The following is a 62,159-nucleotide window of genomic DNA, read 5'->3' on the forward strand; positions in this document are numbered from 1 at the left end:
AACTCATTGATTAGTTTTATTATTCTCAAAATTCCATTCCTAAATTTGGTATTGTTTTCCGTTGTACTCTAGAGTTTACATAACCTAGCAACCTAGGCTTTGATACCAAACTATAATGACCCAATTTTTCATGCCATTTTTTTTTATAATAAACATAATACTGACTGGTAAATATATTCTGTTCTTTGATACCTAAAAACATAATATCTAGGCAGCGAAAAACATAAAGTGTGCAACTAGAAACACAATACCAAAATTTTCACCACTTATGTACATCACTCTAGTTTAAGAGTCCAAATCCCTTAGCATCTATACAAAAATACATCTCACCCAAAAACTGCTTACCCTATAAATAGGGCTGAACTGATATCTCCTCTATATATGAGCTTGGTCTGACCGTCTAGCTGGATCACCTGAAAATATTAATCACTAGGATGAGACAACGCTCAGTAAGACGAAATATGCTATTACTAGTGTGTGGCATATGAGTTTCTTTAAACTATATCCATATATTGTAATTAACTGAATCTAAATTAACTTGTAATAGTAATATACTGTGTAACTTACACTTGTGTTTCTTAAAATATATCTGTTGCTGAACTTTCTATTTGATTATACTTTTAATAACTATAAGTAATTTACTATTTCCTGTACATATATAATAGCTATGAAAACTTCCCTGGATGGATAAATGGATGTCATGATTCAAATCCCCTCATGACAAGGTTGTGAGGCCCGAAGGCGGGACTTAATCCTAGTCAGCCCTCTAGGAATAGTAAACTATAGCTCCACTAAGGTACGATTCGCCCCTTGACCTGGGTCTGTCCAGGGAGCACTGCAATCACTCCCCTCCACCTGGATCATATTACCAAGGAGTCTGCAATCTCTCCAACGGCACAATCGACCATAAAATGCCACACTCTAACTGAGATGTGTGGTTGCACTCTCTCCACTGTATAGCTACGGTACCGTACTCTACTACCTTGTTGACTCAGGTGTAATCCCAAGAGGGGGGTGAATTGGGTATTTAAAAATATTTGGCACTTAGTTACCTCTTAAAGACTTCTTATAAATTTACCAACAACTTTTTATTACTTAATTATGTATGTGTAATGCTATTTAACCTATACATGCAATGTACCCAATTTTAAATGCAATGCTGAAAATAATGAGTAAAGGGAAGAAAGAAGGCAAACACAGTTTTACGAGGTTCAGCCTACTTGGCCTACGTCCTCACCTTAAGCAACCACTCAAGGATTCATTAAAACCCTGTTCCTTAAAGTGGGACGGAGCTTCCGTTACAATCCGCTGCTTACAAGAGGCACAGCTTCCTCCTACTCCGCTGCTTACAAGAGATACAGCTCTCTCCTCTCACACCGGTTCACACACTGAACCGTGTATACAATAGAATCTGGAAAATACACTCAAAAACAATGCTTCAAACAAAAGTTGGTGAGTACAATTTAAATTTTTAAAACATTAACATATGATATAACTTGAAACTCGTGAATGTATAAAAACGATAAAATCGTTTTATGTACGATATGCTTCAACACACGAATCCTTTTTTAACCAAAACTTTCAAGTAAAAATAAATTCAAACTGCTTTGGAATAAACTAGGGTTCTCGGTTCACTTTGCAAAAATGCTGACATATATATTTGAAGTGAACTAGTTAGAAAAAAACTTTGTCTTGAATATAAACTCAATCAAAATCACAAAGTTTTATTTCTTGTACTCAATCACTAACTGAGTATATTAATTTGCAGAAAATATCCCTCAATTAAAATTATAGTTCTAAGTACCAAGGATATTAAATCAAGCTCTAATGTATTTAAAGATAAATCCTTTTAGAAAACTCACACTTGAATCAAAACTTTCAATCAATCACACACCATAAATCAAATAATGATCTTGTTTAAAATAGCTATGTATATGTATAGGTACTTTCAAGGTCACCCTTTTAATCAAAACTAGGTTTTTCAATAATAAGCTCTTTGAGAAAATATATGTATATTTATATTCTCTTGAATCAAAATTTAATCTACCAAGTTAGATAAACTTTCTCAAGTAATGATCTCTTAGAAAATTAATTTTTGTACGAATAGGCACACTCAAGATCAATACTTTTCAATACTAGTCAAGAACAAACAATGAGATGAGATGTAAAGTTCCCAAGACTAATAACTTGAAAGATCAAACCTCAATACTAGATTGAAGTACAGTAGAGTAAACAAGTTTTCTTTGAAAATCTGATTTGATTAGCCCAAGCTTGAAGATTTGAGATTGATGTATAGGCAATCGAATAGCACTAAGAGTAGATTATCAACAATCTTGCAACAAGGCGTGTTCTTCTCTTTCTTGTATGTCTAACTTGTGTTCTAGGGTTTAGATATTCATAATATATAGTATATTACCCTTAAGATTGATCTCAGCCATTGGATCAATAAGATATCTCGCGTGTCTTTTTAATAAAGAACTGATTTTTAGGCTTTCCCGCGAGTTCAGGCAACCGAACTCGACTTCAGGCTCCTGAAGTGGCAACTTCAGGCGCCTAAGGTTCCAAGGTTAGGTGACCGAGGTACCTCTGTCAGGTTTTGTCTTTCCCATTTAATTTTTTAAGCTACCGAACTTAATCTTTAGGCTACCGAAGAAATTCTTCAGGCTCCTGAGGATAACTTCAGGCTACCGAAGTCCCCTTTTTCACACATATTCATTTCCAGTTTAAAATTCTACTTTGATTCTTTGCTTGGGTCTTTTATAAAACAAGTTTTCCATGATTTTAAAAACATTTCTAAGCCCATGTATGTACTCTAATGATGTACATGAAATGCATGAATCCTAAAATCATTCTAAGTTGTATTGAGCCTCAAGATAAATCATACGAAAATGTAAGTACATGAGTTCTAAATACCCATTCCCAAGACTTTCTTAAACTTTGCCGCTTGCATCTTGATTCTCATACTCTTTGAGTTCCATGGTGCTTTCTAAAATGTTATGGCGTCTATGACTCGTTATCTTTCTGTGCATGTTCAGTGTAAGTCCTGTACACAAACTCAATGCATAGATCAAATATCAAGTGATTTGTCATTATCAAAAACCGGATTGGACTCATAGAGTCAACATACCTGATCTGTAATGGTCCATCAGGGACTGATACTATATACATAATACTCTGGTATATACATATATTTTACTGTTTACCATGATTTTGTTTCTGCTGTAATAGCCACAACACTGTAATAATTATTCTGTATAATTTGTACTGTCTATTTTGAACATAAACTATAATAACTGATCTGTAAAATTGTATAACTGACTGTTATGGCCCTGAGATCTGTTTATAACATGCCCACTGTAAAACTGTAAATTATGCTTTCTATTAAATCATGTAAAACTGTGTAAACACATAATTCTGTAAAATATTGGATAACCGTATCTCTGAAATAAATATTGTATAATCTGTAAATGACTGTATATCATAATTCTAGAAAAATTGTATAAAATCAGTATTGTACTCATATTACTCATGCCACATAATAATTGATAACTCATCAGATATAATTTGTAAAACTATATAATATTTGCTCTGAAACACACCCATAAACTTGTACTATATTTATTGATAAAATTCTAATTTATCTGGCATAGCATATTTCCCTTACCTCGTAATTAAGCTCACCTACTAACGTTCTAAATTATACCTTCGGCATTTATAATTCGATAACCCTAAAAATATTATATATATATATATATATATATATCCTATCAATCAACTAAATACCTAGAATATTCTTCATTTTTCCATCTTTAGAATTATAAACTATTCATTATTTACCTGGGCTTCTGAAAAGATATCCATTAGGGTCCTCAACCCATTCTTGCAGGGTCCCAAAACACCCTATTCCTAAAAATATAATACCCTAATTTTACTTCACAAAACTCCTGTCTATTCTCATATAATACAAAATCTGGGCTCAAATGAACTTGGTAATACTAACTATATCCAAATACTCTACTTACCCTGATTTTGGGATGGTTCCCAAACTTCTCAAATCAATATTTCGCTCCGGCTATGTTGTAGAGAATCTCTCCAGGATCACTGTGGTAGCTTCCGATCATCAAATCAGGAGAGACGGAGCCAAAAAATAGAGAGAAAGGAGAGAAACCCATTTCTAGAGAGAGAAAGTAAGAGAGAGAGAGAGAAATTTTTTTCGCTGAAAATCCGTTTTGGCTATATATATAAAGTGTTGTCCACGTGGACTCGTCGACGAGTCAATGAAGGGATTTCGTTGATGAACATCGTCTCCTTGTCGATGAGTTTCAAACCCCTGAACAGTCCTCTCGGTAAGTTCTTGTCGACGTGACGCACGTCCCCGTCGACGAGCCCAATAGTCTACTCGTCAACGAGCACTTTTACACTCGTCAACGAGACACTGCTACACCCTCTTATAAAAATTCCTTTTTCTGTCATTTATTTTATTATTTAATTACTATAATTCTTCGAGTCTCTACAGATATGATATATCTTATTGAGAAGTGTCTCACCCCAATATACAACCTTTATTTTTGGTTCTGCAGGAAAATGGTCCTAGACTTCTTAAGGGACTTGGAGCATAGTTTGTCATTAGTTTACGTAAGTTGTTTATATGTACTAGACATTAGCTAGGTTGTCCTTTTTGGGAATGCAACGACAATTTATGTTTCCAGTACGTATGGATGCATGTAAGGATACAGTTAGAAACTCTGGTGAGTCTATTAGAATATGTATGAAAGTTTATGTTTTTCGTTATGTCTGAGAATAAAGATCAGTATGAAACACCTGTATGTCCCTATCCAGGCGGGTTGTATATGTATGTTATCAGAGAAAGGAATGTTATGTATGTATAGTAGCACTCTAAGCCCACCTAGAGGGTTGGGGCATTACGGATATTTTTCTTGTGATTATTATATTATGGTTATTAGTTGAAAGTTGTGTGGCATGAGGAATATGAAATAACAGTTTTATACCAAGAATGTAAGAACCTGACCCGATAATTTTGGATTAAATAAATAAGAAAAGGGAAGTAAATTTAAAAAGGGAAAATCAACAGGGCTCGTCGACGAGGCTCTTTCTCTCGTTGATGAAGTCACTTTTACAGCTCGAAGACGAAATTCAGAGGTTCGTCGACGAATGAGTACTGAGAGATTTTGGGAATTTTGAAATCTCAGGCTTGTCGACAAGGCCAACTCCATCGTTGACAAACTCCTTTCTTATGCTTGTCAACAAGGACGCCATCTCATCGATGAGGCTGGCCGAGTCAACCAAGTTATAAATATATATTCATTGCTTAGTTGAGAAGAAAACTACAATTCTCTTTCTCTTTCTCTCTTGAACTCGAACCAACTTTCTCTCTCTCTCTAAGATTCGGGCAATCTATTACCTGAATCAACGATCTGACGTTACTACGTGGATTAGGGGAGGAATCTCTATGGTTATAGAGGATCAGATCTTTGTTTTGAGGATTTTCGAGTTTTCTCCCGAAATTGAGGTAAGGGTCCGATTTCGTTTTTGATTTAGTAGATATGTAGTAGGTATGATTATATTGAAGTCGTGTTCTTCAATTTTTAGGTTTTGGGAGCTCAATTCGCTGTTTTGGAGCCATTTAGTTTGTGTTTTGGTTTTCAGGAAAAGGTAAGGGATTTTTGTTTATATCAATTATTTTTTGTAAATCTGAATCGGTAAAACTGTGGTTTACGATTATACGAATGTTTTGGTTACTTATTTTGGAAAATCTATCAGGTGAAATTATTGGATTTTCAGGTTACAACTTTTTTGGGAAAATTAGGGGTTTCGGGTATTGTCTCCGTTCTATTGGAAAATTGTATATTTGGTTAAATGGTAATATAGAGATGACCGTACTTTTGGTAATGTTAAATTGTATTTTCAAATTATCTGTTATAAGATTATTTGTATACCCAAATAAGTATGGGATGAACTGCTGTATTGAATGATGTGTTTTGTGAAAAAACGTGTTGGTTAACTACCGTAAGTTGTGAGTAATTTAAATAAGATATAGGAATGGGAGCTCCAAAATTGTTCCAGGTTTTGTGAAAATGCCGAGTCGAGATAAAACCGAAGGCCTAGGACAATTAAAGCGTGCCGATTAACAACCGAAAGCTAAGATATGAGGCGTACCGAAATAATACCGTAGACGGCCGAGTCGGTTAACTACCGTAGGCTCAAATATCCGGCTTAAGGCCAAGGGTGTGAAATACCACTTATGATTCCGATTAATCACCGAAGGGTGTGAGTTTGCACTATGTTTGCACCAATTGAATGTTGTAGGGCTTAGGCTACACTAGGTTACCGGGGGAGCCGTGTCGTGCGGCCGACTTAGGCCGAAGAGTGTGACGACACTAGACTGAGGTGTTTTGTGAGATGTATACTAGAACTGTATTGTGAAAATATTGGAATTGTGAAATGTTTATGTTTTACTGTTGAAATAACACTCATGTATCCACACACTAATATAACATGTTTCTTCCTTACTGTGAGTTGTCTCACCCCTATCATACAAATGTTTTTCAAGTCCTTCGAGTAGCCAACACTAGCGTCCTAGCATTTTAGGAGCGTGGTGGTTAATTAGCTATGTAGAAGTAATTGTGTAAGTACTGATCCTTGGACGGGTTGTCATTTTGGGTTATGTAGACACCCGAGGTATGTTATGTATTTTGGGAATTAGACTATGTTTTGTGTAGACTCTGGTATGGTATAATGGTATGAAATGAATGTAAGAGGTTGTATAATTCCGCTGTGTATGTTGTGTACTTGATGGTGTATAGGGTATACGTGAACCCTACGAGGTCAGACCCTTATATTGTGTAATATCATGGATGGTTGTATGATACAGGGACATGTTAGGTTACTAAATCACACTCTGGGGTCCATTTCCGAGTTCGGGGGCGTGACAAGGAATATGATTTTATATAGAAATGATGTTATAAGAGACACAGATGTATTTTTATACCGAAATGATGTTATGAGATATATAGAGATGTTTTTATACAAATATAAAAATATGAGATACTTATATGTTTTATAGAGATAATTATATTTAATATAGATATGATGATATAGGAAAAACAAGTATGTTTTACATAGAAATGATGATATATGTGATATACATATTTGTTTTACAAAAATGATGATATAGGAGATATACATATGTGTTTTACATATAAATGAAGAAATGTGACATACAGATATGTTTTATATAGAAATGATGATATGTGATATATATAGACATGTTTGATATAGATATGATGGGAATTATACATATATGATGAGATATACAGACATAATGTAAAATGAATATAGAAATATGGAAATGAGAACCCTGATGGACCAGAGATGTATAGAGAGCATGGTATTGTTGTTAGCATATGTGTTAGTGCAACCACACTTCTTATACAGGGTGTGGCGAGACAGTCGATTGGGCTCGAGAAGAGTGGAGTTACCCCCTAGGGTCCGGACTAGGATTGGGTAGGCCAATCGTACTACAGACGCGTTTAGTTTTGTATGTTTTTCTTAGTTAATATAATTATTTAAATGAATGTGTAATGATATTATTAAACTCATGTTGTCATACACTGTCAATAATTTATTCCATTTTACTGAGAGGTGTCTCATCTAGAATTTATACATTTCAGGAAATCAGGACTGACAAGTAGAGAGAACTCTAAGGTAGAGGAGATCTGGTTACCCTAGTATTCAGGGTAAGTGTTTAAAGTTTGAGATATGTTTTGTATAAACCCTAGAGTATTTTGTGAATTTGGGGGATATATGTATTGAGAATTATAGCACTCTGGTATTGTATGTGGGACCCTGACACTTTGTGTATTCCGTTGCATGGATCTTATGTATTGATGGACAGACTACCCGGTGCCCCACTTTAGGTCGGCTCATATTGATATATGGTATCAGAGATATTTGATAGATGAATTATTATTGCTTATTATAAAAAAATGGTACAGAAATCGGGTCATTACAAAAACAAACTCGATGGCAAGAGTTTCTAGTAAAATTCAACTTTGAGTTGATTTATGAACTAAGAACTCAAAGTCAAATGGTTGGTGCACTTAGTGGAAAAAGCGAGCTATGTTGTGACCCTTACTATAGAGCAATTTTATTCACTAAATTCATAATGTTGCCAAAACTGATGCTTTCATTAAACTCTAGCAAATGACAAGGGAAAGATAATGTTAATTGGAATTGGTTGAATGATGGATGTACATCATAGCAAGTAGAGTCTATGTTCTTTTTACTAGAAAGCTTCATAATGAATTGTTGAGGAAAGGGCATGATGCACAATGGCCAGTTATCTCATTCAAGAGAAGACACTCACCTCGTTAGCTTGTTCAAATTTTTTTTTTTTAACCAAGATAGAAAAGGACATCGAAGCTAATGTTAAGACTTGTATTGTATGTCGACAAGACGAGTTAGAGAGGCAGAAGGAAGCAACATTCCAAATAAGCCCTTTAAGGAACTTGTGCATGGATTTAGAAGATAGGTTACCAATGGTGAAGGTTACGTGGTCAATGTTTGTGGTGGTATATCATTTCTCTAAGTATGTAGTGTTCATTATTGTCCTACATAAACGGCTACAAAACTATTTTTCAAGCATGTGGTGGAACACTTTGAGATGCCTAACACTATGAGTGATAGAGAAACTTGATTGTAATAGATTTTGAGGTCGCTTATTTTACTAGATGGATGCTAAATTGAAGTTCTCCATAAGTAATCGCCATAAAATGACCATAATAATAGGGCGAGTGTGTTGCTTGATGAGTACGAGTCATTATGTGAGTGCAAGCCAGAAAATTGGATTGATTTATCTTACGACTTGTCTAGATCTTCTTTTAACTACTTGATTGCTCCTATGTTCAATCTCTCACCCCACATAAGGTGCCTATCAGCATACTCGTAAGAAACATCTTACTGCATATTGGATAACCTACAACAAACAAGAGATGCATGAGGAAGTTAGAGACAGTTTGTCTAAGACAGTTCAAGTGAAAAAAAGCATGCATATAGGAAAATTATATATCTACAATGAGCAATAAAATTATAGATAGTTACAGGGTTTGTGTTTGATAAAGAATAAAGTCCCTCTCGACTCTCTGAATCACCAACCTATACAATTTAGCACTAATGAGCTTGGCAATTGGGGACAAAAATCACAATGGAAAATATATAACATAACTAGTGGTTGAAAACTAGTGATAGACTTAGGTAATTTTGATATGCTTTTATGGACTGGAGAATAGGGGCAATCTAGCGAGCCATGAAGGGGACCTAGCATTAGGTGTTACTATAATTGCAAAAGAAGGATTAAAGGAGAGAGCAAGAGTAGTGGAGGTAAAGCACATCGCATTCATTAATGAACTGGATTACTAGGTTAGGCTTAGAAATTAGGATTTCTCGAGGCAATGACCGGTGGATTGAAATGTTGAGGGAGTTATAGGATAGATTTGGTAACTAAATAAATATGTGTTTCATTTAAACTAATAACCAAACATCAAAGTTATTAAAATTTAAAATTGAACCAATCAAATTTAAGATATTAATTGAATCAAATCGATTGAAATATTCAGACTAAGTATGTTGTTTAAATATGTTATATCAGAAGGCCATCTGCACTTGTCGTTCACCTCAGCTCAGAGAGAGAGAGAGAGAGAGAGAGAGAGAGAGAGAGAGAGAGATAGAGATGGGACTGGAATGTGTGGGAAGTCTGGCAATTCACATCATCTTGTCGAAGCTAAGCCCGGGAGAGGTGGCCGCCGTTTGCTGCGTCAGCCACGACTTTAGGGTTTGGGCGTCGGACGATTCCCTCTGGTCCAAGTTCTGCTTCGACGATCTCGACCTGATCGCACCTCTCGATCCTCTCGGCAACCCCGCCACTTCTTTCAAGGTAAACTTCTCTCCAACGCCACTCGAACATTCTCTGAATTTTTAGGTGTTTTCTCGCATTGTAAATTTGCAACCCAACCCCAAAGCCTTATGAGCGTTTATGCTTCGTCTTGCTTGCACAGTCTCAGTAATAAACGTGCTGCCCAAAAACGAGGAATTTTGTGCGGATTGATTAGTGCCACTTCTAGTTGTTTAGGTGTCCCTTTTGTTCGGTTGCTTGAGTTGCAGTTTTGCGTTTGTTTGATGCCTCGCACACCCTATGCTTGGCTCGGCTCGGTTCTTGTCTCATTATTCAATCAGTGTTGCTCTTCCTTACTCACAAACATGCGCATGCATAGAGGCAGTATCCATTTTTTACCGCTTAGTGTTGAAACTTACTTTGTTTTCTCGTTTGAATAAATTTTGTACTTTCCAAGCTTTGAGAAGCACATCTTTCAGTGAATTGTTTAGATCTCAATATATTGTGTGGCAATCAAATTTGGATCTCATCCAACAGCAAAAGGGCCCTGGTCAGTGCAGTCAAACTAAGTGCATTTTTGGAGATATTTAGGCCATCCATATGATTTTAATTTTGACCAATATGACTGGGCTTGATGGAGTCCAATTTTTGATAAGTTAGCAGACATTCCATGATACAATATTTCAATCTAATGCTGGTGATCCCTTTTGTGATCTTTTAATCTTGACTGATTTGACTGAGCCATTGGTTATCACTGATATTTTCAAGCTAAATCTAGGAAATCAGTTCCTTTTAATTTTTATTATAGCTTATAGTCTTTTACCTTTTTTTTACCTTGGAGTTGCTTCTAGGTTGGTGTTAAAATCCCAAGTATTATTGTAAATAATTAATTAGGAAAGTGGGTAAATGTGAGGGATTTGATATTATTCGGGAAGAAGATTATTTCCTTGTTTAGAATAGGGAATTGTATTATATAAAGATTGTGATGTACATATGAAGAATTAATTCAATAGAATTCATAAACTTCCGCTTACATGGTATCAAAGCTAGGGTTTCTCAACCTTAGCTAACTATGGCCAACGGCCCCGTCAACAGCAGAGGGTCGACCTTGTCTGCAAATATTGACGGTGACTCAGAGGCCACTTCTGTTGGGGGTTTGAATGGACTTGACAACATCTCCTTTCCACTCTCAATGGAGAAATTAAACGGGAAAAAATATCGTGAGTGGGCTCAATCCATAAGGTTGGTGATTGAAGGAAAAGGGAGACTTGGCTATCTTACCAGCGAACGGAGGAAACCCGACTCTACCGATGTGGCTGCCTTGCAAAAATGGAGGTCCGAAAACTCCATGGTCACCGCCTAGCTCGTCAACTCGATGCAGCCGTCATTCGGGAAAATCTACCTGTTCTTGCCGACGGCGATGGATGTTTGGGACGCTGTTCGTGAGACGTATTCCGACGCCGAGAGTTACTCGCAAATCTTCGAAATCAAGATCTGACTGTGGCAGATGAGGCAAGGGGAGAGAGGAGTTACGGAGTACTTCATGGAGATGACCCATCTCTGGCAGGAACTCGACTTAAGCACTGACGAGGAGTGGGAGTGCTCCGACGATAGCACACGATACCGAAGGAGGCTCGAGAACGAAAGGGTCTTCGAGTTTCTTGCCGGCCTGAACCGGGATCTGGATGACGTGAGGGGACGCATCCTTGGCTGACGACCTCTTCCCTCAACCCGAGAGGTATTCTTAAAGTGAGGAGGGAGGAAAGTAGAAGGCGCGTAATGCTAAGGCCCCAAAATGACCCTGTTAGGTTGGACCTACCCGTATCCGCCTCAAATCTAAATGGGCACACTAATGGGCCTTGAGTCTTGGCCCTTGTATCAAAAGGCCCAGGGAGATCCAGCCAACGACCACAAAAAGGTAAATTATGGTGCGAACATTGCTAAAAAACAGGTCATTCAAAAGACAATTGCTGGGAAATTCATGGAAAATCGACAGATTGGAAGCCGAGACAATACCAAAAAAATCGTTGGTACCAGGCTAGCACTGACAGGTCAATTGAAAAATTATAAGGAGAAAAAATCAATACCTTTTCAAGCAGTGCTTTTAGTCCTGAACAGTTAGACCAGCTGTACAAAATGATTTTGTCAATTCAAACATCGGGTCAGTCTTTTGGTTCCCTGGCTCACCGAGGTAATTATCTGACAACTTTCAATACTACATCCTGTTACAAATCTCCATGGATAATTGATTCGGGTGCATCTGATCATATGACTGGTTCTTATCAATGTTTTTCATCCTACTCATCATATGTTGGGAATTTGAGAGTAAAAATTGCAAATGACTCTTTCTCACCAGTTGCGGGTAAAGGAAGTATTCGCATATCTGACTCGATTATTTTACAATCAGTCCTACATGTTCCAAAATTGTCTTGCAATCTGTTATCCATCAGTAAAAGACTCGAACTGTTCTGCTAAATTTGTTTCATCTCATTGTGTTTTTTAGGACCTATCATCGGGGAAGACGATTGACACTGCTAAAGCACATGAGGGACTCTACTACTTTGAGGAGGCAAGTTTGAGCGAACTGTGTAATACTGCAATTTGTGATTCTGTATCTATTTCTAGAGATAGTGAACTTTTATTATGGCATGCAAGAATGGGTCATCCCAATTTTCAATATTTAAAACGTTTGTTTCCGTCTATTTGTTCAAATAAAAACTCTCCTGAGTTTCAATATGAAGTGTGTGAGCTTGCCAAACACCGTCGAACTTCCTTCCCATCATCCATATACAAACCATCTCGCCCATTTACTATGATTCATAGTGATTTGTGGGGTCCCTCACGTTCACTCAATCGCACCAATACAAAATGGTTCGTTACGTTTATTGATGACCATACTCGCCTTTGTTGGGTTTACTTGCTGAAAGACAAAACTGAAGTATACTCCATTTTCATCAATTTTCATTCCATGATTCATACACAGTTCTAGACTACTATCCAAATTTTACGTACTGATAATGGTACGAAATACTTTAATACTATTTTGGGAACCTATCTTCAAGAAAATGGGATTGTTCATTATGGATACCCCTCAACAAAATGGGGTGGCTGAACGGAAAAATAGACATACTTGAAGTAGCCCGGGCGTTAATGTTCACTACCAACATGAAAAACTATTTTTGGGGCTATGCCATCTTAACAACCACACATCTCATTAATCGAATGTCAAGTCGAGTACTTTCCTTTGTCACTCCTCTTCAGAAATTCCACGAACACTTTCCTGCCTCTCGTCTTCCATCCAGTCTTCCACTAAAAATGTTTGGTTGTACTACTTTTGTTCATGTTCATGCATACAACCGGGACAAATTGGATCCACATGCCGTTAAATGTGTCTTCCTTGGTTATTCCCCTACTCAGAAAGGCTACAAATGCTATGATCTAGTCTCCAAAAGGCTGTTTGTTAGTCTTGGCGTTACTTTCTTTGAAACCACTCCTTATTTCCCAAAGCCCTCTCTTCAGGGGGAGACATGGAGTGAAGATCGGTTCTTTGACTTCTATACTATTGATTCTGTGTCATTTGAACCCGTACCATCTATTGAGCCTTCTGTTGCTTCATTCCCTGACCCATCTATTGAGTCTTCCATTGCATCAATTCCTGACCTGCCAAACACAACAGAACACTTAAGTTCAGGGGGAGATAGAAGAAAGCAAAACAACGCAGACTTACTTGTTTACTCAAGAAAGCCTAACACAAAGAACAGGGAGAATCTCATACTTGAGGCACCAAGAACGTCGGAACCGGTGATGGCTCCAAATAACCATGAGTCAATGTCCAATCGTGATTTGGTAATTGAGTTTTCTTCTGATAATCCTGTACCTGATGATATCAACTTATCTATTGCAATGAGAAAACAAACCAGGTCGTGTACTCAATACCCCTGGTCGAAATACATGTCTTATAAAAGGTTGTCTACAGGATATCGTGCTTTTGTCTCTAACCTTGACAGGGTGAAAGTACCAAAGAACATTTAGGAAACTCTAGAAATACCTAAATGGAGAGAGGTAGTCATGGAAGAAATGCGAGCTCTAGAAAAAAATGGAACTTGGGAGTTGATAAATTTGCTGAGGGGGAAGAAGCCTGTGGGCTGTAAATGGGTCTTCACAGTGAAATATAAATCTAATGAGACAGTTGAAAGATATAAAGCTAGGCTTGTTGCAAAAGGATTCACACAGACTTACGACATTGACTATACAGAGACATTTGCACCAGTGGCAAACTTAAATACAGTACGGGTTCTCTTATCCTTGGTAGCCAATTTAGATTGGCCATTACAACAACTTGATATTAAAAATGCTTTTTTGAATGGCGAGTTAGAAGAAGAAGTATACATGACCATACCACCTGGATTCAGTGGGAAAGGTGAAGAAAACAGAGTGTGTAAACTCAAGAAGTCCTTGTATGGGCTCAAACAATCTCCCAGAGCATGATTTGACAGATTTGCAAAAGTAATAAAGAATTAAGGTTATCAACAGGGGCAATCAGATCATACCCTATTCTTCCAGCAGTCTGAAAGAGGTAAGAAAACAATTTTAATAGTGTATGTTGATGACATAATCCTAACTGGTGATGATACAGTAGAGATGGAGAGATTGAAGAAAGTTCTGGCTGTTGAATTTGAAGTTAAAGATTTGGGACAAATGCGGTATTTTTTGGGCATGGAAGTGGCAAGAACGAGAAAGGGAATTAGTGTCTATCAGTATGTTACTGATCTCCTAATTGAAACTGGCATGCTTGGATGCAAACCTAGCGAAACATTGATTGAAGTGATAAAGAGGGTTGAAGACTGTGGAATACTAGTTGAAAAGGAAAGGTATCAGAGGTTGGTTGACAAGCTAATCTACCTATCACATACTAGACCAGATATTGCATTTGCAATCAGTGTTGTAAGCCAACACATGCATCCACCAAAAGAGGCCCACTTAGATGCCATATACAAGATCCTTCGATATCTCAAGGGATCCCCGGGAAGAGGACTCTTCTTTAAGAAATGTGAAAGTAAGGAAGTAGAGATCTTTACAGATGCAGATTGGGCAGGATCAGTGGAAGATAAAAGATCCACCACAGGTTATTGCACATTCGTTTGGGGAAATCTGGTAACTTGGAAAAGCAAAAAACAGAACGTGGTGGCTCGTAGTAGTGCTCAAGGGATATGTGAAGGATTGTGGTTACGGAAACTCTTGGAAGAATTACAGATCTTGGTGAAATTTCCTATCAAACTTTATTGTGACAATAAGGCAGCTATCAGCATCTCTCTCAATCCAATTCAACACGACAGGACTAAACATGTGGAAGTGGACAGACACTTTATCAAAGAGAAAATCGAAGAAGGAATTATCTGTATGATTTATGTACCTACCAAGGAACACACTGTAGATGTTTTCACCAAAGGGTTGGGACTAGGGGTGAGCATAATTCGGGGAAAACCGAATTAACCGAATTAACCGACCGAAATTGGTCGGTTCGGTCGATTCGGTTATGTTTTCCAATATTTCGGTTAATCGGGTTTCGGTTCGGTTAATGGAGAATATTAATTCGGTTAACCGATTAACCGATTTACGAATTAATTAAATTTTAAATATAAATTAATAAATTAAAATCTGATTTCACTCATTCCCGAATCCCTCTCATACTCTCAGTCTCACACTCTCACTGCGATCAGTCTCACAGAAGTCAGAACATGTAAGTCCCTCACTGCCTTTCGCCGTCGTCGTCGCCGTCGCCATCGCCGTCGCCGTTGCTGTCGCCGGCCATCATCACCAACACAGTCACTGCTCTCTGAAGTCAGAAGCCATCGTCGTCGCCTTTCTCTCGCTCACCCGAGCTCCTCTACACCACCAGGCACCATCTTCACGCGATGCCTTCATCTGTGTCCATCGCCGTCGCCGTCGCCGTCGCCGGCCATCATCAGTTCATCACCAACAGTGCAACGCAGTAACTGCTCTCTGAAGTGAGAAGTCAGAAGCCCTCACTGAGTCACTGCCTCTCTCTCGCTCACCTGAGCTCACTTCCGCACCACGGTACCACCATCTTCACGTGATGCCATCGCCGTCGCCACTGGCCAGCCATCGTCACCGAGAACCACCCCCGACTCCTCATCGTCATCGGCGTCAAGCTCACCCGAGCTCAATCATCTCCCTCGACTCCTTCCTGACTTCCCCCTTCCCTTGTTTGGATTTACCTTCCCAATTCCCCCTTCCCTCATATTTCTCGGTTAAATTAGGTTAACCGAATTACCCGAAAATAAATTCGGTCGGGTTCGGTTCGGTGAGGCCCAATGGTTCGGTCGGTTCGGTTAACACTATTCTTTAACCGAAAATTTCGGTTAATTCGGTTAATTAACCGAATTTGGCCGAACCGACCGTTTGCTCACCCCTAGTTGGGACGACAGAGCTTTGATGATTTCATTAGCAAGTTGGAGATGATTAATATTTATGATCCAACTTGAGGGGAGTGTTAAAATCCCAAGTATTATTGTAAATAATTAATTAGGAAAGTGGGTAAATATGGGGGATTTGATATTATTCGGGAAGAAGATTGTTTCCTTGTTTAGAATAGGGAATTGTATTATATAAAGATTGTGATGTACATTTGCAGAATTAATTCAATAGAATTCATAAACTTCCGCTTACAGTTGGTAACTTGTTATATTAATTCCAGGCTGAATTGGGTCGTACTTCTCTTTATTGATGGTGTTGGAATCTTCCTTTTTGGTTAAAGTGCAAAAACATGAAGTGAAGCATGTGCCTGTCCATACATCAATAGTTCCCGGTCTCCTCCCCTATGGGAGTTTGAAGTATCATAGATTTAGCCCCATATCCCATCATGGAATAAGTGGGCAGCTTGGGATATGACACTAGGCTGAAATATAAAGATTGGAACTGTTATTTATATTTTATTTCTTCACTCCCAAAGCAATCTTAGCTTAACCAACATGTTCCATAGGGACATGGGGGTTTTATCATGGTCTTTACTAATGGGATAATTAGTTTTTCTTTTATTCATTTGGTTGTTTTCCATTTGATTTTTCTTTGTGGTGTTTACTGGATTTAGGGTTAATTTGATGCATTTAGGTAGACTAAAAAGTAACCTTATCGCGATTTTGCCCAAAAGAATGCTGCAAGGGCTGATTGAGGTGCTTAATGCATCTCTACTAGGATGTATTAACCTTCTCAATCCATAACTTAATTCCTGAATTTTTAGTCTCTCAAGAATGCTATTGAGGTGCTAAATGCATCTCTACAGGGATGTATTAACCTTCTCAATCTGTAACTTGATTCCTGAATTTTTAGTCTTTCATAGAATGCCTTTCCAAACCTTGGAGTCAAACCATTAGTTCCCCCCCCCCCCCCCACCCTTAAAAAAACTATTAAGGAAACCTTCAAAATGTCATTGATTCCTACTATTCAAGATAATTTCTTTCACGGTGATGATTCCTACACCATATAGTTCCTATTATTATAATGAATAATCAAGGAATAGTCGTCCATCAAATTCAAGAAGAGTTCTTTTTGTTCAAGTTTGACTGAGCTAGAGGCATGAAGAAAAGGTTCCTACCTCTTGATTTGAGCAATTTAGGGACAGTGGCTCATCTCAATTAAGGTTTAGATAGAATCCTGAACACATAACTTCTCAATTTCTCAAAAATTGCATTTTTACAAAACAAAACAATAAGAACAAAAAAAAAAAAAAAAAAATCATATTTTTATAGGTAAAACTCAAACACCTCTTTTTCCCATGAAATGGGCTCCAGGGGCAGGGTTCCACAATAGAGAACCTTTAATTTCTTTACTTTTCATTTTTCTTTGAAAAACATTTCTTGCGAGATAATTAATAAAAAAGAGATATAAATTACTCAGTTCTCAAACAAAACTTCAATGTGCATTACATTTTTGAATACTTGAATTAGATGTTTAAATTTTTAATTTAAACAAAGCATATGAATCCATTGTCAAGTGTCGACAGTCATTATGCATGTTTTAAATTTAAAAGGCCATTAGAAGCAAAAAATAATTGATTATTGGATAAAAACAAACCTTTGTAGGCACATGGGTATAGTGGCTTATGCACTTCTAATAAACTCTGTGACCTATTAGTTGCTTACTTCATATGCACCTTCTTTCCATGGTGCAGATGTACTCTAAGCTGCATTATATTAAGTACGTTCTGTTATATTAGTAATTTGAAATTGATTTTTTAATTAACTAATACTTTGGAATAAAAGAGAAATTACCCAAATTATATACTTGTTTTACCCATTTTACATTCCAAACCCTTCGTTATATAATCAGACTCGGCTTTCGACAATAGCTCGTTTATAATTAAAATTGGCCCCATTGCTGGGAATTCCCCTATGTTTTTTGGTTTGGTTAAGTTATTTGATATTGTAGTAATCGGAGCATCTCAGCTTCGTCTAGCATATTGTTAATTTAGAAGTAGTGACTTTCTAGCAGTAAGGTGATATATTAATTATGATATGTACTCTATGGAAAATTTTATGTTTTAACTTTGTCAATTGTTCATGGTAGAAGGTATGACTCTATGGTTTTCTAGTATGAATTTGGTGTATGGAGCTTATGGACTGAAAATTTTAGCTTTGCTAATTTGCTTGATACTTTTGAAATTGGAGCATGCCGACTTCGGTTAACAGATTGTTAATGTGAGAGTGTATGCCTTTCTATGAGTACTTTGGGTTTGTGCTAGTATTTAATGAACTAATATTTTAGTTACTAGTACGATAAATATTAATAAAATTATTCTTCTATGAAAAAAGCTTTCCTTTTTCCTTTATTAGATTTTGCATTTTCTTCTAAGAAGATACCTTATCCTCTTGTTTATATTTATTCTTTCTTAATGAAGTCCGTATTGTTTTTTTTTTTTATTTGACAGGGGGCTTAGAATGTTACAAAATTGAGTCTGAGCCTTATGGTCATTTTAAGTTTGGTGGTAACAATGGTAACAATAGTCTGGGTTGGTTTCGAATTTAGGGTCTTCAATTTTGTACTGACTTGTGCTTGACTGGCCTCATTCTTGTCTAGTGCATATTTGGTTACAACCTACTAATTCTCTCTCTTTCTCTCTCTAGGAAACTTATCAAATATGGCAACAAGCTTTTGGTGGATATCCTTGGCCCCTTGTTAAACGAGTAAAAAGATGTTGGGATACGCTGAAAAACTGGTTGGCCACAAACTTCCCGGAGGCTGGAGCTACACTGCGAAAGGGTGCATCAGAAGCTGAAATCAATGAGTTGGAGAATAGTTTGGAAGTAAAATTGCCCCTTTCTACAAGGCTCCTTTATCGATTTTTTGATGGTCAAGGCCTAAATGGAGAAGGAAGTATGCTTGGCCATTCATTGGGCCTAATAGGGGGATATTCTTTTTATGCACACTTAGTGAATGTCTACTTGTTACCCTTGTGTGAGGTTGAGCTGGAAACAAAAGAGATCATGCATCATCTGGAACTTTCATGCAGATCTAAGTATATTCTTGTGGCTTCTTCTTCCACAAAGATTGGCAAGTTCTTCTTCCTTGACTGTACCAGTGGTCAACTTTATGTTGGTACCAGGAATCTTTTAACATATGGAGAAATGATTCCGTGTGTCCCAAGTGCATTGATAGGTTCAGTTCATGATTGTAGTGGTCATCAACAACAAGATGCAATGCTTTTGTGGCTGGAAGAACATGGGCGTCGCTTACAAAATGGCATTGTTAAACTCCGTGAAGAAAAAGAAACCAGAAGTATCAATTTGTTCCCAGAAGTGTTTCCGCTCTGTTCTACTACAGTAACTCATGGTGTTCAGGTATCTGGAAGACTGCCATATCTCTTTAGTACACACACACACACACACACGCATTTCATAGTTGCATACTTGCATATATGTGTGCACGTGTGCATGTGTGTATATTTGGTAGGAGTCGGGGGTTGGATTAGGAGATTAGCTCCTCATGGGAATAACTATATTTTGCTTAAATGCTGGTTAGGGGTTATTTTTCGGCACATGGGTGTGACTGCCCAGCTGAAAGATTGAATTCTTGTGAAGACAAATCCAATGCTTTCTTCCCTTCTTTGGGTGGGGGCAGGGGGGGTGTGGGCTTTTTGTTTTATATTTTGTTTTTGGACTGTAACAGTCTCTTTTTTTTGGGAGTAAATCAGTGACTTCTGAAATATAAACCTTACAATGTGTTGAAGTTTTTGTACTTAGGAAAATAGAGGTTGGGTGAGACTAAAGGGACTGGGCTGAGAATACAAATTAAGAAATAAAGTAATGAAAAGATGATGTCAATTTAGTGAAATTAAGAGTTTCAGTGTTTCGCACTGATGTCACAGCCAGTGTGCAGGATCAAGGAATCAGCTGCAGTACGTCTGAGATAGACAAACACTTCAAAATGAATCCATGAAAATGAAATACACTAGTTCTCCCTGAAATTTGCTAAAAAGGCAATAATCTACCTTGATTTTTAAAAAATGAAACTGACCTCCCTTGACATTTAAATATAATGACAAATATAATCCATTCATTAGTTGAGCTTTTATAACATTGCAATATATTTGTCTTACTCTTAATGGTGAATTCAAACTCCTTAATGGTAGCAAAAGAAGTCTAAATGTTGAAAAATTTCATATACTGATTCTGGGTGAATTTTAAGGAGAACACCAGCATTAATGAATATGTAGGTGTGATAAATGTTTGTTATTGGATGAATTTGTGCTCTGTAAAGGGGCAGTCTGGTTCTTGTTGAGAAAAATGTTTTCATGTGTTAGAGACTCTTGAAGTTGATCCAACAGGAGCTAGGTTATTTGAAGAGGAAAGGGTTAATTTAGGCATGGAAAATTGTCACGTCATGGGGCAGCAGCAGGTTGACTCAAAATTGTTATTGGATGAATTTGTGCTCTGTAAAGGGGCAGTCTGGTTCTTGTTGAGAAAAATGTTTTCATGTGTTAGAGACTCTTGAAGTTGATCCAACAGGAGCTAGGTTATTTGAAGAGGAAAGGGTTAATTTAGGCATGGAAAATTGTCACGTCATGGGGCAGCAGCAGGTTGACTCAAAAAGAGAGTTTATTTTACTGACATCCATATCTCCAAAGGAGAAAGTTGATAAAAAGTATTATCAGTTCAATCTCTCATGGATGGGATGGGTTTGCACTTGACAGACTCGCATGGAAAGGAAATTGGTTTGGATGGTGGAAGAAGAAAGAAGGAAAAGGGCCAATGGAAGTTAGATGAATTGAAGTGCTCCATCTATTATGATGGGAAGGGTTTGGAGAAGGGTTATTTTGAATAAGTCCCGTTAATTTTATTTATTTATTTTTCCTTTGTATATATTTATATGAGTCCACGTCTTCTACCTTGCAGTCTTTAGCTCTCTCTTAATAAATCCATCCAAAGCTAGTCAGAAAATGCAGACGTGGGGAAGAATATGCATGCCTATAGATGTTAGTTCCAAAACAGGGCAGCATTTCAACTGACTTTTATTTTTTATTTTTTATTTTTGTGGGGGATGGTTATGTAATTGGGGGGATATATATAAGTGTCATTATTTTTAAACTCAACAGAGGCTATTGTTATTATTTGAATGTATGGTCTACGTCTTTTTTGGAAACCTTACGGAGCTCAATGTATTTTGTTAGTGAACTAATAATATGATTATGGTTTAGGTATTGTAGAGTTGTCATTGATATTTGTGTGTGTTTATTCTATAATGATTCTCATCTTTGTTGCTGTTAAATGAAATCTTATAAATGATCTTTTCATCCAGGTACGTGCTTCTGCTGTGTTTGTTCCAGAGTCAAGTGACCTTCAATATGAATTTGGGATGTGTGAATTTGCTTATTCAGTCCGCATGTGCCTCCTACCTGAGAAATGTATAATCAATGGAATGTCCTTCAACTCTTGCCAATTGTATTTGAGGCATTGGATTATCCATGATAAAGATCCTATAGTACATCATGTTCATGGACAAGCCGTGATAGGAGAGGTAGACTTAAATTCAGTTATTTGTTTCTTTCTACGGATAGCGTTACGTAGCAAGTTGTCTGTTAAACATGTAATCTAGCTTTGCATGCGTAGGAATTCTTGTTTCTATTTCTTTTGAGAAATTTCATGGAGGACCATAATTTTTTTATGAGCAGTTTCATCTTTTTGAAGGCTTTGTCAAAAAGAAATATTTGAGGCATGGTGGTCCTTATCTGTGTAGTGAATTGGCATAATTGCATTAGTGCAGAACTAATACATGTCAGTGAAGATCATGTTGGTCAGAACAAAATTTCTATTTGAAGTGTCTACTCTGAGTTTTAGAGTGATGTTTTCTCTAGCCCTCTGTGAGTATCTATAGTAATGAGTGTTAATGGATTTCTTTAATATATATAAGTATATATATATATATATATATATATATATATTATATACATATATATATTTTTATTTTTCCCGTTGTCCTTGATATATGTTCTTTGTTAAAATGCATGTGTTCTTTCCTATTATGTCCTTGTCATGTCATATCTTCTCTAAGATTTATTCTGTCCTTGCATGTGCTTCATGATCCCACACTGATAGCCTGACAATATACTAGTGATTTAATAAACGCTAACTTAAAGAATAAATTAGTAAAAAATTTGTGGATTATGAGATATCTCAAATTTGGCAGGCTTGTTAGTTAGCAGTGACCAAGAGTATATTTTTCACCCGTAATCATCATTACCTTGTCATTATCACGTATGCCATTGTTGTTGCTGTAGTCATTGCTACTGTTACTAACAGCATTATATTTTTTTTAAAAGCTGGACCAAATGACATCCCAATTCAAGTTTAGAAGTGCCTAGGTGATAAAGGAACTATATGGTTCACTAATTTATTTAACACAACCATAAAAACTAAGAAAATGCTAGATGTGTGGCGGAAAAACACTTTAATATCTATATAGAAAAATAAAGAAGATATTTAAAATTGTAATAACTATTATGGAATTAAACTTATGAGTCATACAATGAAATTGTGTGAGAGGGTAATTGAACAAAGACTAATGTTGCAAATGAGGGTCTCAAAAAAATCAATTTGGTTTTATTTTTGGTAGGTCAACTACAAAAGCTATATATCTTTTAAGAAGATTCGTGAAAAAGTTTAGGGAAAAGGAGGAGGAGTTGCATATGGTTTTCATTGACTTAGAGAAAGCCTATGATGGATTACCTAGGCAAGTTCATAGAAAAGGGGAGTATGTAGTAATTATATTGATATCATTGAGATTATGTACGATAGTGTAATAACTAGGGTTAGGATTAGAGGGGGACAATATAGGAAATTTCAATAAAAATATGTTTACATCAAGGATTTGGGCCTTTATTTTTTGAATTAGTGATGTATGAACTTACTAGGAGTATCCAAAATGAGTGTCTTGATTGATGAAATTAAGGGTGGAGTGGAATCCAGTTAGAATTATGGAAAGAAGTTTTAGAATCTAGAGGTTTTAGGATAAGTAGAAATAAGACACAGTATAAAGGACAGTTTGGTCCATGAAGCTCCTGCATGTGAGGGGTTTGGGAAAGGGGCAGATCATAATGATGGGTCTATAGTATGCAACCTTACCTTGCATTTTTGCAAGAGGCTGTTTTCACTCCTCAAACCCATGACCTCCAAGTCACATGGACACAACTTTACCATTGCGCCAAGTCTCTATTTCAAATAAGACACAATATATGAAATGTAATTTTAGTGGTAGGGCTACTAGAGAAAAGATTGAACTTGATGTCAAAAAATTAATGGCACTACTAGGTTTTGATATCTTGGATTTGTTATGCAAGTTAAAGGAGAAATTGAAGAAGATGTTCTGCATAGAGTTGAAGTAGGGTAAATGGAAAAGTGTTTGGGGTGTGTTGTGTGATTGTAGAATACTCGTAAAATTAAAAGAAAAGTTTTATAAGACAACTATAAGACTAACTATGCTTTATCGATCTAAATGTCGGGCAACTAAGAAACAACATATTTGAAAGGTAAAAATTGCTAAAATGAAAATGCTAAGGTGGATGAGTGTACAATGTTGAAAGATAAACTAAGAAATGAAAATATATGTGGTAAGTTAGACATAGGACAATTAAGATAAGGGAGGGGCAGCTTTGATGATTTGTGCAAATGCAATGTAGGCTAAATAGTGCACTAGTGAAGAGGAGTGAGCTACGTACTCTTAGTGGCAGTAGAAAGGGCAGGGCTACACCTAAAATAACTTAGAATGAAAGGAAATTGCCCATGATTGTGTAAATTGTCGGAAAATGATTCATGCAACTGACCCAGTGGGATTTAAGGGTTGGTTTGTTGTTGTTGTATTGCTTGTGGCGTCTGAAGCTAAATATCATATCCCCATTTTCAGGTTATTGAATTTTTCTTCAATATTATAATGTGTAAATTTTCCCTAACAATGAGGCTACGGTGTCAAATGCCCGTAATTAGGATAACCCCTTGTGTGGAGGCACTGAATCAATGATGGTGATGAATTCTTTGACTCAGTTTTGGGTGTGTACCGACTTGGCTCAATGAAACTTGGCTAATAGATTCCTTGGTTAGCTGCATCAATGGGATGCATTGATGGGAATCTGGCAGCGATCATGAACACAACAATTTCTTTTACCCACTGTATACCTCTTCTATCTTCTATCAAACAAGGATTGAAGATAATCTTAAAATTTCAAATACAGCTGCATCCAGAATTGTGGGATTCAACAAAAATACCCAAAATTTGCACTTGGTTAACTGTTGAGCTGTTTTTGGAAATGCGTCTTAAAACACCCCCAAAAATGCAAGTTTTTAGGAAACAATTTCAAAGCGTTTCCCATGTTTCTGTTTATGTTTTCTGGATGTAATGAAGACAAAGGATAAGGGGTATTACCCATTTTTAGTAACAACAGTGATAATGATATTAATAATACTAGTAATGATAATAATACTTTTTACCATTAGTTTATTAATCTTAACCAGTTCCGTTGTTTTTATTTCCGGGGACAATTTCAGAAATAGATAACTAAATGCGTTTTTGGATATTAAAATATACATGATACAATCCTTTGTCTTTATTTTCAAATCCTGTGGTTCCCTTGTATTCTGAATTTCTGACGGTGGATAACCCCAGTTGCTCAAGTACCCCTTGCATTGTTTAAGGAATTTTTGAAATATTTACACATTTTTTGTGGTGCTGGTGTATGTGCAGTACCCACTCTTATGTGCAGGCGAGAAAGAATTTGTTTATGAGAGTGGCACACCTTTACATACTTCTCGAGGTTCCATTGAAGGCTCCTTCACATTTGTCCCTGGCAGGTACAACTCAAAAACTCTGTAGGTTGTAACCAGTGTTTTTAGTGGCACTAGTTTGATGTCTCAATTAATGAATCAAGTCCTATATACATGCACGCATGAATGAAATTGAAAATATTTCCAAAATATTAATGCAACAACTGGAGCGGATTATCATTATTGCCTTTTTTATGTGCACAATCTTACTTCTTGGCAATGGTTAATGTAACATACTGTCATTCCTGTTGTTCACTGGTGCTTTTGAGACCCAGGACTCATGCACCCAAGCATTTGTACAAAAAAAGTGACAAAACATGTAGTGCACAAGGCTCCCATGCCATCAGGGGTCGGGCTAGATGTGCATAATTTTACCTCCACACCTTGGAGAGACTCCGTGATTTGAACGTTTGATCGTCAAGTTATATCACAAGAAGAAAAGTGAAAAAAAAGAAAAAGAAACGAAATAATAGATGGCGAAAGAAGAGGATTGATGGACATGATTTGATTTTGATTTAATCCAGCAATGGATTACTGGATTCTGATGGTTCCACCAGGTCAAAACTCAAGACACATCCCCAATGCTATATTGTGCCATAAAAGAAGCTGATATACCATACATAGCAAATGTAAATTTCTGTTGAGGGAAATAATATAACATAAAGTGTTGCGGCCACTGTTCCTTCTCTCTGGTGCATGGGTACATGCTGGCATTGCCCTAACAATCCTAACTCTTGACTGTATGGCTCACCTTGTAATTTCTTTAGACGCTTAAAATTTTAAAAAAATTTCTTTGTGCAAACTGAGTTGTAGGATTAGACCATGTCTACCATTTTTCAGAAATCCAGTTTAGTTAGCTTGTTTGTACTAACTAGAACTTGTTTTTTCCTTCTTAAAGATTGGACGACCCAAAAGGAGAACCATTCGAGGTCGAAGTGGCACGTTTTCCCCTCCAGCTGCCGGACTATATTTTTTGATGAGCTGTTGTGCAAGCTGTAATTTCTCAAAATTTCAAGACAGGCCTGCATTATGCTGCTCTTTTTAATTGCTGTGTTGAATTTATTTTCGCCACCGAAGTGAATAACCCTGTTTATTGTTCCTGTTATGCCTGTGTAAATATTCGTATTTTGCTCCTGTGGTCTCTGAATTGGTATTAAGAAACTATTAGGGCAGCACAAAAATGCACCTTCATACTTGCCAGTTACATGTGACTAGGTTAATTTTTTATATAAAAACAGTTTTTTACCTTCATTTTTCTTCTTAAAACCGACAATCTTGCTCGAAGAAATCAAAGATGAACCAAAAAATGTAGTGGATTGTGGATTTCGAGAGTAGAAATGAGGACATGTCGTTTTGTGCAAAGTATGTTTAAATATGTTTTTATTCTGTGTTTATACACTTTTAATAAATGTGTCATTTAAGGCATGAAAAAAATTTAGGTGGGCTCGATATTATTATTATTATTTTTTTAGCGTTGTATAACAAAATAATAAAGTCCTTCAAATTTAAGGGTGCTTTTGATTGTTTGAAATTGGAATTAAGGGAAATATATAATCTTTTCCACCTCAGTTAGTAATAAATCATTCTTATTAATTGTGAATGATGCCTTAGTGGCATAAAAAATTTCAAACATTTCACAAAAAAAATATTACTATTTCAAAATATTCTTTTATTTAAAAAATATATTAAGATAATATAAATAATATATTGCATTGTATATTATTACTTGAGATAAAAAATTGCCTAATATATTGCATTGTATATTATTACTTGAGATAAACAATTGCCTTTCTGAATTATCTTAACTATTAATATTACAATGGTTAGAAACACTTCCTTGAAATGATTTTAAGAATCTGGTTTTCTTTCAATTAATTTCTTAAATCCTCAATTTGATATTCCTCCCTCTCTTATCAATCAAGTTTCTCTAGTTAAACGAACATGATCTTAGTCAAAACATGGTCTTAAAGGTATATTCTCTTCTTCACATACACAACTTTTAAATTGGAATAAAATAATTAATATTTAAAATTCTTTCATTTCAATTTTGGGTAAATAAACACCTTTTGAATTATTTTAACATTTTTGGTCGATTAAAAGACTCACTAGCGGAAAAGGATTCATATAACAGAACCTACCTAGTGGCACTTAAGGCTGCTTGTTTGTTGTTGAAAGACTCATTAGCCAGAAGGTATAAAATAAAAACGTAATTAGCTTGTCCTTCTTCCCATGTATATTCTCATTCTTTCTCAAAGTTCAAATTTAATATTTTCAATGTGAATGTCTCGTACTAACTCGTTCACCTAACTCTTAGAAACCTCTTTTGTTAACTTAAATTATCAAGTTTTTGTTCCAATGAGCTTTTTAGTCAAGTCAAATGGGATCTACCAATGGGGTTAAGGAAAAATGTCAATGCACAATGGAAATTTGAATCACACAATGCAGCAACCAACGATAAATAATACAGAAAACACAATCACACGGATTATATGAAAGTAATAAAACAATGACATAAAGGATTACGTGATTCGACAATGTCTACATCCACAAGAGCAAATGACTGTAATTTTTCACTATCTTTTGTGTTGAAGTACAAAGTTACAATATGAAACATTGTATATATAATAACCCTTTCAACCCCCGAAGGTTTTTCCCCTGAAACCCAACCTAATCAACTTTCCAATTCAAATTTTGAAAAGACAGCGCTGAGTAACTGTGCAAAACCGCTGACAGTTTCAGGCAAACCGTTGACGGTTTAATCCTAAGACCAAACCGTCGATATAACTCTACAAAAATCGTCGACTAATTTCTTCTAAACCTGAAACCTCCAAGATTACTCAGCTGGCTCGGTTTTGTATGCACTTACAAACACCAGAGTTATAGGAGATGTAGTGTTATTTAGTTACCCAACAAAATATAAATCTCAAGAAAAAATAGAAGATAAAGTTATTTCAAAGAAAAACAAATGTATCTTAAAATAAAATTGGATCACATCTTATATTGGTAAAATTAAGTATAACTTCCAGCATTATAAATACGAAATCGTTAGAGTAAGGATTAATACTTGAAAAACGTTAAAAACTAATATATTAAATTTAACGTACACTTAATTAAAATAAAATTGACAACTATTAAATAGATATTTAAAAAAAATTGAAATATCCAACATTAATATAAAAAATCCCACACATGGTTCAATTTTTTTTTTTTTTTAAATGAAGAAATATAAAAACTAGTGTTGGGTAGTAATGCATTGGGCCGGTGACAATACTTTTCAGTTTGAATTGTACTTAGAGAAAATATGTTATGAGTTACAAGAACTTTATGAATATTAAATTATTGAACCAAATTATTTGAAAGCAACACTATAAACATATCACTCACCTAACATCTTTATACGCAAAACTCGTGCCGAATAGGCCACGCACCATACTTGAATATTCATGAGTGCTCTATAGAGTTTTAATGTAGTAAACTTTCATAGTAAGTGGCCCTACTTCTACACTCACATGGGTAAATTCATCAAGTGTATAACTATAACAAAACACACCACCTGACGAAGATTAAGATCAACTCAACCTCACAATCTTTACAGTTGCACCGATCAAACACCATATGAATGATAAAAACAAATAATAGTTCTCACCAAACCACTCAATGACTTGTTATTACCCAGTGAATCTAATTCATGGAAATCTCCAATCACATAAGTTGAGTTGTCATCATTAATAATTTATGTTAAGGGTTTAAGACACATTCCTGTCCATGTTTTCTTAATTACTATTTTTAGCTAATCCTTAGTTAAGAAGTTTATTAATCAACAATTATTTCTCAATTCTCATATTTTAATCATATTGGTACTAGGTACCCTCACATTTTTTGATTGCACTAATAATAGCCCAATTTGACTATTCAATTTGTTTAGACAAGTCCCCAAAAACACAAATCAATGCCAATACTATGACTATGTATTTATTATCCACTTATATAATGTACTATAAAATTGCACATCTATGTTTAGTATTTAATTTTCATGTGCTATTTAAGTCTCACAAATTTAGGTGATCCCATCACCACACTACTGTTATTTTGTAAATACTCTGTCTTATTTGCACCTATCTTGTTTTGCAAAAAATATTAATAATAATTATTAAGCATATTAATTTAATTGCATATTTATGCACCACCGTCTATTTCACATATTAATAAAATATCAAAACACTTTAATCCCCACATGCCTTACAAAAATCATGTAACTGTATAATTGAGGAAAAATGGATAATAAATTTTTTTCACATGTATGTACTGAAACAGAATAAAATGTTAAAATGCTATCTACTGAAAAACAATAGAAAACAATAATGACATCTCATTTATGTGCATATACCAGCAATATGAAGTGAAAAAAAAAAAAAAATCCTTCTAATTTAATTGTTCAAGCCACAATTTTTATTCTTGACTTTCTCAAACAATATTATAGCTATTAGAACATTGTAACCCCACACTTCAATATATTTCCAAATTTGGCAATATTTAAATAAGTTCAATACAACATTGCTATGCAAATAACATATCTCTAATATGGTTATACCAGAGAAAAGAAATTTAAGAAGCTAATAAATTATCTAAAATACATAAACTCAAACATGCACTTATCATGCAAGAAAGTAAGAATAATCCTCACAGGCATGGCGAGATAGAAATACATCAGCACGTTAGAAGGAGTATCGGGGGTTCAATTTCAAGTGGATACACTCATGGAACCAGCGGTACCTGTAGATGGTGAGAGTTTACTCTTTGAGTCAGCGGGGACCGTGAATGGTGAGAGTTCACTCTGAGAGCTAGCGAATGTCCAACTGATGCATGAAAGCCGTGTTTGCATCCGAACTTTACCTTGATTAGCGAGACCTGGAGGCAGATGATGCTAATCCTTAGGTTTGATGTCGCGTCTGGGAGTCCAAAGAGCTCGTTGGTGGCTGGAGTTCCTATATAATATATAAAAAAAAAGTAAGAATAATATCAAAACTTGTGTATCACGGAAAACGTAGAAAATATACTTATATATATACTTTAAACTACAAATTAATTTTTTTTTTAAAAAAAATGATAAATAATTTTATATTGACACAATTAATCTCCTATTATATTTAAGATTTACTCTTAAACTAAATTGATTGTGGTATATTAGAATTAGATTGCTTGCAGTACTTGTAATCAATAATTCATTACATTTTCAATTTGTTGTTACAATCATGGTAAAAGCCTATGAAGTCATATTTATAACCAAATAATTATTGCTATGAATATGGCAGAAGTAAAAGAAGTCAACCAAATAAGGATCTTTACCTTTCATACCAACACAATATAGATGCATCCATAGGTAATTACAAATAAATGTTTAGATTTTTAGTATCACGCTTTCCTCGATTCTACTATGCTTTCGAATATTGAACTATCATAACTTCATCTCCAATTATATGAACAATCATCTAAAGAATTTAAAGAGTAATTTCAATCCGTCTCAAAAAAATAAAAAAATAATAAACATGTCAATAAACAACTCATGAATCTCATCAATACATATCAAGAAATGACATCATACTTTAAAAAAAATTTAGAAAAAAAAAAACTAATATTTCTCTTCACAAAAAAAATGATGCCATTGAATTTGATTGCTTAAAAAATAATAATTTAATGTGAAAATTACATTATGAAAATCATGTATCATGAGATTCATGATTTATAAATAAGATAATATAGTAACTTTGAATTTAAGTGTTAAAAATTCAAATCTTTAAACAATTGAATAAATAAATGGAGACATGTTGGTGCTTATTGCAAAAATTATAAAGTAATACCAACAAAATCAACCTATGGAATCAAAGTTTTTTAAAAAAAAAAAAAAAAATTCAATATATGCAATTTTTGTCCTTTAAAAATAGATAATAGAACTCGACTTTAAGATTGTTGGAAATATAACAGAAGGAAAAAATATTATATAATAAAATTAATATTAAATAAAATACAAATACTTATTAGAAGTTGAGGCGTGGAAGGACCACTATTCTTAAAGCTAATTTCGAGCTTACAGTGAACATTTCTCAATACATATAATCACTGTGCGCACAACCTTCGAGATTACTCAGCTTACTCAGTTTTGTGTGCACTCACAAACATCAGAGTTATAGGAGATGTAATGTCATTTAATTACCAATATATATATATATATATATATATATATATATATATAAATATCATGAAAAACGTATCTTGAAATGAAGTTGGATTAAAGTTTATGTAGATAAAATTATGTATAACTTCTAGCATTATAAATATGAAACCATTGAAGTAGTAGTAGTTAATATTTTAAAAACTTTAAAACTAGTATATTAAATTTAACGTATACTTAATTAAAATAAAATTGCTAACTGTTAAACAAATATTTTTTAAAAAAAATTTGAAGTATCCAACATTAATATCAACATACAATTGTCCTAAATAGGAGAAACTAAATGCTTTGGTAGCCCTATATTTGAAGGATGGTAACTCAAATGCTGAAGGAATGTCACATTTAATTTGTTGCAATTGTTGAATGTTATGACCATTGAGAAGCCCTTGTTTGGGTCTTCTATATGCGAGACCAAATGGGATTAAGATAGATGCAATAGTAGATTCGGAAGCCATTTATAATTTCATTGCAAAAAAGGATTTCGATAAGTTTAGCTCAAGTTCTTTTAGAATTCAAGCCAAATCAAGGCTATGAATTCTAAAGCAGTGCTCATTTGGGGAATGACCATTGCTGTTTTAATCTGGGTTTATATGAAGCACAATACAACTTGATGACCGTATCCTTTGATGATTTTAATGTCATTCTAGGCGTGGAGTTCTTCGTGAAGGAAAAAAAAGGTGTTAATGCATGAAATCTTAATCTTTGATAAGAAGGCTTCTTTTGCTGTTCTTACTATGTAATTGATCACCAAATTCAATTGATGCTAGTTGTGAGACCTTTTGTACAAACCCCTTGCAAAATTGGACCCTTTGAGTTGATTGATCAAAGGAAGCAATTGAATGAATTGTTGCTTTCTCAACTAATCCAACCTTTTAGGGCCCTTTACGGTGCTTCGATGTTGTTTCAAAAGAAACATGATGATTCACTACGAATGTGTGTCAACTGTTGTGCATTGAGCAGTAGTTGTTGTTTGATAGGTTGTCCAAAGCCTCCTATTTCACAAAATTATACATGTGTTCAAAGTATTGGCGAGATTTCTATGAATTTTAGGTGATACCATTAGGTTTGACTAATGCTCTTGCTACTTTTTTTAATTTAGCAAATGGTGTATTCTATAAATATATTAATTGTTTATTACTTATATATCTAGATGACATTGTCATTTTTTGTGATTCCTTAGAGGATCATGTGTGGTCCTTGAGAAATTGTGCGAGAATTGGTTTCATATAAGAAAAAAATTTGAATTTTGTTACTAGGAAATAATGTTCATTAGACATTGGGTGAGCAAAGAACATGTCAAAATGGATAGAAGGAAGGGCAAGGCCATTCTTGATTGTCCTACACTTTTAAAGGTTGTCGTACTATGTTCCCTCATTGGGTTGGCCAACTACCATAAAAATAGTTGCTCCATTAGCTATGCTAAAAGGGGTCAAGAAATAGACATGGTCAAATGACTCTCAAAGTGCTTTAGTTGAGCTAAGGTGATTGTATCTTCAGAGCTAGTGTTGCAATTGCTAATGTGAGTGCATAATGATGTTTCTAATATGGTTATCAATGGAGTCCTTGTGTGGGAAGTAAATCTTGTAGCTTATAAAAGCATAAAATTGAAGGATGTTGAGGCTTGGCATCATATTCATACGAAGAAAATAATTGTTGTGGTGCATTATTTGAAGACTTGGAAACTTTATAGGTTGGGCACTCGATTTATAGTAGTGACTAACAATGTAGCAAATACTTATATCAAGTCCTAAATGAAAACTCTCACCAAAACAAACTCAATGGCAAGAGTTTCTGGTAAAATTCAACTTTGAGTTGGTATACGAACTAAGAACTCATAGTCAAATGGATTGTGCACTTAGTGGAAAAAGTGAGCTATGTTGTGACCCTTACTATAATGCAATTTTTTTAATCGAATTCATAATGTTGCCAAAACTAATGCTTTCATTAAACTCCAACAGTTGATGAGGGAAAGATAATGTAAATTAGAATTGGTTGAATGATGGATGTACATTAGAGCAAGTAGAGTCTACGTTCTTTTTACTAGAGGGTTTCATAATGAATTGTTGAGGGAAGTGCATGATGTATAATGGCCGGTTATAACACGCAAGAGAAGACACTCACCTTGTTAGCTCGATCAATTTATTTTTATTTTTTTAACCAAGATAGAAGAGGACATCGAAGCTAATGTTAAGACTTGTATTGTATGTTGACAAGATGAGTTAGAGAGGCAAAAGGAAGCAATGTTCCAAATAAGCCTTCAAGGAACTTTTGCATGGATTTAGAAGATAGGTTACTAATGGTGGAGGTTGCATGGTCAATTTTTGTGGTGGTATATCATTTCTCTAAGTATGTAGTGTCCATTGCTTGTCCTACATAAATGGATACAAAACTATTTTTCAAGCATGTGGTGGAACACTTTGAGATGCCTAACATTGTGAGAGATAGACACTTGAATATAATAGATTTTGAGGTCGCTTATTCTACTAGATGGACACTCAATTGAGTCTCTCCACAAGCAATCATCATCAAATGACCATAGTAACAAGGCGAGTGTGTTGCTTGAGGAGTATGGGACATTATGTGACTGCAAGCCAAAAAATTGGATTGATTTATATTACAACTTGTATAGATCTTCTTCTAACTACTTGTTTGCTGTTGGGGTTCAATCTCTCATCCCACATAAGGTGTCTATCAGCATACTCGTAGGAAACATCTTGCTACATATTGGATAACCTACAACAAACAAGAGATGCATGAGGAAGCTAAAGACAGTTTCTCTAAAGCAGTTTTGAGTGAAAAAAGTATGCATGTAGGAAAATTATACATCTACAATGAGTAGTAAAATTATAGACAATTACAAGGTTCGTGCTTGATGAAGAATAAAGTCCCTCCCAACTCTCTGAATCATCGACCCATACAATTTAGCACTAATGAGCTTGGCAATTGGGGACAAAAATCACAATGGAAAATCTATAACATAACTAGTGATAAAGACTTTGGTGATTCTGAAATGCATATATGGATCGAAGAATAGGGGTAATCTGGCAGAGCCATTAAGGGGAACTAGCATTAGGTGTTACTATAATTGCAAAAGAAGGATTAAAAGAGAGAACAAGAATAGTGGAGGTAAAGCACATTGCATTCATCAATGAACTGGATTATTTATTGCGTTAGGGTTAGAAATTAGGATTTCTATCAAGGGCAATGATTGGTGGATTGAAATGTTAAGGGGGGTTATAAGGTAGATTTGATGACTAAATAAATATGTGTTTCATTTGAACCAATAACATAAGCATCAAAGTTATTAAAATTTAAAATCGAACCAATCAAATTTAAGATATTAATTGAATCAAATCAATGGAAATAGGTCGAAATTCACCGAATAATATTAAGACTTTATTGAAACATGTTGATTAAATGAGTTTTTATTTAAGTATAAATTAATCTTACTTAGTAACTGCTTAACTTGAGAGCATTCACGAAGAGGCCATCTGCACTTGTCGTTCACCTCAGCTCAGAGAGGGGGGGACTGAGGGAGAGAGATGGGACTGGAATGTGTAGGAAGTCTTGCAATTCACATCATCTTGTAGAAGCTGAGCCTGGGAGAGGTGGCCGCCGTCTGCTGCGTCAGCCACGGCTTTAGGGTTTGGGCGTCGGACCCTCTGGTCCAAGTTCTGCTTCGACGATCTCGACCTGATCGCACCTCTCGATCCTCTCGGCAACCCCGCCACTTCTTTCAAGGTAAACACCTCTCGATCTTCTCGGCAACCCCGCCACTTCTTTCAAGGTAAACTTCTCTCCAACGCCACTCGCACATTCTCTGAATCTTTAGGTGTTTTCTCGCATTGTAAATTTGCAGCCCAACCCCAAAGCCTTATGAGCGTTTATGCTTCGTATTGCTTGCACAGTCTCAGTAATAAACGTGCTGCGCAAAAACGAGGAATTTTGTGCGGATTGATTAGTGCCACTTCTAGTTGTTTAGGTCCCTTTTGTTCGGTTGCTTGAGTTGCAGTTATGCTTTTGTTTGATCCCTCGCACACCCTATACTCGGCTCGGCTCTTCCACATTATTCAATTAGTATTGCTCTTCCTTACTCACAAACATTCGCATGCATAGAGGCAGTATCCATTTTTTACCGCTTAGTGTTGAAACTTACTTTGTTTTCTCGTTTGAATAAATTTTGTACTTTCCAAGCTTTGAGAAGCACGATCTTTCAGTTAGATCCACTAACTATTCTCACCATGATCTCTAAACATTAAGTCAATCAGAGACAGTCATTCCATCTAAAAAACCACATTTTACTATAAGTAAAATATTAATTGAAACACTAATTGGATGAGGCAGCGTCTGACCTTTGATTGCCAAGAAAATCGGCACGCATGACAACAATTATATGATAATATGATCTTGTGATTGGTTACCAAAATGTGGACCATGCAAAATTATTGCAAGGCGTGAACACAATCAGTTTTATGCTGGGTGTAAACTGATCTTACCACCATCATGTATGTGTGTGTGTGTGAGAGAGAGAGAGAGAGGGAGGGATGGAGAATGGTTCATATTTCATGATTGAAACTAATGGCCTCATTAGATCACAAGAGGGACCTCCCCTGTTAGGTCTGAAATTCACATTATACAATGTGTGGCAATCAAATTTGGGTCTCTTCAAACAGCAAAAGGGCCCTGGTCAGTGCAGTCAAACTAAGAGCATTTTTGGAGATATTTAGGCCATCCATATGATTTTAATTTTGACCAATTTGACTGGGCTTGATGGAGTCCAATTTTTGATAAGTTAGCAGACATTCCAAGATACAATATTTCAATCTAATGCTGGAGATGCCTTTTGCGATCTTTTAGTCTTGACTGATTTCACTGAGCCATTGGTTATCACCGATATTTTCAAGCTAAATTTAGGAAATCAGTTCCTTTGATTTTTATTATAGCCTATAGTCTTTTACCTTTTTTTACCCTGGAGTTGCTTCTAGGTTGGTAACTTGTTATATTAATTCCAGGCTGAATTGGGTTGTACTTCTTTTAATTGATGGTGTTGGAATCTTCATTTTTGGTTAAAGTGCAAAAACATGAAGTGAAGCATGTGCCTGTTCATACATCAATAGTTCCCGGTCTCCTCCCCTATGGGAGTTTGAAGTTTGAAGTACCATAGATTTAGCCCCATATCCCATCATGGAATAAGTGGGCAGCTTGGGATATGACACTAGGCTGAAATATAAAGATTGGAACTGTTATTTATATTTTATTTCTTCACTCCCAAAGCAATCTTAGCTTAACCAACATGTTCCATAGGGACATGGGGGTTGTATCATGGTCTATACTAATGAAATAATTAGTTTTTCTTTTATTCATTTGGTTGTTTTCCATTTGATTTTTCTCTGTGGTGTTTACTGGATTTAGGGTTAATTTGATGCATTTAGGTAGATTAAAAAGTAACCTTATCACGATTTTACCAAAAAAAATGCTGCAAAGGCTGATTGAGGTGCTTAATGCATCTCTACTGGGATGTATTAAACTTCTCAATCCGTAACTTATTCCTGAATTTTTAGTCTTTCAAGAATGCTATTGAGATGCTTAATGCATCTCTACTGGGATGTATTAACCTTTTTTAGTCTTTCATAGAATGCCTTTGCAAACCTTGGAGTCAAACCTTTAGTCCACCCCCCCCCCCCCCCCCCTAAAAAGACCATTAAGGAAACCTTCAAAATGTCATTTATTCTTACTATTCAAGATAATTTCTTTCGTGGTGATGATTCCTACACCATATAGTTCCTATTATTATAATGAATAATCAAGGAATAGTCGTCCATCAGATTCAAGAAGAGTTCTTTTTGTTCAAGGTTGACTGAGCTAGAGGGGTGAAGAAAAGGTTCCTACCTCTTGATTTGAGCAATTTGGGGACAATGACTCATCTCAACTAAGGTTTAGAAAGAATCCTGAACACATAACTTAATTTCTCAAAAATCGCATTTTTACAAGACAAAACAATAAGAATTTAAAAAAAAAAGAAATCATATTTTCATAGGTAAAACTCAAACACCTCTTTTTTCCCATGAAATGGGCTCCAGGGGTGGGGTTCCACAATAGAGAACCTATAATTTCTTTACTTTTCATTTTTCTTTGAAAAACATTTCTTGCGAGATAATTAAAAAAAAAAGATATAAATTACTCAGTTCTCAAACAAAACTTCAATGTGCATAACATTTTTGTTTAAATTTTTAATTTAAACCAAGCATATGAATCCATTGTCAAGTGTCGACGGTCATTATGCATGCTTTAAATTTAAAAAGCCATTAGAAGCAAAAAAAAATTGATTATTTGATAAAAACAAACCTTTGTAGGCACATGGGTATAGTGGCTTATGCGCTTTTTATATACACTGTGACCTGTTAGTCTCTTGAATATTTAGAACCTTTTGCTTACTTCATATGCACCTTCTTTCCATAGTGCAGTTGTACTCTAAGCTGCATTATATTAAGTACGTTTTGTTATTTTAGTCTTCCATTCTTTTCAATTTCTATTCTTGAAAAATGCTCCCACACAGTCAATTGTTTCTATTTTTTTTTTTTGGGATGGGGGGAAGGGAGGGGGAGTGTTGATTTTGATGTAGTACCACTTCTGTTTGCTTCTGTGATGGGAATATGACATGTTTCCACTATGGCTAAATAAACAATACACAATTATATACATTAAAAACATAAATATAAATATATATATATATATAATTTATCAATTTCATGCCCAAGTTAAATAAAACATCACCATTCATCTTAAATTGAACATAAGACACGCGATTAAGCACATGCAATTTTGGTGATCAACTATTCAACCTGTGCTCAATGTACTGGTTTTATAAAATTAAAACCAAATAATAAGGGCATGAGCCAACTTTATTTTTTGAAATTAGTAATTTGAAATTGATTTTTTAATTAATAAAAGAGAAATTACCCAAATTATATACTTGTTTTACCCATTTTACATTCCAAACCCTTTTTTATATAATCAGACTCAGCTTTGGACAATAGCTCGTATATGATTAAAATAGACCCCATTGCAGGGAATTACCCTATGTTTTTTGGTTTGGTTAAGTTATTTGATATTGTAGTAATTGGAGCATCTCAGCTTCGTCTAGCATATTGTTAATTAAGAAGTAGTGACTTTCTAGCAGTAAGGTGATATATTTATGTTTTAGCTTTGTCAACTGTTCATGTTAGAAGGTATGACTGTATGGTTTTCTAGTATGAATTTGGTGTATGGAGCCTATGGACTTCAAATTTTAGCTTTGCTAATTTACTTGATACTTTTGAAATTGGAGCATGCTGACTTTGGTTAACAGATTGTTAATGTGAGAGTGTATGCCTTTCTTTGAGTACTTTGGGTTTGTGCTCAATTTTAATGAACTAATATTGTGCTAGTATTTAATGAACTAATATTTTTAGTTACTAGTATGATAAATATTAATAAAATTATTCTTCGATGAAGAAAGGCTTTCCTTTTTCCTATATTAGATTTTGCATTTTCTTTTGTTTAGATTTATTTTCTTCTAAGAAGATACCTTATCCTCTTGTTTATACTTATTCTTTCTTAATGAAGTCCTTATTGTTTTTTTTTATTTGACAGGGAGCTTAGAATGTTACAAAATTGAGTCTGAGCCCAAATATGTTAAGGCCATTTTAAGTTTGGTGGTTACAATAGTCTGGGTTGGTTACAAATTTAGGGTCTTGAATTTTGTACTGACTTGTGTTTGACTGGCCTCAATCTTGTGTAGTCTATATGTGGTTACAGCCTACTAATTCTCTCTCTCTCTCTCTAGGAAACTTATCAAATATGGCGACAAGCTTTTGGTGGATATCCTTGGCCCCTTGTTATACAAGTAAAAAGATGTTGGGATACACTGAAAAACTGGTTGGCCACAAACTTCCCGTAGGCTGGAGCTACACTGCGGAAGGGTGCATCAGAAGCCGAAATCAATGAGTTTGAGAATAGTTTGGAAGTAAAATTGCCCCTTTCTACAAGCCTCCTTTATCGATTTTTTGATGGTCAAAGCCTAAATGAGGAAGAAAGTATGCTTGGCCATTCATTGGGCCTAATAGGGGGATATTTTTTTTTTGAACACTTAGTGAATGTCTACTTGTTACCCTTGGATGAGGTTGAGCATGAAACAAAATGTTTCATGAATTCATGCAGATCTAAGTATATTCTTGTGGCTGCTTCTTCCTCCACAAAGATTGGCAAGTTCTTCTTCCTCAACTGTACCAGTGGTCAACTTTATGTTGGTACCAGGAATCTTTTAACATATGGAGAAATGATTCCGTGTGTCCCAAGTGCATTGATAGGTTCAGTTCATGATTTTAGTGGTCATCAACAACAAGATGCAATGCTTTTGTGGCTGGAAGAACATGGGCATCGCTTACAAAATGGCATTGTTAAACTCCGTGAAGAAAAAGAAACCAGAAGTATCAATTTGTTCCCAGAAGTGTTTCCGCTCTGTTCAACTACAGTAACTCATGGTGTTCAGGTATCTGGAAGACTGCCATATCTCTTTAGTACACACACACACACACACACACATTTCATAGTTGCATACTTGCATATATGTGTGTGCACGCGTGCATGTGTGTATATTTGGTAGGAGTGGGGGGTGGATTAAGGGATTAGCTCCTCATGGGAATAACTATATTTTGCTTAAATGCTGGTTAGGGGTTATTTTTCGGCACATGGGTGTGACTACCCTGCTAAAAGATTGAATTCTTGTGAAGACAAATCCAATGCTTTCTTCCCTTCTTTGGGTGGGGGCAGGGGGGGTGTGGGCTTTTTGGTTTTTTATTTTGTTTTTGGACTGTAACAGTCTCTTTTTTTTGGGAGTAAATTAGTGACTTCTGAAATATAAACCTTACAATGTGTTGAAGTTTTTGTACTTAGGAAATTAGAGGTTGGGTGAGACTAAAGGGACTGGGCTGAGAATACAAATTAAGAAATAAAGTAATGAAAAGATGATGTCGATTTAGTGAAATTAACAGTTTCAGTGTTTCGCACTGAAGTCACAGCCAGTGTGCAAGATCAGGGAATCAGCTGCAGTACGTCTGAGATAGACTAACACTTCAAAATGAATCCATGAAATGAAATACGCTAGTTCTCCCCGAAATTTGCTAAAAAGGCAATAATCTACCTTGATTTTCAAAAAATAAAACTGACCTCCCTTGACATTTAAATATAATGACACTTATAATCCATTCATTAGTTGAGCTTTTATAACATTGCAATATATTTGTCTTACTCTTAATGGTGAATTCAAACTCCTTAATGGTAGCAAAAGAAGTCTAAATGTTGAAAAATTTCATATACTGATTCTGGGTGAATTTTAAGGAGAACACCAGCATTAATGAATATGTAGGTGTGATAAATGTTTGTTTTGGATGAATTTGTGCTCTGTAAAGGGGCAGTCTGGTTCTTGTTGAGAAAAATGTTTTCATATGTTAGAGACTCTTGAAGTTGATCCAACAGGAGCTAGGTTATTTGAAGAGGAAAGGGTTAATTTAGGCATGAAAATCGTCACGTCATGGGGCAGCAGCAGGTTGACCCAAAAGAGAGTATATTTTACTGACTTCCATATCTCCAAAAAAGAAAGTTGATGAAAAGTATTATCAGCTCAATCTCTCATGGATGAGATGGGTTTGCACTTGACACTCACGTGGAAAGGAAATTGGGTTGGATGGTGGAAGAAGAAAGAAGGAAAAGGGCCAATGGAAGTTAGATGATTTGAAGTGCTCCATCTATTATGATGGGAAGGGTTTGGAGAAGGGTTATTTTGAATAAGTCCTGTTAATTTTATTTATTTATTTTCCTTTGTATATATTTATATGAGTCCACGTCTTTTACCTTGCAGTCTTTAGCTCTCTCTTAATAAATTTTATTTTGCTATAAAAAAGAGAAAAACCCATCCAAAGCTAGTCAGAAAATGCAAACTTGGGGAAGAATATGTAGAAAGATGTACCGAGTATTTGCTATTAGGTTCATTTCTCCATAACCTTTCACAATTCAGATGTTAGTTCCAAAACAGGGCAGCATTTCAACTGACTTTTGTTTTTTATTTTTTATTTTTGTGGGAGATGGTTATGTAATGGGGGGGATATATGTAAGTGTCATTATTTTTAAAGTCAACAGAGGCTATTGTTATTATTTGAATGTATGTTCTAGGTCTTTTTTGGAAACCTTACAGAGGTCAATGTATTTTGTTAGTGAACTAATAATATGATTATGGTTAAGGTATTGTAGGGTTGTCATTGATATTTGTATGTGTTTATTATATAATGATTCTCATCTTTGTTGCTGCTAAATGAAATCTAATAAATGATCCTTTCATCCAGGTACGTGCTTCTGCTGTGTTTTTTCCAGAGTTAAGTGACCTTCAAGATGAATTTGAGAAGTGTGTATTTGCTTATTCAGTCCGCATGTGCCTCCTACCTGAGAAATGTATAATCAATGGAATGTCCTTCAACACTTGCCAATTGTATTTGAGGCATTGGATTATCTGTGCTACTGAAACTCTAGTACATGATATTAATGAACAAGCCGTGATAGGAAAGGTAGACTTTAATTCGGTTATTTGTTTCTTTCTATGGATAGCTTTATGTAGCAAGTTGTCTGTTAAACATGTAATCTAGCTTTGCGTGAGGAAGAATTCTTGTTTCTCTTTCTTTTGAGAAATTTCATAAAGGACCATAATTTTTTTATGAGCAGTTTCATCTTTTTGGAGGCTTTGTCAAAGAGAAATATTTAAGGCATGGTGGTCCTTATCTGTGTAGTGAATTGGCATAATTGCATTAGTGCAGAACTAATACATGTCAGTGAAGATCATGATCATGTTGGTCAGAATAAAATTTCTATTTGAAGTGTCTACTCTGAGTTTTAGAGTGATGTTTTCTCTAGCCCTCTGAGTATCTATAGTAATGAGTGTTAATGGATTTCTTTAATATATATAAGCATATATATATTATATGCATATATATTTTTATTTTTCCCGTTGTCCTTGATATGTGTTCTTAATTAAAATGCATATGTTTTCTTTCCTATTGTGTCCTTGTCATGTCATATCTTCTCTAAGGTTTATTCCCTCCTTGCATGTGCTTCATGATCCCACACTGATAGCCTGACAATATACTAGTGATTTAGTAAACGCTAACTTAAAGAATAAATTAGTAAAAAAAATTGTGGATTATGAGATATCTCAACTTTAGCAGGCTTGTTAGTTAGCAGTGACCAAGAGTATATTTTTCACCCGTAATCATCATTACCTTGTCATTATCACATATGCCATTCTTGTTGCTGTAGTCATTGTTACTGTTACTAACAGCATTATATTTTGTTAAAAAGCTGGACCAAATGACATTCCAATTCAAGTTTAGAAGTGCCTAGGTGATAAAGGAACTATATGGTTTACTAATTTATTTAACACAACTATAAAAACTAAGAAAATGCTAGATGTGTGGAGAAAAAACACTTTAATATCTATATAGAAAAATAAAGAAGATATTTAAAATTGTAATAACTATTGTGGAATTAAACTTATGAGTCTTACAATGAAATTGTGTGAGAGGGTAATTGAACAAAGACTAAGGTTGGAAATGAGGGTCTCAAAAAATCAATTTGGTTTTATGCCTTGGAGGTCAACTCCAAAAGCTATATATCTTTTAAGAAGATTAATGAAAAAGTTTGGGGAAAAGGAGAAGGACTTGTGTATGGTTTTCATTGACTTAGAGAAAGCTTATGATGGATTTCCTAGGCAAGTTCGTAGAAAAGGGGAGTATGTAGTAATTATATTGATATCGTTGAGATTATGTATGATAGTGTAATAACTAGGGTTAGGATTAGAGGGGGGCAATATGGGAAATTTGAAAAACAATATGTTTACATCAAGGATTTGGGCCTTTATTTTTTGAATTAGTGATGGATGAACTTACTTGGAGTATCCAAAATGAGTGTCTTGATTGATGAAATTAAGGGTAGAGTGGAATCAAGTTAGAATTATGGAGAGAAGTTTTAGAATCTAGAGGTTTTAGGGTAAGTACAAATAAGACACGGTATAAAGGGCAGTGATGGGAATTAGCGTGCCCTACCTATCTATTTTTCTAATGTTGTGACACGTAGACGACCTCTTGATGTCCACTACTTTGCTGATATGCTAACACATAGACGACCTCCAGATGTCCACATCAGTTCATGATTATTTTGTAGGTCCTTGAAGACTTTTCACTGTGAGAAAGACTCTAGTAGAGATGCAGAGGCAAGTTTGAGTTCAAGACCCATGTGGGCCCCACATAGTCTTGTAGGCCATACACGGCTCCATTGGGCCCCACACGGAATTGGGCCTCCATTTGACTTTTGTTTTGTATTTAATTTTGTAAACATGCAAGACAACTTGCTTGCATGTGTTTGCTCCTAGAAAATTGTTCTTAGTAAGTTTTGCTTAGTGTTGAATGTGTCTTGTAAGTCTTTCTATTTGTTTTCTTTGTCTCCGATGCTTGTGTGGGAATTGTTAGTTGTTTAATGTCCTTGCCCCCCCATGCTAGCTAAGCTTGTTAATGCTTTGTCCCCCCATGTTAGCTATATATATCCCTTCATTGTGAGAACAAAAGCTAAGTTTGAATGTTGAAATATTGAAAGAAAATTCCTTTGTTGAAGCTTGTTAGCTTTAACCAATCCTTGTTATTGTGTAGTGTGAGGCTACGTCGTTCTCTCTGGAGATCAGATGGTGAGAGATGACTATCTATCCAGCAACTCCATCTCCATATCCTCCCTCCCTTACTCTCACGGCCACCACCAAAGTTACATCCATACGGCTAGCACTTTCATATCACTACACGGACACCATCAATACTTTGCATTGTTGCGTTGAATTGGTATCTCAAAAGCTTGCACAAAGGACTCTAGGTGTTATCCCACTGCGTGTTAAACAACGTCAAGCATCCATGGATTCTCGTGGTAACTTCAGTTTCTGTTTGAACCCCTGTTATATCTTACAGCCCCTGCTATTACCTTAGTTTCAAATTCTGCACATTCATATTTGATAAACCCTTTGGCTGAAATTCTGAAATTCCAAAACTTGAATAGCATATTTGAATCCTTAGACTTTCAATATTACTGCTTGCTAGTCTGAATCAATTGTGGAATATTGTTGTGCTAAATATAGAATTTATTTCTTGAAATATTGAAATAACATCTTTAGATTCTTTACTGCAATTTCAACTTATTTTCTTTGTGAAAGAACCAATTGAGACTTATTTCAGAACAGCATCATACACCCTTTCAAAATCCCAAAACATGTGAAATGTCCCTCTGGTTTATTGTGTTTATATTCAGATAAGTAAATTCTTAATTTAAAGTGTATTGAGTGTATATGCTTGTGAGGGTTGAACCGTAGGACTAGGCCACCCTTTCCTGTCCTACATCAGACAGCTTGGTGCATGAAGCTCCTACATATGAGGGGTTTGGGAAAGGGGCAGATCATAATGATGGGTCTATAGTACACAACCTTCTCTTGTATTTTTGCAAGAGGCTGTTTCCTCTCCTCAAACCCATGATCTTCAAGACACATGGACACAACTTTACCATTGCGCCAAGTCTCTCTTTCAAATAAGACACAATATATGAAATGTAATTTTAGTAGTAGGACTACTAGACAAAAGATTGAACTTGATGTCAAAAAATTAATAGCACTACTAGATTTTGATGTCTTGGATTTATTATGCAAATTAAAGGAGAAATTGAGGAAGATGTTCTGCATTGAGTTGAAGGAGGGTAAACGGAAAAGTGTTTGGGGTGTGTTGTGTGATTATAGAATACTCGTAAATTAAAAGAAAAGTTTTATAGGACAACTATAAGACTAACTATGCTTTATGGATCTAAATGTCGGGCAACTAAGAAAGAAACATATTCAAAATGTAAAAGTTGCTAAAATGGAAATGCTAAGGTGGATGAGTGGTACAATACTGAAAGATAAACTAAGGAATGAAAATATTTGCGGTAAGTTAGACATAGGACAATTAAGATGAGGAGCAGCTTAGATGATTCATGCATAGGCAATGTAGGCTAAATAATGCACTAGTGAGGAGGAGTGAGCTACGTACTCTTAGTGGCAGTAGAAAGGGCAAGGCTAGACCTAAAATAACTTAGAACAAGAGGAAATTGCTCATGATTGTGTAAATTGTCGGAAAATGATTCATGCAACTGACCCAGTGGGACTTAAGGGTTGGTTTGTTGTTCTTGTATTATTGCTTGTGGCATCCAAAGCTAAATATTATATATCCCCATTTTCAGGTTATTGAAATTTTCTTCAATATTATAATGCGTAAATTTTTCCTAACAATGTGGCTACGGTGTCAGATGCCCGTAATTATGATAACCACTTGTGTGGAGGCACTGGATCAATGATGGTGGTGAATTCTTTGACTCAGTTTTGGGTGTGTACCTACTTGGCTCAATGAAACATGGCTAATAGATTCCTTGGTTAGCTGCCTCAATAGGATGCATTGACGGGAATCTGGCAGCGATCATGAGCACAGAACAATTTCTTTTACCCACTGTATACCTCTTCTATCTTCTATCAAACAAGGATTGAAGATAATCTTAAGATTTCAAATACAGCTGCATCCAGAATTGTGGGATTCAACAAAAATACCCAAAATTTGCACTTGGTTAACCATTATGTTGTTTTTGGAAATGCGTCTTAAAACACCCCCAAAAATACAAGATTTTAGGAAACAATTTTAAAGCGTTTCCCATGTTTCTGTATATGTTTTCTGGATGTGATGAAGACAAAGGATACGGGTTATAACCCATTTTTAGTAACAACAGTGATAAGGATATTAATAATACTAGTAATGATAATAATACTTTTTACTATTAGTTTGTTAATCTTAACCAGTTTCCTTGTTTTTATTTCTGGGGACAATTTCGGAAATAGATAACTAAATGCATTTTTGGATATTAAAATATACATGATACAATCCTTTGTTTTCATTTTCAAATCTCGTGGTTCCCTTGTATTCTGATGGTGGATCACCCCAGTTGCTCAAGTACCCCTTGCATTGTTTAAGGAATTTTTAAAATGTCTACATATTTTTTTGTGGTGCTCGTGTATGTGCACTATGCACTCTTACATGCAGGCAAGAAAGAATTTGTTTATGAGAGTGGCACACCTTTACAATCTTCTCAAGGTTCCATTGAAGGCTCCTTCAGATTTGTCCCTGGCAGGTACAACTCAAAAACTCTGTAGGTTGTATCCGGTGGTTTTAGTGGCACTAACTTGATGTCTCAATTAATGAATTATAGGTCCTACACCTATATGCACACACGCATGAATTAAATTGAAAATATTTCCAAAATATTAATGCGACAACTGGAGCAGATTATCATTGTTGCCTTTTTTATATTCACAATCTTACTTCTTGGCAATCGTTAATATAACATACTGTCATTCCTGTTGTTCACTGGTGCTTTTGAGACACGGGACTCATGCTCCCAGGCATTTGTACAAAAAAAGTGACAGGACATGTGGTGCACAAGGCTCCCATGCCATCAGGGGTCAGGCTAGATGTGCATAGTTTTACCTCCATACCTTGGAGAGACTCTGTGATTTGAACGTTTGATCATCAAGTTAAATCACAAGAAAAATGAAAAAAGAAAAGAAAAAATGGATGGCTAAAGAAGAGGATTGATGGACATGATTTGATTTTGATTTAATCCAACAATGGATTACTGGATTCTGATAGTTCCACCCAGGTCAAAACTCAAGACACCCCCAATGCAATATTGTGCTATAAAAGAAGCTGATGTACCATACATAGCAAATATAAATTTCTGTTTAGGGAAATAATATGACAACATAAAGTGTTGCAGCACTGTTCCTTCTCTCTGGTGCATATTCGCATGCTGGCATTGCCCTAACAATCTTTACTCTGACTATATGGCTCACCTTGCAATTTCTTTAGACGCTTAAAATTTAAAAATTTTGTCTTTGTGCGAACAGAGTCATAGAATTAGACCATGTCTCTACCATTTGTCAGAAATCCAGTTTTGGTAGCTTGTTTTTACTTACTAGAACTTGTTTTTTCCTTCTTATTCTTAAAGATTCGACAACCCAGAAGGAGAACCATTCGAGGTCAAAGTAGCACGTTTTCCGCTCCAGCAGCTGGACTATATTTTCTGATGAGCTGTTGTGCAAGCTGTAATTTCTCAAAATTTCAAGACAGGCCTGCATTATGCTACTCTTTTTAATTGCTGTGTTGAATTTATTTCTGCCGCAGTAAGTGTATAACCCTGTTGTTCCTGTTATGCCTATGTAAATATTTGTATTTTGCTCTTCTGTGGTTTCTGAATTGGTATTAGGAAACAATTAGGGGTTGTAGGTAGCATGTCTTCTAAGAGCACAAAAATGCATCTTCATACTTGCCAGTTACATGTGACCAGGTTAATTTTTTATATAAAAAAAGGTTTTTGTACCTTCATTTTTCTTCTTAAAACGGACAATCTTGCTTGAATAAATCAAAGGTGAAACAAAGAATGTAATGGATTGTCGATTACGAGTGTAGAAATGAAGACAAATGTCTTTTCATGTCAAGTATGGTTAAATATGTTTTTATACTTTGTGTTTATACACTTTAATGAATATGTTATTTAAGGCATGAAAAAAATTGAGGTTGGTTTGATATTATTTTTGCTTTCTTTTTGTTTTTTTTAAAGTGTTGTATATTAAAATAATAAAGTCCTTCATATTTAATGGAGGTTTTGATTGTTTGAAATTGGAATTAAGGCAAAATTATAATCATTTCCGCTATTAGGGGTGTACAAAAATTATTGAAAAATTGAAAATCAAGTCGAAATCACTAGTGGTTCGATTTTTTATTTTTGGTTTCGGTTTCAGTTGCCAAAAACATAAAATTTTGGTTTTGGTTTTGGTTTCGATTTCAAAATATAATCGAAATGAAAAAAATTGAAAATTTGATTTAAATAAAAAATAAATATATAAATTATTTTTTATATATATATATATATGGGTTTGGGAGTGGGCTGAGTGGCCGAGTGGGGGACTAGGGTTTCACTCACTTTCACTTGATTTCTCTTCGCATCTTTGCATTGCTGCTGCGAGTCGTCGACTCCACGAGGACCATGACCACGTTGAGTCTTTGCCTTTCCCTCATATTAGACTCTCAGATCTGATCTAGGTCTCTCATCGTTGTTGACTCTGCCTCTCCCACGCTCTTAGTCTCTCTTGAACTCTTCGTCTCTTGACTCTCACTCTCAGACTCTTCGTCTCTCAGGTTCTCAATCTCTCTTGGACTCTCCGTCTCTCCATCTCTCGCATCTGCGTACCCAGCACCCGTACTCCCTAAATAAATGTCAAGTATTTTAAAAATCGGTTAAAAATCGAAAAAATTGAAATTGTATATTCGGTATTCCATGAGATAACACGTTTGGTTCGGTTTTGGTTTTGGTTCTAGGATTTTAAAATCTCAATTTTCGGTTCGATTTTTGATTTTGCCCATAATCGAATCGTACCGAATCAAGTACACCCATATTCATTACAGATAGTAATAAATCATTCTTATTAATGCCAATGATGCCTTAGTGGCATAAAGTATTTTCGACATTTCACAAAAAATATTGCTGTTTAAAAATATTTTTTTTATTTGGAGCGTTTTGACTTTCTAGTTAAGTTTGTAACTTCATAACAGCATGTGTTAAGACCTAATGGTTTTTTATCATGATGATCCACTATCTTTGTATTTATTTATTTTGATGGAAGAGATTCGTTCTAGATTATTAAAAAAAAATTGAGAAAGGCAGGATTGTAAATTTTTATCTTTCGAGGGGAGCTCCTTTAATCTCTTATTTATTATACACGACTTACTTATTTTTGCTAACGGAGAAAAGAGATATTTGAAGATGCTTTTGAAGATGTTGAATTTGTATGAAAGTTGGTTTGGCCAATTAATCAATAAGGAAAAATCAGCTCGTTTTTTGTCCAATAAGATCAACATTTTCAAAAGAAGGAGGCTATTTCGATTGAAGGATTTTGCAGAAAGAAAATTTCCAACAATGTACCTTGGGGCACATTTGATTTTTTTATGTCTTACTGCTGGAATACTTGAACCGTTGGTATCACGACTTGCTCATTTTTCCACATATATATTTTTTTTATAATAAAATCAACATCATACATTCCAGCCCGGCAGGTCACCATCCACCTGGACCCGTGAGTACTAGAAATATATTAGAATATATAACAGAAGCCTAAGCAGCAGAAAGCATATAATCATATACATCTCATCACAACATGCATTACAATACCAGAGTTACTACAATCATTGTATCTTAGTATACATATATCAAAAATCATATTTAGGGACATTTCCCACAAAATCTCACAGTCTCTACAAAACTTACCCTTCAAAAGGGCAAACTAACAATTCTAGATCAGCGGGGCTTTTCCCGCTCTCCTATCTGGGGTTCTTGAAAAGTTTATAAGATTAAGGGTTGAGACACCTCTCAGTAAGAGAAATAAATTAATACTAGTTTGTGGCAACATGAGTATTATGTGTTGTGCAGATCCCATACATAACATATTCAATAACTGTTTTGTCAAATCTCGGAAAACATGTATATATCAAATCATGGCAGAACATATTGCATTTTCATAAACATATCTCATCTCATATAGTAATAATAACATAAAAACCATCCTGGTAGGTTAGTTGACTGTTGTCATGTATTACCCCCACATGACTGGGTTGTGTGGCCCGAAGACGGGACCTGACAATGGTTGGCCGACCACTGTCAAGTCAAACAGTAGTCTGTAGGTCCGATGGGTCTGCCAGACCTGGTCCGTACACCAGGGGTGATCACAGCACACTTCTTTAATAACCACATCGACCATCCAATCTCACACCACTCCGTACAGCGGCGTTAACACAAATATCATGATCGCAAAGACCATGAACACATAGCAACGGTACCGTGCAAGTGCTAGCCTACACCTAACCAACTAGGTTCTGATATCATATAGCATATACTAAAATTGTGAAACATAGATATTTCATATCATTTATTCTCACATCAATCATATCATTTTGCATATATACGTGTATCATGAAAATCATCAGCCCATACGCCGGAATTACACATTTTATCATAGCTCGGCTCATACGCCGGCAAAACATAGCACAGCCCGTACGCTGGCAAATCACATCACATAGCACGACCAGTACGCCGGCAAACATAGTACAGCCCGTGCGTTGGCAAATCACATCACATAACACGGCCCGTACGCCGGCAAATCATATTATAAAAATCTCAGCCCGTACGCCGGTTTTCCCATCATAAAAATTCATATCATTCACATTCCTAGAAAATAATATTTCATATCATTTATACTCATGCCACACGAATAGGTTTTTCACATATTCAATATGCCATCATTTTAACAATATTCTCCAAAACATAAATCATACATATAAATATATTTATTTTCCTGAAACCAAATGATACATATATATATATATATATATATATATATATGCATGTGTTTTCACAAAATAAACTAGCTTAGTTTATTCTCTTACCTGACTACTGAGAAAGCCCCCAAAACACTCTAGTTTAACTCCCATAGGATTTTCTGATCAACACCCTGAAATTGAAAATTCCTAGTATTAAACTTTAGTATTTTCATAAGTACATAATTTCCTATAACTACCATAATACCAAATTTGGCTTAAAAAGTCTTACCTCAACTTAGGGATGATTTTCAACTCGCTTTCTCCAACGATCCACTCCGACAGATTTGCAGAGAATTTCGCCAAGAGCGTCGTGGTGACTTCGGTTTGTCGATCTGACGTAAAACTGGCCCAAAATCGAAGAGAGAGAGAGAGAGAGAGAGAGAGGAAGAAGAGTTGGCTTCTTTTGTAAGTTAAAAATCGAATTTTTCATATTTATAGAGTAGAGGATTCGTCGACGAGCTACGTCATTCGTCGACGAGTCCTTCACAAATTTTGTCGATGAAATTCAGTCTTCGTCGACGAAATTCAGTCGACTCAAACCCCCCCTCTCGATATTTTCTCGTTGACGAAGCTTGGCAGTTTCCTTTCTGTTCTTGTTTCCATTTTTCCTCCCTCTTTATTATCTAAAATTTCGTCCTCGAAATTTACTATTTGCGTAATTTATCATCCCTTAGGCAAAATGGTCTACTTATTTTATTACTTACCCTCACTTACGGCGGAGGAATAACGTGGTTACATTCCGAGTCTTGGGAGATTACATATATAAAAGAAAACTTCTCCCAAAACTAAAATTCTATACTACTAAAACCATACATGTACCTGCGAAGAAATATAACTTAACTACTTACATATTACCAAATCAAACTTCTGGGAATAGATGCGGATACTTCTGTCTCATCTGCTCCTCAAATTCCCAGGAAGCCTCTTCTACCGCATGATTCTTCTACAAAACTTTTACCTGATGAATCTTCTTGTTACGTAGCTCTTATACTTTCCTATCCAGAATCTGTATTGGTACCTTCTCATACACCAATGAATCACTAAGCTCTAACTCATCATAACTGATGATATGAGAAGGATCTGGGACGTACTTTCTCAACATAGCAATATGAAATACATCATGGATTCTAGACAACACAGGTGGCAAAGCGAACCTGTAGGCTACCGGTCCCACTTTATCTAGAATCTCAAATGGACCGATAAACTTAGGACTAAGTTTACCTTTCTTTCCAAATCACATAACCCCTTTCATTGGAGCTATCTTCAAAAATACGTGATCACCCACGTCTAAATTTCTGCAGCGATGGTCGGCATAACTCTTCTGTCAGCTCTGAGCTACACTGATCCCGTCTCTGATAAGCCGAACTTTATCACTCGTTTGCTGCACAAGCTTTGGCCCCACTACTCGCTGCTCACCCACTTCATCTCAAAACAAAGGAGATCGACATCTCCTACCGTATAAAGCCTCAAATGGTGTCTTGCCAATACTGGACTGGTAACTGTTATTATACGTAAACTCTACTAATGGCATGAACTGAGTCCAACTACCTCCAAAGTCCACTACGCACGAACGGAACATATCCTCTAATGTCTGTATCGTCCTCTCAGTCTGCCCATCTGACTGCGGATGGAATGTCGTGCTAAACGAATAACTGAGACCCCAGAGCCTCCTGCAAGCTCCTTCAAAATCGTGACGTGAATCGCGGGTCTCAATCTGACACAATAGATACAGGCACTCCATGAGAACGAACTATCTCCTGAATGTAAATCTCCGCTAAACGGCTGAGGGAGTAGCTGATCTTGATAAATATTGTGGGCAGTCTTCGTCAAACGGTTAACAATCACCAAGATGGCATTCTGGCCATGTAATGTCGTCGGCAGTCCTGACACGAAGTCCATAGATATATGATCCCACTTCCACTTTAAGATAAATAACGGCTACAACTGCCCTGCCGGCCTCTGGTGCTCAGCCTTTACCTGCTGGCACGTCAAACACTGGGCTACATACTCGGCGATCTCTCTCTTCATACTACTCCACCAGTATGACTCTCGCAGATCTCTGTACATCTTCGTACTACTGGGATGAACCATATACAAAGATCTGTGAACCTCCTCTAGAATGGTCTTCCTGATCTCAGTATCAACAAGAACACATAATCTGAAACAGAACCGCAAAGCTCCTTCATCTACTATACTAAATTCCTCCCCCTGACCACTCTGCACTCTTTCCATCACCTCTACTAATTTCACATCTTCTTTCTGAGCGGCTTTAATTTTTTCCTAGAAAGTAGGCTGTACTACTAGGCTGGCAATACACACTGGGAGATCACTTTCTACCAACTCTATACCGAGTCTCTCCAGATTCATCATGATTGGATGCTGGACCTCCATAGCTGCCAACATCGGTTCCCTGGATTTCAGGCTTAATGCATCAACTACCACGTTTGTTTTCCCTGGGTGATAACTGATGGTACAATCAAGATCCTTAATTAGTTCCAACCACCTTCTCTGCCTCATATTCAATTCTTTCTACGTGAAGAAATACTTTAAGCTCTTGTGGTCGGAGAAGATCTCACATTGCTCGCCGTACAGATAATGCCCCCAAATTTTCAATGCGTGTATCACTGCAGCCAGTTCAAGATCGTGCGTAGGGTAGTTCTTTTCATATTCTTTCAACTGTCTGGACGCATACACCACTACCCTACCATGCTGCATCAATACACAAGCAAGTCCTTTTAAGGACGCATCACTATAAATAACATACTCCTCACCCCCTGATAGGATAACCAATACTGGTGCTATGACTAATCTTTGCTTTAGCTCCTAAAAACTCTGCTCACAACTGTCATCCCACTCAAATCTGACATTCTTCCTTGCCAATCGTGTCAAAGGTCCTGACAAAGCTGAGAATCCCTCAACGAAACGACGGTAATAGCCTGCCAGCCCCAAGAAACTCTTGATCTCCTGGACATTCCTCGGTCTAGCCCAATTCACTACCGCCTCAATCTTGCTAGGATCCACAGAAATACCGTCTCCAGATACAACATGCTCCAAGAACACGATCTTCTCGAGCCAGAATTCACACTTACTGAACTTGGCGTACAACTTCTTTTCCCTAAGTTTCTGCAAAACATGCCTCAAATGCGTCTCACGCTCCTCACAGCTCCTTGAATAGACCAGTACATCATCAATAAACACAACAACAAACTGGTATAGGTATCGGTGAAAGACTTTGTTCATCAAGTCCATAAATACCGCAGGAACATTCGTCAAACCAAACGGCATAATAAGAAACTCGTAATGCCCGTACCTTGTCCTGAAGGCCGTCTTCGAGACATCTTCTGCTTTCACTTTTACCTGATGGTAGCCGGATCTAAGGTTAATCTTCGAATACACCCATGTACCCTGAAGCTGGTCAAACAAATCATCGATACGGGGTAGAGGATACTTGTTCTTGATTGTCACTTTATTAATCTCCCTATAGTCTATACACATCCTCATAGTCCCGTCCTTCTTCTTCACGAATAGAACTGGAGCTCCCCACGGAGATACACTGGGTCGTATGAAGCCTTTATCAAGAAGATCTTGCAACTGATTCTTCAACTCCGCTAACTCTGCTGGCGCCATCCGATACGGTACTTTAGAAATCGGTGCTGTACTAGGAAGTAGATCACTAGGGAAATCTACCTCACAGTCGGGTGGCAAGCCTAGTAACTCGTCTAGGAAAACATCTATAAACTCCCTTACCACAGGCGTGCTAGCAAGTTTCACTTCATTTTCTGACGTCTCCTTTACAACAGTCACGAACCCCTGGCAACCACTCAGCAATAGTCTTTTGGCCTGAATAGCTGAAACTAGCTGAGGCGGGGATTGCACTCGTGACCTTACGAACTTGAATTCTGCTTCCCCCAGAGATCTAAATATCACTTCTCGTGCTCGACAATCTATGTTAGCAAAATTGGCCGTTAGTCAATCCATGTCAAATATAACATCAAATCCGTGTATGTCTAGCACTATCAGATCAGCAGACAAAATCTTCCCTTGAATCTCAACTGGACAACCTCAGAGTGCCCTACTACACCCAGTTGGTGTAGATACCAATGATTCAACATTTAGCGGTTGTGTTTCAGCCCCACATAATTTAACACACCCCGAGGACACAAACGAGTGTGTAGCTCCTGAATCAAATAATGCAATAACTTTAAAGGAAAACATAGTAACCATACTTGTCACCACGTCACTCGCTGTCTCAGCCTCGCCCAGCGTCAGAGTATACACCCTGGCTGGAGCCGTATTCCTCTGCTGGTCCCCACGTGGTGCCTGATAACCTCCCCGGGTTGCTTGATGTCCTTCCTGATAGGGTCTGGAAGCTGGAACTACATCTGGTAGGGTAGGGTAGTTTTGTACCATGTGCCCCGATCTACCGCAGCGATAGCGCAATAGAGTTTCATCTAGTGGGGTAGGACAATCTCGCACTACATGCCCCGATCTACCGCAGCGATAACACACTACACCACCAGCTCAACACTCTTCCCAGTGTCTCCTATCACAAGTCTGACATACTAGAGGACCTTGCTCTGTCTACACCTCACGTCCTCCCATCTCCTGTCTCCGTCCTCTGCCATGATTTCCTCTCGTCCACTGGCCCGGTCTATGACCTTGCTGGTAGCCGGTAGATGCAGATCTTTTCCTCTGCCCTTGCTCCTCTGCATCAATGTGCTCACCAATCTCTACCAAGGCCGCCTTGTCAACTAACTCAGCAAAGTCCTGGATCCGCAGCACCACCACCTATTTGAATATACTCCGTCTCAAGCCTCTCTCAAACTACCTCGCCTTCTTTACCTCATCAGGAACAATGTATGGGGGGAAACAAGAGAGCTCGATGAAACGCATCGCATACTGCTGGATAGATAGCTATCCTTGCTTCAGACTCAGGAACTCTTCTACCTTAGCCTCCCTGACAGTAGCTGGAAAATACCTATCAAAGAACAAATCTTTAAACCGGTCCCATGTCATGGCTATCAGAGTCACCCTCTACTGCTCTAGTAGTCTCACTGCAGTCCACCACCTCTCGGCCTCTCCTGTCAGTCTATAGGTGGTGAAGAGAACCCTCTATTCCTCAGTACACTGCAACACGGCCAAAACTTTCTCGGTCTCCTGCATCTAGTTCTCAGCGGCTACAGGATCAACTCCACCCGAGAATGTCGAAGGATTCATCTTCATAAACTTCTCGATAGTGCACTCATGATCTGCAGATGGACCACTATGCTCCCTCGAGCTCCTAGCGATCTCAGCCATAACCTGTTGAGCCACGCTACGTAATACCGCGTCAGAGTCGGTCCCAACTACACCTGATGGTCCTGCACCATCACTGCCACTCGCATGGGCACTATTTCCTCCTTCTGGATCCATCCTGAAAATAGTAATTGCAATTCAGTAATCCTATCCTCATAATTTACCCACCTATCCTCACCACTTATCTCGACATTTCTAACTCATTTCAAATCCCCCAATCCCACATTCTAGAAACACAACCCGAAAATAGCTTACTATGGTTTTCCTGAAATCGTCACCCTAGGAAAAACACAGAAACTACCACGGAAGTCCTGCTTCTAGGCTGTAGAACAAAACCTCAAATCATTTCCTAAACTCTGGTATTGTTTCTGCTGCATTCTAAAGTCTATGGAACCTAGCAACCTAGGTTCTGATACCTAGCTGTCACGACCTGCTCATTTTTTCACATATTTTTTTTTATAATAAAATCAACATCATACATTCCAGCCTAACAGGTCACTATGCACCTGGACCCGTGAGTACTAGGGATATATTAGAATATATAGCAGAAGCCTAAGCAGCCGAAAGCATATAATCATATACATCTCATCATAACATGCATTACAACACCAGAGCTACTACAATCACTGTATCTCAGTATACACATCCCAAAAATCATATCTAGGGACATTTCCCACAAAGTCTCACAGTCTCTACAAAACTTACCCTTCGAAAGGGCAAACTGACAACTCTAGATCAGCGGGACTTTTCTCACTCTCCTATCTAGGGTTCCTGAAAAATTTATATGTAAGAACCTGAACCATGATATATGGGTTATTGTGTAAAAGAGGAAGAAAATGGAATTTCGCAGACTTCGTCAACGAAGCCACAATTCTTCGACGAAGGTAAAAGGCTTTTCGTCGATGAAATTCAGAGCTTCATCGACGAGAAGAAGCTGAGGGGTTCAGGAAAATTGAAAATATCAGGCTTTGTCGACGAAATCTTCGATTGCTCGACGAAATCCTTGACTTTTTGTCGACGAAGGTACCATTTCATCGACGAAATCCTCCAGGTCAAAGGTCTTTATAAAGGATATTTTGGTTTCTTCATTGTTAAGTTTTAGTTTCTCTCTCTCTCTCTCTCTCTCTCTCTCTCTCTCTCTCTCTCTCTCTCTCTCTCTCTCTCTTCGATTCCTTTGTCGTTTGTCACCGGATTCACAAATCCAAAGTTATTGCGAGGATCAGTGAAGGATTCTCTACGTTTCTAGCGGATTGGAATCTTGTTTGGAGTGATTTCGGGTTTCGGGCTAAAATCGAGGTAAGGTTCGGTTTTCATTTATGATTCAATATATGTGTAGTAGTACGGATTGTAAGCATATACTATACTGTGGTTTGTAGATTTGGGAATCTCGGTTCATAGTTTTGAGGACTGTAGAGTTCGGAGTTGGAATTCGGGTTAAGGTAAGGGGATTCTGTTTATATCAGTATATTTTCAAAATTAGGATCGATAAGCCTGTAAGTTACGATCATATGTATGTTTTGACTACTTATTTGGGGAAATCTATCGGGTAAAAATGAGGGATTTTCGGGTTAAAATTTTTGAAAAAATTGGGGATTTTGAGTATCATCTCTACCTTGTTTGGAAAACCATTCGTTTTGTTAAAACTGTATTATTGAGATGACTGTTATCCATATTTGCATAAACTGTATACTTGAAATTGTAAATGATATGATTTGCCGTAAAACCAAATAAGTGTGGTATGTATGGATGTATGTATTTGTTCCAGATATTTGTAAAACAGCTATGTGGTGGCTAATTACCGTACGCTGAAATGTATAGGGACGTGAGTTCCAAAATGATTCCAGGTTTTGTGAAAACGGCTAGTGGTGGCTAATTACCGTACGTCGAGAGTGACTGGCTCTATATCCGAGGGTGTGAAATATCATCAGTCTAATTATGGTTGGTCACCGAAGTGGTGTGAGCTATATGCTACATCGTATGTTGCAATGGATTCACAATGGGCCTAGGTCGCCGCATCCTAGTTGTATATGGCAATGTAATCGTGGTGAGACTAGGTGACCTTTGTGTAGTTGCGTATATAGCAATGGATTCACTATTGGGCCTTGATCGTCGCAGTATAGTTGCGTGTGTAGCAATGTAATCGCTGTGAGACGGGGTGACCTGGTGTAGTTGCGAACTGGTGTGACGACACTGACCGTATGTATGTATGTATGTATGTTGGGTATCGTATAAATTGGAATGATTTTTGTGAAAATACTGGAACTGTATAGAAATGTATGGAATTGTTTTGAAATTGTACGAATTGTTTCAACTGTATCGTATTTATAGTGTTATGAAGTATGTAAAATGACACTGGTATGCCACACACTGATATAACCTGTTTTCTCCCTTACTGAGAGGTGTCTCACCCCGAATATATACAAATGTTTTTTTTCAAGTCCTTCGGGTTGCCGAAACTAGCATCCTAGCATTCAGAAGCGAGGGGTGTTGTTTAGCTAGCTACTATTAGTGCCTGATAGGTACGAGTTTTTGCAACGGGATGTCGTGAAAGATTTTGTAGACACCCGTAGTATGTATGGTGTTCATGGGGATGTATATTCTTATATGGTATAGACTCTGGTATGGTACAGTTATGTATAGAAAGACCGTATTCCGCTGCATATTTTGATGAGTATGGACGTTTGTATGTATGTATATAGGGCATCCGTGTACTCCACGAGGTCGGACCCTCTTTGTATGATGTATCATGTATGTTTTAATTGATACAGAGACAGACTAGCTTACTTAAATTCACACCTGGGACCCATTTTCAGGTTCAGGGTGTGACATTATAAGATTAAGGGGTGAGACACCTCTCAGTAAGAGAAATAAACTAATACTAGTGTGTGGCAACATGAGTATTCTGTGTTATGCATATCCCATACATAACATATTCAATAACTGTTTTGTCAAATTTGGGAAAGCATGTATATATCAAATCATGGCAGAACATATTGCATTTTCATAAATATATCTCATCTCATATAGTAATAATAACATAAAAACCATCCTCGTAGGTTAGCTGGCTGTTGTCATATATTACCCCCACATGACTGGGTTGTGTGGCCCGAAGGTAGGACCTGACAATGGTTGACCGACCACTGTCAAGTCGAACAGTAGTCTGTAAGTCCGATGGGTCTGCCAGACCTGGTCCGTACACCAGGGGCGATCATAGCACACTTCTTTAATAACCACATCGACCATCCAATCTCACACCACTCTGTATAGCAGCGTTAACATAAATATCATGATCGCATAGACCATGGACACATAGCAACGGTATCGTGCAAGTGCTAGCCTACACCAAGCCAACCAGGTTCTGATATCATATAGTATATACTAAAATTGTGATATATAGATATTTCATATCATTTATTCTCACATCAATCATATCATTTTGCATATATACGTGTATCATGAAAATCATCGGTCCATACGCCGGAATTACACATTTTATCATAGCTCGGCTCATACGCCGGTAAAACATAGCACAGCCTGTATGCTGGCAAATCACATCACATAGCATGGCCCGTACGCCGACAAACATAGTACAGCCCGTGTGCTGGAAAATCACATCACATAGCACGGCCCGTACGCCGATTTTCCCATCATAAAAATTCATATCATTCACATTCTCAGAAAACAATATTTCATATCATTTATACTCATGCCACACGAATAGGTTTTTCACATATTCAATATACCATCATTTTAACAATATTCTCCAAAACATAAATCATACATATAAATATATTTATTTTCCGAAAACCAAATGATACATATATATATACATGCGTTTTCTCAAAATGAACTAGCTTAGTTTATCCCCTTACCTGACTACTAGAAAGTCCAAAAAACATTCTAGTCTAACTCCCATAGGATTTCCTGATCAATACTCTGAAACTGAAAATTCCCAGTATTAAACTTTAGTATTTTCATATGTACATCATTTCCTATAACTACCATAAAACCAAATTTGACTTAAAAAGTTTTACCTCAACTTAAGGATGATTTCCAACTCGCTTTCTCCAACGATCCGCTCCACAAATTTGTAGAGAACTTCACCAGGAGCGTCGTGGTGACTTCGGTTTGTCGATCTGGCATAAAACTGGCCTGGAATCGAAGAGAGAGAGAGAGAGAGAGAGAGAGAGAGAGAGAGAGGGAGAGAACTAAAGAGGAGAGCGAGGGAGAAGAGTTGGTTTCTTTTGTAAGTTAAAAATTGAATTTTTCATATTTATAGAGCAGAGGATTCATTGACGAGTCCTTCACAAATTTCATCAACGAAATTCAGTCGGCTCAAACCCCCCCTCTCGATATTTTCTCGTCGACGAAGCCCTGTGTTCGTCGACGAAATCCTTAAAGACTTCGTCGACGAAACCCTGTGTTCATCGACAAAGCTTGGCAGCTTCCCTTCTATTCTTGTTTCCATTTTTCCTCCCTCTTTATTATCTAAATTCCGCCTTTTATTCGGGTCGTTATAGTTGGTCTCAAAAATTCGAAATCAGGTGGCGAGTTGGAAGATGACGTTATTGTATCTAGGAGGTTGTCTCATCTTTATTTGACATGTTTTATCATGCATGACAACACATACACTAGCGGTTCTCTCAAATCCTTTGGTGGTGATCCAAAATATTAATTTCATTCTCTTTTGTTTTCTCTTAGGGGAGAATAATGGTAGGGCGAAAAGGAAATGATGTGCTTGGTCAAAGGTTTGTAAACCCTTAGATAAAGGGGTTGTTGGCGTAAGTGACCTTAATGACGTTCAAAGATTTTTTTCACATGAAGTTTTCTTGGAGACTTATGACATTAAATAATCTTTGGATCTGTTTCTTTAAGGCTAAATATGTTAAATCAGGTCATATGACTTCAACCAATTCTACTCCTACGGGCTTTCAATTTTGGAAGACAATCTTAAATGCTTTTTCAGAGGTTTATAAGAATGTTTATCTAAAGGATAGAGAAGGAAAAATTTCTTTTTGGTTTGATAAGTGGTTGAGCAGTGGTCCCCTTGTTAAGTGTTCTTACAAGGTCCATCATCATGAGTTACAGATTCAAGATTGCTAGAAGTCTGAGAATTGAGATACTAATATGCTAAAAGAATTGGTAGGGATCCCCAAAATGGATGAGATTTTTTTTTTCATCTATAAAGCACAAAGCATGACCTGATGTATTTATTTGGAATCCTTCCATAAATGGAAATTTTTCAATCACCTCAGCTTGGGAGATGCTAATAATTAAAGGGGAGCAGTACCCATGGATAGAGTGGGTGCAGCATAAACTGCTTCCTAAGAAAATATTGTTGTGTATGTGGAAAGTCATGTTTCAATGTCTTCCTGTAGATGAGAGAGTGCGGAATATGGGGATTTGATATGGTCTCATGTTGCAACTGCTACATGGATAAAAAAGAGGAGTCTCTCAATCATGTTTTGAGTACAAGATCCATCACAAGTATGGTATGGAAGAGAGCAACACCTATCTTGGGAATTCTAAATTTTGATGCTGAACCATGAAGGGTGAAAATTAGTAGAAGGTTCAGATGTGCTAAAAAATCAACCCAAAAAGGTATGATCATCGATTTGTTACCTATTATAATTTCTAGGAGACTATGGCTCAGACATTGTAAAACCCGCATAGAAGATAAGTAAAAGTGGGGAAATGGCTCACAAAAATTGTAGAAGACATGAAGTGTTCTTTGCCCTCTATAAATAAGAATTTACTGGAAGAGTTCCAAGTGAAAACGAAAACGTTGAACTTTAGAACTCCTTGAAAAGTAGTTTGGGAAAAGCCTCTAG

The 62,159-nt window shown here is 36.5% G+C and overlaps 1 protein-coding gene and 1 pseudogene across 1 annotated transcript; both read left to right on the forward strand.

The window, feature by feature from the left end:
• Nucleotides 1-9,427: 9,427 nt before the first annotated feature.
• Nucleotides 9,428-26,420, forward strand: LOC131150963 (F-box protein SKIP16-like). The gene is made up of 5 exons (XM_058102089.1): nucleotides 9,428-9,952; nucleotides 19,054-19,767; nucleotides 21,725-21,943; nucleotides 25,160-25,266; nucleotides 26,138-26,420. Exons 1-5 carry the CDS (start codon nucleotides 9,656-9,658, stop codon nucleotides 26,214-26,216), a joined length of 1,416 nt encoding a protein of 471 aa, XP_057958072.1. The 5' UTR covers nucleotides 9,428-9,655; the 3' UTR covers nucleotides 26,217-26,420.
• Nucleotides 26,421-34,954: 8,534 nt separating this feature from the next.
• LOC131150964 (F-box protein SKIP16-like) lies at nucleotides 34,955-48,000 on the forward strand (annotated as a pseudogene).
• The last annotated feature ends 14,159 nt before the right edge of the window (nucleotides 48,001-62,159 follow it).

Source organism: Malania oleifera, chromosome 3, assembly GCF_029873635.1.
Source record: "Malania oleifera isolate guangnan ecotype guangnan chromosome 3, ASM2987363v1, whole genome shotgun sequence".
Lineage (NCBI taxonomy): Eukaryota > Viridiplantae > Streptophyta > Magnoliopsida > Santalales > Ximeniaceae > Malania > Malania oleifera.

Coding starts and splice junctions, on each gene's coding strand:
- LOC131150963 (XM_058102089.1), top strand. CDS start 9,656: ATGTTATATCAGAAGGCCATCTGCACTTGTCGTTCACCTCAGCTCAGA. Junction 9,953..19,053: donor ACCCCGCCACTTCTTTCAAG/GTAAACTTCTCT, acceptor TTCTCTCTCTAG/GAAACTTATCAAATATGGCA. Junction 21,944..25,159: donor GACAAGCCGTGATAGGAGAG/GTAGACTTAAAT, acceptor GTGTATGTGCAG/TACCCACTCTTATGTGCAGG.